The sequence below is a fragment of the Bos taurus genome, chromosome 19 (assembly GCF_002263795.3).
Source record: "Bos taurus isolate L1 Dominette 01449 registration number 42190680 breed Hereford chromosome 19, ARS-UCD2.0, whole genome shotgun sequence".
In the NCBI taxonomy this organism is placed as follows: Eukaryota; Metazoa; Chordata; class Mammalia; order Artiodactyla; family Bovidae; genus Bos; species Bos taurus.
In genome coordinates this window covers 55,005,035-55,060,535 of record NC_037346.1, presented here as the reverse complement: position 1 = coordinate 55,060,535, position 55,501 = coordinate 55,005,035, and the positions used below count along the sequence as shown (strand labels likewise).

Below are 55,501 nucleotides of genomic sequence, written 5' to 3'. Positions count from 1 at the left end.
GCAAGCAGGTAAATCGAGAGGGCAAGAGATGGAACCTGCTGGTCAACCTCTAAGTATTTAAACCAGAGTTATTTAGAAACCTAAACAGATCCCAAAGACCAGATGCACCACCTCTGCATTTATTCCTGGCTGCTAACAGGATCACCCACCTAATGTCTCCAGGTCCAAAATATGAGGCTGTTAATTATGAAGCCTTTGAGAGAGCGAGAAACTTCTGACTCAGGGGTCACGTACGTGGTGGGAAAGATGGGGACAAATTTGTAAGAACCTGGTCCTGTTTATAACTTTAGTTCTGTGATGACAACACGTTGAACACCTTTCCTGCTCTGATCATAAACCCAACAAGCCCGATGGGTCGTCCTTCCCCCACAAAACACATCACAGGAAAATATCCTTGGAATCTCACAGCCTCTCTGACCAGAGTAAAGGTGATGAATGCTCACCCACGCACTGGGCAGTGGGTGAGTGGCGCTGGCCCCCGGCCGGGCTTCTGCTGCCAACTGCATTTCTGGACGGATGGCGGCACACAGGGAGGCGGCGCTCTCGTGGTCCTTCGTTTACATAACTGGTTCACATAGGACTCAGAGTCCACTCACCACTCTTGGCGTCTCTTGCTTGCGTGCAGCCGGCCACATGCGGATGGTGGGAGCCCCTCACCAACTCCAGCAAGGCGACAAGGCGTTCAAAGGACCACAGCCCTCCAGGCTTGCAGGTGGTCGACCGGCGAGGTTTTAAAGAAGCACAGAACCTTCTCACCTGATGTCACAGCGGCCTTCAGTGCTTCGCTGAGCATGCTGAATTTTTTTTAACTTCTTGACAATCTAGTCTCGGTTAGCAGAGAAAAAACAGCATTTGACCGGAGGCATGAGCTTGGGCCAGAGAGGATTATCCAAATTCAAAGAAGACAAAGGAGAAGGTAGGAGCAGAAGACAGGAAGACTGAGGTGAGTGGCTGCCAACAGCTGCCACAGGAGCCACCTCAGGGAGAGCTTCAGCTTAGGGGTGAGCACGGCCTCCACAAGTGTCCCTAATCCTGTCAAGGAAAGTACAACCGCCTGTGATCAGCAGGTAGACAGCACGGCTGCTGCAAAGGGGAATGAAAGGTTACAAGCAGAACCCCCAGGGCCCCAGGCTGAAATAACGGCAGGGCCTTCTCTAAAGACTTTCCTTATAGAGTACAAATACAAAACCATACCCCAGGGGCAGATATAAGTCTACAACAATGGAAACAAGGCAAGAAGAGAAATCTGAGGCTGGAAAGGACAACTAGGGCTCAGAAATGCATGATCCAATCTGGTCGATTCATCTGATTAGGACACCCGAATAGCCCCCACGGGATTCCAACCAGACCCCAGAGAATGCGGAAGAGATGACAGAAAGGAATGTGGGTCCTCCACTTCTGTCACATTTAAGCAAGTGCCAGGCTGCTTGGAGACACAAAGAACATAACAGGGGCATCAGCTGCAGCGGGCAGGGACTTCAGACAGAGTCGCAAGAGCCTCAGGATTTCACTGTCTGCCCAGAAACCATCCCTCTTAATGCCGCCCCAGTGACGCTTGGGCTAGCAGCACGTGGACAACAGGGCTCTGGGGTTTAAAGGCCCGGGACGCAGACAGGCCTCCCGGGAGCCGGGCATGTGTGCAGCGCTGGGGTAGCCACTTGCAAAAAGGTTAGCTTGTTGATTTTACCTCAAGTTTTAACTTATTTAGATCCAATTCCGTTTTTTTTGTTGTTGTTTAATAATTTAGTCTGTTTAGGCTCGTGGGATCTAAGTTCCCCAAGTTTAGGGACTGAACCCAGAGCCTTGGCAGTGAAAGCTCAGAGTCCTAAGCACTGGCCCACCAGGGAATTCCCTCCCTCAGGTTTAACACAAAAACAAAACCCCGCTGGAGACATGATAATAAGATTTTATTTAAAAATCTGCAAGTGCTCCATGCAGTGGCAAACTGGGAGAAAAAGCAGGAGGCCACGCCTCAGACCCTTCAGAAGCTTGGGGACAACTTCTCAGCGTTTCGCCCTTTACTGTGATAACGAACCATCATTTCCCCACTGAGGGCAGCCACCACCCGCCAGCAGAATCAGTCTTTTCTCCCAAGGTCACAGCAAGAAGAGCAATGAGAGGAGATTCTGGTGTTCTCCAGGGAAAAAAATTTCCAAGATATAAGATGAATTTAACTTTTATTAAATAACGTCAAGGTTTCCCTTGGCACCATTCACACGGATCCTCACCCTTATGCATAAAACAAGCCCCGTGCACTTGCATCGGTAGCGGAGAAGAGAGCTACTGCCGCAAACACTGAGAGAGAGGCTCCCGGCCCCGGAGGTCCTCATTCTCGGGCTTTCGGGGCCCTCCCGGGTCTGCGGGACCCACCGGGCTGCCCCGGGGCCCTGCCGCAGGCTGCAGGCGCGTCCTCGCACACAGACGACAGCCACGCGCGGTCACCTGGAGGAGCTGCGCTCTTTGCTCACGCAGTCGTCCTGCGAGGTGGTGTCCCCGTTCCCCACCATGCCGCACGTCCGCCTCTTCTTCCTGCGGTGCATTGTGCCTTCGCCTTCAGAGCCGGACTCGCACTGGACGCAGAAGGAGAAAAACAGGGCATCAGTCGGAGGCAGCCAGGGACTGAAACTGGGCCCTCAGCAGTGAAAGCAGAGTCCTAACCACTGGACACCAGGGAACTCCCTCTAAGCTTATTATTTACCATCCACGGAAATTCCTAACGTGGGCTTTCAGTCTGGAGAATGCTTGAAGTTTAAATCCCGACACCACTGTCCCCAGCTGTGTGATCCTGCATCATTTACTTAACCGAATCTTCAGCTACGTCTCACCCCTAGAGACTACTCTGCGTGCGTGCGTGCAAGTGAAGTTGCTTCAGTCATCCCCGACACTTTGCGACCTTATGAACCATAGTCCGCCAGGTTCCTCTGTCCACAGCATTTTCCAGCAAGAATACTAGAGTGGGTTGAGGGGATCTTTCCAACCCAGGTATGGAACCCGCGTCTCCTACATCTCCTGCACTGGCAGGCGGGTTCCTTACCACTAGCACCACCTGGGAAGCCCAGTGACTGTTTTAACGATTAACAAATGCTTCAGAGCTATAAAAGGGGCAAACCTCACCCCACAGAAGGACTGAGGACAGTGGCAGTTCTTGGAAGAAGAAGGTGAAACACGACCCCCTCTCTTTCCCTTCTGGGGAGGAGGCACAAAGTCCCCTCTGGTTTTTCGAGGGTGCCCTGCCCTGGAGGACTGGGGAGCGAGGGTGACCTCACCTCTGAGTCCGAGTCGGACGAGCTGGAGCTGGAGGAGCTGGAGGAGTCACTGGAGCTGTCGGAGGCGATCCCCGTGGACTCCTGCAGGTCAACGGAGTCAGCCAGGACCGCCAACTCCGGGTGCTCCTGCTTCAAGATCCTAAGGGATGAGACACGTGCTCTCAGTGTGGCGACAGCCACCCACAGAGCCCCAGACTCAGGGCTGAGCCCTGCCTCTGCTAGACGTGCCGGCACGGTGCTGAGGACAGACACGGATGCGCAGGCCGGGCACAGAGCCCCCTGCTGCTCAGGCTTCCCTGAAAGGAAAACCAGCCGCACGCGACTGGCTGCTGCCTAGTGAGCTCAAAAGCCACGCGCGCTGCCCACACGAGGCTGCGCGCCCCTGAGTCAGTCTCGGGAGAAACCATCTCTCTCCCTCGTACTCTTCCCTGCACCTTCCTAGCTGATGTTTTTTAATCTCTCCTTTCCACAGCACAGTGCTCAGTGATGGGAGCTGGGCTCAGTTAACGTTCTATTTGTTAAGAGCAGAAACAATAAGGTTTGTGAGAGGTAAGAAGCGTCGGGTGATAGAGTGGGTCCCCCCTCACTGGAAGGTAAAGCTGGACAGGACTGTCGGGGGGCGGCCGCCAGCCCGCCCCTTAGGGACCTCGTCTGGTGGCCACTGCAACCGAGGACAAAAGACACACTGTTCGGGAAGGCCTTTCGGAAAGACCAGACGGCAGCACACAGAGGCCTGAGGGATGGAGTCAGTGGGCCTCGGACGCCCGAGAGTCCGGGGAGAACAAAGCCACCACCCTTGCTGGCCCTCTCAGCAGGGAGGCTGAGCACTGAGCAAGCCGGGATCCCTCTCTTACCCCGAGAGCTGGTCCCTCCAGGTCAGGGTTGGGACACAGTGGCACGGGGTGGCTGGGGGTGGCTTGCACTGCCGCTGCCCGTGCTGTATCTGTTCTGTGGATAAACAGAGGAGCTAAGTCTCCAGGGCAGTCACCTCACTCACGAGAACCGAAGGTAATAAGTTCAAATGGGGGTAAAGCTTTTGGAATAAGGAAAAGAAAACAACCAAAATCAAACCCAAACAAAAATGGCTTCCTTTGCTAGAGCTAGCTTTGAGGAAACACAAAACCAAAACCAAAAAAACGAAAACAGAAAATGAGGAACAATCCCAGTTATGACCGTGTTCGTTGGGACGCCTGGCCTCGATCAAACGTGCAGTCTGGGCCTGTCACCTCAAGGCTGGCAAGCATCCTGAGAACTGGCCCTGACCTTGGACCCACTCTCTTCTACCCGTGAGGTTTTGCAGCCCCAGTTTTTCCCAGGCCTGAGTTAAACTCAGCACATGTTATAGCAGCAGTAGACTCTTGCCATTTTATCTCTGGGGTAGAAGTTGGAGCAAAAGCAAAAAATAAGAAATCAAAAATGTCTCTCACCTATACCATTTCCTTGACAACTTTGGTCTCCCTCTTACCGTCTTGTGCCAGACAACAGGGAAGTTGGTACTGCTGGCAAAGTTCTGGGTGATGGCAATGGTGGTGTCAAGATTAAGGACAACGTGCCACCAGCCTCCTGAAATCCAACAAATAAACGGTTAAACAGGAATGGGCTCTACACACAATCGCCCTATAACACAAATTTCACATAACATGTAACACAAACTTCTGAAACTGGGCATTCCTGTCCACAAGGGACAGTCTTAAGAGAGCCAGGACCCGGTGTGGTTAGCACTCCTCCTGAGGCAGGAGCCACCACCCACCTGCTTGTGCTAAGTTTCACTGGAGCCTGGCCACGCCTGCTTTCCTGTCCCCTGGGCAGAGCTGAGCCCTTCCGACAGACACCATCCAGCCTGCAGTGCCTAAAATATTTATTCTCTGGCTCTTTTACAGAACAAATGTGTCCAGCCCTGTCCATCCAAAGCTGTGACCAAAACTGTAAAGGCAGCAAGTTCTTCGGTTTCTAGGAAGAGGGTGCATATCTTAAATACCCTCAATTCTAACACTTGGCCTATCAAAACAAAGCGTAATTTTCAGGTGTGGATTTCCCGCCTCTTGGCTTTTAAGTAACTGTTTCCTGACTTAATCCACCCAGTGCTACACTGTGTCAAAAACCCCATTTATGGAAATAAGCACAAGTCACTGAACACACACAAAGACACTGGGTAACTAGTAGGAATAAAAAAGAATAGGCTCTCCAGCAGATACGAAGTTTTTCAATAGTCGTAATACACACAGGCTACAAGAAAGGTGGACAGCAGCCCCCTGAGCCGGAGATTACGCAGCAACACATCACAGTCAGAGGCAGGCCCCAGTCAGTTCACCGGGAGTCAGCCTGCGGAGGGATTTCTTTGACTCACTGTATATAACTGTGCTCAGGAATGACAGATTACTGAAATCAAAGAAAGTATACCTGGTACAAAAACAGTCTCTCCTGGTTTCTGTAAGATTTCCAGGGGTTTGAATTCGGGTGGCCAGGTTGGAAGCTGCGTCCGGGGATAGATGATGTTAAACCAGGTAATAGCTTCATCTTGCTGGTTCCCTCCTTCTTCTCGGGTCACCTTGATGAGCTCCCTAGGCGTGCTGGTAGGGAACAGGCACCAGCGCTTGTGGCCCTGAACTAAGGCATTCCAGGCACTGGTTCCCAGAGGGTCGATGTGGATTCCTGTTCCGGACCGAGGTGGCCCCATCACAAACCACCTAGAGCATGGAGCATCCAAGATGTGCAGTGTGACTTGACTGCATACATGCCACAAACGCAGCTTTCAGTTTTATAGAAATGTTATTTTGAAAACTATGCAAATTCTAATATTTAGAAATGCTGAGTAAATTGTACATGGGCTGATCCCTAACAGAAAAATCACTGATGTGGCTTATTGCTGGACTTTAGCTCTTAAAATGTCCCTTACAGAGACTTTCCCGGTGGTCCAGTGGCTAACACTACGAGCTCCCAATGGAGGGGGCCCAGGTTTGATCCCTGGTCAGGGAACTAGGGACTTCCTTGGTGGCTCAGCAGTAGAGAATCTGCCTCTTAATCCAGGAGACACAGGTTTGATTGAGACGACCCCCTGGAGTAGGAAATGGCAATCTGCTCCCGCATTTTCCCCTGGGAAATCCCATGTACAGGGGAGCCAGGAGAGCTACAGTCCCTGGGGTGGCAAAAAAGTTGGCTACGACTGATCGACTAAACAACAGCAAAAGGGAGCTAAATCCTGCATGCCACAACTTAAAAGAGCCTGCATGCTGCACCAAGACCTGGCACAGCCAAAATAAATAAATATTTAAGTGAAATAAAATGTCCCTTACAGATCACTGGTTCAACTTTGATTGCATGCTTGGATCACGTGAGGAAGCTTTCAAAAATCTGATGCCCAGGCAGCACCAGGCAGGAGTCCCTGGGCAGGTATGGGAAGCCCTCTAAGTTCCATGAGCGACCATGGCAGAACCACTCACTGTTTCAGAAAAAAGATTAGTTGCTGGAGACAAGATTATAACCACATCACTGCCCAGTACTTACCGGTAAGGGGGCCTGCGCTTCTCCCCCGCATACTGGAAAAGGTCATCGGTGAAAAACTTTGGCACCTTGTAGTCTTCCAAAAGTTTCCTTCTTTTGGGGTGTTCCCCGTAGCTGCTGTCAAAGATGTAAAGGGGGCTGTCATCGCGGGTGCTCTCCATGTACTCGATGTAGTATTTCATCTTCATCTTCACCGAGTACCCGTCGTTGTCCTCGCCACACTTGAACTTCTGGTTCCGGTATTTCCTTTTGAGGCGCTCCAGAGTCCACTTCTCCTGCGCAGACCAGCCCTCTTGGGCATTCAGCAGAACCACGGGCTTGTACGGTCTTTCATATCGCTCCACAAATTCTTCCACCGACAGTTGTAAAGCGTCTGCCCTTTCCACATTGTCCTGAGGGAATCAGAAAAGACCCATCGAATTAAAAAAAAGAGAGAGAGAAAGAAAAGCCCGGTGGCAGGTAAGGGTGTTCCCCAAAGCCAATTAGCAATCATAAGCCCAAGGAGCCAGATTCTAGTTCTGGCTCCTCTTAGGGAGGGGAAAGGACTTGCGTGCATTCGGGCACAGCAAACCCATCGCCATCCTACCAAGGAAGCAGGGCTTCGCGTCTCCCACTTGTGGCCTTGAACACCTAGGTTCCCTATGGCCCCGCCGCCCAAAAGGGGTGCAGGGGTGACAGGCCTCGTGGAGGGCGTCAAGGGGGTGCGGCTCCAGCTGTCCTCGGCAGGCGCGGCTGCGGCGAGGAGAAAGGAGGCCCGCGCTGGAACGGGCGCCGACGACCCCGACCTCCGCGGGGTGCGGGCGAGCCCATCGGAACTCCGGGGGCAGTGCTGGGCGGCACCTCTCCGGTCCCGGGAGAGGTGCGCACAGCCCCCGGTGGATGCCCGTGGTCCGCCCGGCCCGCGATCGCGGCCCGCTCACCGCCACGGCCGCCGGGTTCAGTGGGAAGCTCTCGAAGTAGTTGTGCCGGGTCCAGTCCAACGAGTCCTTCAGCTCCGGCCGCGCACTCCTCTTGGCCTCACGGATCCGCTTCTTGCTCTTGTGGTTCATCCTGCAGGGTCACCACCAGCTGGTTCCGCGACGACCTCAGCGCAGCTCGCTTCCTGCCACCAATGCGCCGCTCCCCTCTCCGCACACACACACACACCCAGACTAGGGCGACGGCAGCACCAAGACGCCCTTCGCTCCGGCCCGGCGCCTTTAAAGTCGCCTTCCAGAAGATTCACTCCCTAACCACCTTCCGAGCCTCCGGTTGGACGAGTGGCTGCCGTCTTCCCCCACCTCCGGCCTCTCGCGATAAGCCATTGGCCTCTGCGTCTCCAGGCCCAGCCCTCACACAGACCGGATATCCGCCATGTTGGGAAGGTCAGCCCAGTCGAGCTACCTCTTCGTTGCGGCCCCGCCTCTCCCGCGTCCGCTTCCTGTTCGTCACTTCCGGCAGCGAAGGGTGTCTCTTTTGGCTCTCTTCCGGCCGGCTACCCGCCCGCTGTACCTGTTCTGTGTGTCTCGTTTGCCTGGTGTTGGGGTCTGTTCTCGCCGCGTGGTCATTTCGTCGCTCGAGGGGTGCTTCCCCCGCTTGCTGTCGGGTAGTAGCGACCTGAAGTGCGCCGGGGAGACGGCCCGAGCAGACCCGGGGGCCCTCGCGCGTGCAGCTTGGCAGCCTGGCGGCCCGGCGCCCTCCCCTGCTCCCGGCCCGCACGGAGGCCACCGACTCCTCTTCGGACGAGGGTGGCCTCCGAGGGCAAGTGGTCCGGGCCCAGCGCTTTCGGTTCTCGGAGGGGCCGGGTCTGGGAGATGAGGGGGCCGTACTGGAAGTGTGCGTCCCGCAGGTGCGTGCCAAGGCACCCACCGGGAATCGCCTTAGCGCGGTAGTGTTTCTCAGCCGGCCTGGGGCTGTAGGGAGGAGTATAGGAGAGGGGGTCAGGGGCTTTTTCATTCAGCCTTCGGGTGAACCCGCAGAGCCAAACGGTTTGCTATGAAGCCTTTTGGCAGATTAAATGTCGAGAAGGGGAACCTCTCCGTACCTAATACTTCTTGCTGGGAAAGTGACATTCTTCACACCTAATTTTTTTAATCTTGTTGAAGGGCGTGTTAACTGAGATTTATCTGGGACAGGGGATTCCAACTCTCATTAATCAAATAAAGTTTCTGGGGCCTGGTCTTGCTTCCTTTCAGCTCATGCCTGCCCCCAAATTCTCAATAGCAATTATACGTCCGGTTTTTCAAAGCGTTTTCACGTTGCAGCGTTTCATTTGATTTTAACAGCAGCTGGTGGGGTAGACATTGGCAGCAACGGTTTTGAATATGAGAAACAGGTTAAGGGTTGAAGGCTGGAGTGGAATCCATCTCTGGCAGTCTCTAAAAGCCTTCGTGTTAAAATTCCCCTTTGGATTTCTTCCCAGATTGAGGAAGTGGATGAAGATACACCTTGTGAAAAGATACACCTTTACTATAAAAAAATGTTGTAATTGGGGTATTGTTGAAGATATGTCTTTTTTCTTTTAATTACCTAAATCTGGATAACTTACACTTCAGATCAGAACTCCTTCATTGTACTCCTGGGTAAAATCCACCAGGGCAGGCATTTTTGTTTTATTTTATGTTTTATTGTATTTATTTAGAAACACTCACAGACAAGAGTGGGCCATTTCAGTGGGCGAGTGCAGCCTGAGCACTCAGATTTTTGTTGAATGATTATGTTCAGACCTTCAGTTCCTTCACCTTTGGTATCTTTACCTTTTCAGCCTATCACCCTGGGAGGGGCACCCATTACGAAACAGACTTGCAGTTTTGCAGTTAAACAGTCACTAGCTTTGTATACTTTGTACTAACTAGTTTTCATTGAATTTTCCTGACATTCTATGAAGATAGTGCTTTGGAGTTGAGGAAACGGAAGCACAGGTTGAGTAACTTGAGTGAGGTTACACAGCTAGTATTGATAAATTACATTTCTCAAGTTTGAACTCAGGCAGGCTTATATCAGAGTTGTGAGCTATGTTGCCTTGCCTACCTAAATACCATGCTCATGATTCAGTGCCTCCGCAAAGGCTTTACAAGTTGCCTGCCTTCCTAACTCCAGGACTCAGCTCTACTCAGACATCATCTGAGATGTCATCCTAGAATCACCCTGTTCCTCCTCAGCGTTAGCACGTTCCTGCCTGTGCTGTCGCTCAGTTTTGTCTCTGTGACCCCATGGGCTGTAGCCCGCCAGCTTCCTCTGTCCAGGCCATTTCCCAGCAAGAGTACTGGAGTGGGTAACCATTTCCTTCTCCAGGGGATCTTCCCAACCCAGGGATCAAAGCCTGGCCTTCTGCATTGCAGGTGGCTTCTTTACCATCTGAGCCACCAGGGGAGCCCATTACCAGGTTATGCCTAGCTTAAAACCCTCCAGTATCTTCTCACTGCACTTAAATAAAAAGCTAAACTTCCTGTGGCCTACCAGGCACCACAAGTCTGGTCTTTGCTTTCCCTCTGACCTATGCTTGTACTATGCAACCCTGCCTCCAGCCCTCAGGCCCACACTGCCAGGGAGAGGGCCCCGGGGAGGCCTTGGCCTTTGCCTGAATCATCCTCTCCCTATCTTGTGCAACCACCTTGTGGTCACTGCCCACCCCCATTACTCTCACATCACCCTGTTACACTGTGCTGGTAGCATTACTGAAAATACTTGCTTGTTGTCTCTCCACAGTAAGATACACACACACACACACACACATATATATACACATATTCCATGAGTTACATCCTCAGCCTAAAATAGCCACTAAGCCACAAGCCACTCAGGCCCTGGATAAATTCTAGTTGAGTAAGTGAATTATGAAGAATGCTTATCACAAAAAGGAAAAAAAAGTGCTTATCACATTGTATTATAGTTTTATATTCCCTCTCCCCCACCCAAGGGGCTTCTCTGATGGCTCAGTTGGTAAAAGAATCCACCTGCAATGCAGGAGACCCTGGTCCAATTCTTGGGTCGGGAAGATCCACTGGAGAAAGGATAGGCTACCCTCTCCAATATTCTCGGGCTTCCCTTGTGGCTCAGCTGGTAAAGAATCTGCCTGCAATGTGGGAGGCCTGTGTTGGGAAGATCCCCTGGAGAAGGGAAAGGCTACCTACTCCAGTATTCTGGCCTGGACAGTTCCATGGACTATAGTCCAGGGGTTGCAGAGTCGGACATGACTGAGCAACTTTCACTTCACTTACCCACCCATAGAATGTAAACTAGAGAACAAGGAATTGTCATTTTTGTAATGGATGCCAGTGCCAGGCACTCAGTAATTGCTGTATAAATATTCTGAGTTCCAGCATGTTATTTATGGCATACAAAAAATTTCTTTTCAGGTCCTGCATCTTCAATATGGAATGTATGTTTGGCCCTGTGCTGTGGTCCTGGCCCAGTACTTGTGGTTTCACAGAGGATCTCTGCCAGGCAAGGCTGTCTTAGAGGTAAAAGTGCCCTTGAGGTTTGCAAAAATCCTAGATTATAAGTCTGTATGCTGGTTATTGGGTTTCGTTAGATATCTATTTTTAAGTCAGGGATGATGTGGCCAGTCTCCATGGCAGGTGAGTTAAAAACACTTTAAAGTGTAAGTGAAACCCATTGACTAATCTTAAGGAACCTTGGCGTGGAAGCAGTCTTTGAGGCCATCTTTCTAGGGTGTCCCAACAGGGTCATCCAGGCTCTACTATACCACTGCAGCCTTTCTCGAAAAATGGCTTTCATCTTTGGAAATCTTGAGATTAGTTTTAAAATGTATCCAGTGCTTTCTCACTACTCCACCTGGCTTAAGACTGCTGAAGGCTTACAGAAGTAAACAAGTCGTTTGCAGAAACGGTACTATGCTTAAACCCAAAGGCTGAAGACAAACCAGCAGCTTAAGGACACCTCTTAACTTTTGCAAAAGCATGTAAATGAAATGAAGGCATTTGGTGCATAATTCAGGCTCAAAGTAGTGATGGTTTTTAGCTACTCAAAAAAGGTCGGGAATCTGAGTGTTGATCCTTGAACAGGAAGCATGTTTCAATCCATAGCAATAGTAATTTTATGTAAGGATTTCTTGGTATTATGCAAAGTATGTTTAAGTTCTTTGCTGTTCTAAAGACCCAACTAGAAAAATCCCAAGTCATGCTGTAGACCTGTCAGACTTTAGCCATGTAAGTTATTTAAAATTGGTAGTAATTTAATGGCTGGTTGTACATTCAAGTCACCCACTGAGCTTCTAGAGACCTGGTGTCGTCATTATTAGGAGCTCCTTATAGATCATGAGAACCAAGTGACTGAAGGTCACTATAGTGCTATAATGCCCTGGACATCCTGAACAATGGAACTGCTCAAGATATGCTCCCACTTGGAAGTGGTTGATCCTCAAACAGCTCAGTGATTGGAGCACCCACCCTCCACAAGACTCAAAATCCACATACAACAGGTGGTTGTTCCCACACCCCAGGACTCAAGAAACTGGATTGCAGAGTCCTAGTTATCCGGATCAGTCGCTCAGTCGTGTCCGACTCTTTGGGACCCCATGAATCGCAGCACGCCAGGCCTCCCTGTCCATCACCAGCTCCCGGAGTTTACTCAGACTCATGTCCATCAAGTCGGTGATGCCATCCAGGCATCTCATCCTCTGTCGTCCCCTTCTCCTCCTGCACCCAATCCCTCCCAGCATCAGTCTTTTCCAATGAGTCAACTCTTCACATGAGGTGGCCAAAGTACTGGAGTTTCAGCTTTAGGATCATTCCTTCCCAAGAAATGCCAGGGCTGATCTCCTTCAGAATGGACTGGTTGGTTATACACCCTCCCAATTCAAACCTGTAGTTGCAGTTGAGGGCCCTTTAAAATGCTGAAATAGACCAACTCCTTTGACCCAGTTAGAACTGTCAAGTTTAAAGGGAGTAAAGCAGTGTTGAATGGAGTTTTATAGACATGGAAAATTCAAATTTACACATTGACCCTGTACTTAAAGGCCAATGCATGAAATGAGAAATCATTTGCCAAGATCCACAACTTGTTGCAGTTCTAAGCAAAACCTTTAAACTTGTTACTAGATTGGTGCTGGAGTGAGCCTTCCAGGAATTGTGGCTGCAAAATGTGGTGCTGAAGTTACACTGTCAGACAGTTCAGAGTTGCCTCACTGCCTAGCAATCTGTCGGGAAAGCTGCCAAATGAATAATCTGCCTCAGGTCCATGTTGTAGGACTCACCTGGGGTCATGTATCTCGGGATCTTCTGGCTCTACCACCACAAGACATTATTCTTGCATCTGATGTATTCTTTGAACCAGAAGGTAAACCTTTTTTTCTTCTCGGTAGTCAATTTAACCACAGATACAATGGAATTAAAAGTCTATTAAGAAGTCTTTTCTTCCCAGACTTTGAGGACATTCTAACTACAGTTTACTTTTTGATGCAGAAGAACCCCAAAGTCAAATTGTGGTCTACTTACCAGGTAAGAAGGTAAGCCTGAATCCTGGTTTACTCCCAGTTTTATTAAAGTTAATGCAAGCGTTACTACTCATTCAGTGTCTAACTTAAGGATAAAATGAGAACATATCTAAAGTAAAACAAGAAAAGCTTGGTTTTTTAAAAGTAATTTATTTTTTTCAGTGCTGACTGGTCACTTGAAGCTTTGCTCTACAAGTGGGACATGAAATGTGTCCACATTCCTCTGGAATCTTTTGGTGCAGACAAAGAAGATATAGCAGAATCTGCCCTTCCAGGAAGACATACTGTTGAAATGCTGGTCATCTCCTTTGCAAAGGACAATCTGAATTACACCTAAAAACTGTTTTGGGACAATGTCAATACTGCTTAGCAACCTGGCAAGCTAACTGTGTGACTCAGACCACTTCAGCTTCTTGAGTACAGTGGGTTTGAAAATGGTCAGATCTGCTGGCTTTAGACTGTGACGGGTCACATAACCGTTAAGACAAAAATTAAAACTATAAGAAAAAGGACCTGGACTGTTCCTAAATTATTAAAATAGGGCATAAATTAGATTATAAGAAGGGGGTTATTCAACTTTTAACAAAGTGCTACCTTAGAGCATTGAGGAGAGTGGGTGCTGAACTGTCATTTCCACTTTTTAACTTAGGGGGTAAAAAAAATCAACTACCAAACATTCACTTTCATTCTATACAGTCAGTAACATTCACAAGATAATTGCACAGGTCTTTCAAATAAATGAGAAGGGAAAAAAGACCAACACATATTCTGAGAAAAGCTAACACCAAGAAAACGTTTTAATTAAACTACAGAAACAATGGCTATAGTACAGAATATTCATGAGCAAAAAGATACACCATGTTATAAGTACTTACAAAATTACAAACCATTTGTTTGCTTCCTTAACATTTTCCATATTTTAAGTTCGTACATGAAGATGATCAGATTTACCATTTTGGGGGGGAAGAGGAAGAAAAAAAAAAAGGTGTATTTATCATCGCTAGATGTGCTCACTGTATGCTCCATTATTTATATGCAAGGCCCGGGTGACTGGAAGTGCAGTTGTCAGGCATTTTAATAAACTGGACAGCCATTTGTTTCTGCACGACAAGGCATCTTTACACAGGAGCAATCAGGAGAAAACAGGAAACAGCCAAGCACTCTGCACTGCAACACGCCACCTTAACAGCTAACCAGCATTACTCAACTGCTACACAACTGCGCCTAGTGCACAAAAATACATAAGAGAAGAGATTAGAATTGTGTTTGGTAAACAATCCTTCCCAAAAAAAAAAAATAAAAATCAAGTCTTTTCACCTGAAAAGTCTTTATACAAATTTGGGTTCTGTTTACCATTTAGACCTGAAGGTAAATAACATATACAAATAAATTTACACCAACTTTTGTAGGTTTTTAATTTTAAGGTAGGAAGGCAATGTTGAGTCAATCTCTTGACAGCTTTAGACTGTGCGTAATGGCTGCACACGTTTCCTTAAAAGTCAGGAGGCCACAAATTAGGTTACCAATCTGTTTAATTCCAAACAAAAAAAGTCAGCACTATATAAACAAAAAGGAAAATTTACCTCAAATATCCAAGTCAATAATGAAATCTGAAGTCGTTCACCTTACTAAATTACAAGAAATTTGAATAACAGCAAAAAAATGGCACATAAAATGAGTTTGCCACCTGAGGCAAAGCTTAAAACAAGTAAAAAGTTAGACAAAATGTTACAAAATAACCTTTTCAATAGCCAGTTGCTTGTTCCAAGGACTCTTCTGATGGACTGAGTACTACCGAGTAAGTGGTCCTTTCCCCCAAGTCCTCCTTTATGTTGCTTGTCGACACATCTAGGTTTGAAAAGAAACAAGCTCAGTTTACCTTCTATTAACAAAATCACCAAAAGTGCACATGGTTTCAATTTCAGTACTTACTAAGGATCTGGTGAAACCAGTAGGTTACAGAAAGGTTCCAACCAGCCATTATCCATTTTTTAAAGGCCCAATTAGGAAAATTTCACAAAGGTTACCATCAGCACTAAAAACGTGTGTTTAGCTTATGTATTCTTGGCCAAATGACCAAGGTGAAAAATGGTAAGGGGGGAAAAAAGAAGAAAAAAAAAAAAAAAAAAAAAGGAGGGGGGGGAGGGTTGGGCTGTATCCAAACAAAACAATTAGTCAGTATATTTTAAGTTTTTAGTTTTCAAATGAAACCATTGGCATTTTAGAATGCTTTAACATCTGAGCTACTTAGGGCCCTTTCCTTTTAAAAAATAGGACCAAACAATTTGAGAGTTAAAGACACACTATCCTTTCCCCACCCAGTGCAATCAATACCTGTAAACTTTTGATTCCAAAAGTTCATTGCTTCTTTTTCGCAATTCGTTTGCCACATCCATTAGAATATGAAGTCCCAGTCAGTACAACAATAGTTGAACTGATTGTTTTCTCTAAGAGGATAGTGCATCTTTAACATTTAAAGACAAACCTGCTCCAATACACGCCCACAGAAACTGGTCCCTGGAGGATCAGCCAAATCAGTTAAAATCTGCAATACTGGCCAATATTCTTTTATCAAACAGGAGACCGCAGCTTTAAAGGGGAAAATGCAGACGTTGGATAAAAACAGCAAGAAATAGTCATTTTCATTAATAGGTCTCAAAACAGTTCATGAAACAGCCATTATCTAAGCTTTATACACATCCTTTCTGCAGACCCCTCTTCAGTATAACTCCCAAAGCTGAGTTAGCTCAGAGCAGTACTCCTAACATCAGGAGCCATTTTTATGTTAATACGGAACAAAACAACTATTCCAAACCCCATTTCTGAATTCGGGCCGTGAAGTCTCGGAGTCGCGCGAACCTTACCATTTGCTTAAGAGGACACCGCTCCTTCCTCTTCCGGAGACTTGGGAGGACTCTTGGATCGCGACCTGGACTTGGATTCCCTCTTGGACACGGGTGGAGGACTCCTGGACCTAGACCTGGATCTGGACCGCGAGCGAGATCTGGAGACCGACGAGGACTTGGACTTGGATCTTCGCGCCGATCTGGACTTGGAGGTGGATCGCGATCTTGAGCGAGTGCGGGACCGGGACTTGGAGCGGCTGTAGCGAGATCGACTCCGGGACCTGGACCGGCTCCGACTCCGGGATCTGCTGCGGCGACGCCGCCTAGGGCTGCGGACAGGGACAGCGGCGCGTCAGGGTTCGGCGGCCCCGCCCGCGTGCTCCCGCCCGCCCAGGCCGCCATTATCTCGCCGCCAGACGCCATTTCCCTGGTCGCGAGGCCGGGTCCCCGCCCTCCCGCGCCCCGCCGACTCGGCCCGACCGCCACCACGTGTCCCCGTAGGCCTTTGTGATGCAGCCAGGCCCTCCCGGAGCCCCGGCCGCGACTCCCGCCTGCTTACCTGCGGCTCCGACGTCCGTAGCCGCCGCCCCCGTACCTGCGGGGCGGGGGGCCCCGGCGGCTATGGTGCGAATCCGGGGGGCGGCCGTAGCGCGCCATCTGCACCCGCAGCTCGCGGCCGTCCAGTACGGCTCCGTCCATGGCATCCATGGCGTCCTCGGCGTCGCGCTTGTCGTGGAAGCGGACGAAGGCGAAGCCGCGGGACTCCTTGGTGTAGCGGTCCCGCGGGATGTACACATCGCCGACGCGCCCGTACTTCTCGAACACGCGCCTCAGGGTGTCGGGTGAGGTGCGGTAGGTTAGGTTATCCACCTTGAGAGAGGTCATGCCCTCCACATCGGGAGGCGGGCGACCGTAACTCATGGCTCTGGAAAGTCGGGCCGGGGCTGCGCGCAGACGAACTAATGCCCCGGCGGGCCCACGCGCTCGGCTGCAGCGGCAGCGGTTTCCTCAGGTTAGCTCGGCTCGACGCCGCGCCTCTTTCCTGGCGGTTGGTTTCCGCGTGCAGACGTTTCGAAAGGCCGAACTGGAAAAGTCCACAAGAGAAGGGCCCAACCGACTCCACCAGAGAAGCAACTGGGCCGGCGGTGGCTGCAGCGCCCGTTTATATCCCTCCTCACAAAATGGCGCCCGCGCCACCCGGAAATGAATCTTCTGATTGGCTCATCTCACCCCGCCTCTCAACGTCCCTGCCGCGCGCCCCGCCCCTGTCCGGCGCGCTTGCGCAGAGTAGGCGGGCGGGTCGAAAAGCGCGGAGTCACTGCTGCTGGGAGGGGGAGCGGGATTGGCCGACAGTTGGAAAGCCCGCGAAACGCTCCTTCCGGCTTCGAGGCCCGTTGTGACAGGAGGAAAGGGAGGGGCTCCCCTGCTGGGCTCCGCCTTCTTTTCGTGCCACTTTCTAATCTCGCAGCTTTTCTGCTGGAACCTCCGCCTTCTCTGTTCAAGGGGTATTCCTTCACCTTGCCCCTCTGTGTTTCTGTCTCCTCAGACCGGCTTCGCGGCCTACAGGCTTCCTTCCTCAATTCCTGACTCCTTCGCTGGGTTCCACTTTTTAGCCCCCGCCTTTCCGGAGCCTTCGAGGTCCTCCCTGCTCCCTCCGAGCGGATGCGGGAGCCCTAGCCGCGAACTTGCGCTTCCCCGGCCTCCCTGGACTACAATTCCCAGCGAGCCCAGCGGCCGGCGTCTCGGCTGCGGTCAGGTGACTGGGTCGCCTGACCTGAGGTGAGTCAGGGCAAGGCGGCGGGGCCGTACCGGCTGCTGCATCTCGCCCTTGACTCCTGATTCTCTCTTGGCTCCTCAACTTGGAGCAGCAACGTTCTTTGCTCTTCTCAGGGTGTTGGGTCCTTCCCTACTCGAATCGTGTGCTAGGAAGGTCCTAGCTAAGCCTGTGGGGAGAACTTCACCCTAAGCCCCGGATTCTACTCCAAGACCTGGAAGTTGACAGCTTGGCTGCCCTGCTCCTGGATCTGCCTCCTCTCACCATCTCATTTCTTCTCCCAGGATTGCAGTGGGTTCGCCTGGAGGAGAGCTGAGTGACTGCCCTGGGCTACTGCTGACCTCCAGCAGAGTTGAACCAAAATGTCCCCGGAATCTAAAAAGCTTTTCAACATCATTATTTTAGGAATTGCCTTTATGTTTATCTTCACCGCCTTTCAAACTTGTGGAAATGTAGCGGTGAGTTGGACTTTGTTCTCTCTCCCTCCTTTGCAGTGCTTGTCATAATGCATTCCAAAAATGAGCATGTTATGTCTAATAGTACACTTAAGTTGCACCTTTTATTTTGTCACCTAACACTTCCTCGTTTTCCATGATAAGATTTGATTTCATGTGTCAGACATCTCTTAGTGGGGTCATTTATTTCTCTGATCTGATTTGGAGTTTATATGTTGACCTATTTATTTGTTATCTGTATTAAGGACTATATTAGTACTTGGACAGTTTAGGGAATAAACGTAAAGCCTAGTTATAGATGATCTTCAGCCCTCCCCACCTGACCTGCCTGCCATTGGTTTGCCTTCCGTTCTGTAGTCCTTTCCCTTCTCTCCTGTTGGGATTTCTGTATTAAGTATCCAGCATCTTGAATTTTTACTTTATTCTCACTACTTGGAGACAGATTTTCTGAGGGGGAGGGAGATTACAAAACGTTTTCATTGATTAGTTTTATTTTCCACACAGCAAACTGTCATCAGGAGCCTAAATAGTACAGATTTTCACGGCAGTGGATATACCAGGTATTGTACTGTATGATTGGTTCTACTTTGTATATCCTACAAGTTGCTTAAAAGTCATGGACAACATAAGATACTGTGATTGGATTGTTTTTTCTTCTCTGTATCTAGACTGTTTAGGGGAACATAATGTGGTAAAGATGATGAGTTTAGTTTTCAAGTAGAATTAGACAATGAGGTTCAAAACTTAATTGCTGTGGTATTTTAGGAAATTGCTTCTATGTGATCAGCTTCCTTGCTCAGGTTAATGTGTGTAAAGCACTTAGCAGAGTGGCTGGCATTTAATAAGCACTCAGGTATTGTCATAATTACATCTTCCCAATCCTAAATAGGATGTTTTATAAGACTCTTGAAATATTTGTTGGTCTTCCTGTTTTTCTAATTTCATAATTATTAATATACTGTCATCAGGAGCTTTTAGATTTCAGTTAAGGTGTTTAGTAGCAATTTTACAGGTGGAGAAAATGAAGTGAAAGGCTCTTCATAGGTCACTAGTACATTGTGATTGAAGTTGGGACTGTAACTCAGTATAAACACAAACAGATTTCTTAATTTCTCTATGGTTAAATGTTAGATTGTGGTCAGCTCCTCCTCCCACCCTCCCCAACTCTTCTTATTTGGTTCTTTGTTATCTAACCTAAACCTGATCTTATGTATAATACTTGAGAGTATAAGAATGTTAAGGTCCATTTTTTAAGTGACTAAAGACGCTTACTCCTTGGAAGAAAAGTTATGACCAACCTAGATAGCATATTCAAAAGCAGAGACATTACTTTACCAACAAAGGTCCGTCTAGTCAAGGCTATGATTTTTCCAGTGGTCATGTGTAGATGTGAGAGTTGGACTGTGAAGAAAGCTGAGCACCAAAGAATTGATGCTTTTGAACTGTGGTGTCGGAGAAGACTCTTGAGAGTCCCTTGGACTGCAAGGAGATCCAACCAGTGCATTCTAAAGGAGATCAGCCCTGGGATTTCATTGGAAGGAATGATGCTAAAGCTGAAACTCCAGTACTTTGGCCACCTCACGCGAAGAGTTGACTCATTGGAAAAGACTCTGATGCTGGGAGGGATTGGGGGCAGGAGGAGAAGGGGACGACAGAGGATGAGATGGCTGGATGACATTACCAACTTGATGGACATGAGTTTGAGTGAACTCCGGGAGTTGGTGATGAACAGAGAGGCCTGGTGTGGTGGGACTCATGGGGTTGCAGAGAGTCGGACATGACTGAGTGACTGAACTGAAGCGTAGCACGCCAGGCCTCCCTGTCCATCACCACCTCTCAGAGTCCACCCAAACCCATGTGCATTGAGTCGGTGATGCCATCCAACCATCTCATCCTCTGTCATCCCCTTCTTCTGCCCTCAATCTTTCCCAGCATCAGGGTCTTTTCAAATGAGTCAGGTCTTCACATCAGGTGGCCAACATATTGGAGTTTCAGCTTCAACATCAGTCCTACCAATGAACACTCAGGACTGATCTCCTTTAGGATGGACTGGTTGGATCCGCTTACCGTCCAAGGGACTCTCAAGAGTGAGCCATTACGTTGAGTTAAATGAATTCTGGTTTAACCAAGTTATAGCTACATGATTATTTATAGCAGTGAGATTTCATGCCACTGCCAGGAGTTGTCAGCTAAATCTGTAGGGCAGACTGGTTGATGAGGGCCTCTGGAATCAGATTCCCAGGGATGAGATTCTGGTTCCGCCATTGACTAGCTGTCCAGCTGCAGTTTTGACAAGTTACTTGACCCCTCTGTATTTCACTTCTCTTTTCCATAAAAAATAATATGTTCTTCATGGGGTGTGTTAGCTGCTATAATAATTCACTGGTATATTAAAAACCATATTGTCCAAGGCAGACTAATTATTTTCATTTGACAGGACTTCAGTATTTTAAACAAGTGAAAACTTTAATGTGACATTTAATGTAAGGATGTAGTTATAAATTCTGACTAAAGACTGAGTGGTTATTGCAAAAACAAAAAACAAACAAACTGTAGACTCTAATTAGGTTTGAAAAAAATTGAGCTTTGAGACAGTGTTTCAAGAGTTTTGTTTTTTTCCCTTTTGTGTGTTACGTGTGCAGCATGGCAATTATTTATGGAGTGTTCTCTGCTTCAAATTTGATTACACCATCAGTGGTTGCCATTGTAGGACCTCAACTCTCTATGTTTGCTAGTGGTTTATTTTACAGGTAAGTAATCCCATTTTCTTTCATTTAATTAGAATGCCTTCAGCTTCTTTCAAGCACATAGTAAACTTGTGCTTTGAACTTGCTGACTTGGTTGGAATAGATTATAGGTAGTGTTTTAGAGGTTTGGCTCTCTACTTGATGCTTAGCGGTACTGTTGTTTTAAAGTGATGGGATTTGTGTATATTTGCTTTTCTTTTTTGACTAATATATATAATATACAAAAGTCTCTTTCTATAGGCTTGAAAAGAACTCAGGTAATAATCTTATTTTGTGTCAAGTAGATTAATGGGAATTAAATTTCTTCTGGGCTACAGAACTGTAGTCCCACTGTGTGCTGAGCTTTTTGGCGAAGGCCAGTTGCAAACCTTTATTCAATGCCTGAGTTCACAAATTTGAAATAGTAAGTTAAGAAATGACACTTGTCCTCTTTTTTCCAACACTGGAGAAGCCCTTTACAGCTTGAATTTTGAAAGAAGAGATCCCTCAGAATTGATTCCTAGAAGGCATAATTGACATTCTGTTTCAGGTATTGTTTGACTGTAATACGTTGACCTGTTATATTTTAGCATGTACATTGCCGTTTTTATCCAGCCTTTCCCGTGGTCCTTCTACACAGCCTCTGTTTTCATTGGAATTGCTGCTGCTGGTAAGCATTTTGATTTCTATTTTCTGAGTCTAAGAGTATTGTTTATATGTTTAATATATAAAGCAAATGCTTTCATTCCCTTGATAAACTTTTGATTTGAATTTTAGTACTTTGGACAGCACAAGGAAACTGCCTGACGATAAATTCAGATGAGCACACTATTGGGAGAAACAGTGGAATTTTCTGGGCACTCTTACAATTTAGGTAATAATTTTTATGGCTCCATCTTTCCTATAATTTTTTTTTCTTTGGCCAGACCATTTTTTTAGATCCCGATTGTGTTGAGAACTCAGATCTTCTTTTTACATGAGTTAAGTTCCTAGGTACATGTCATAGAGATTTAAAATTTTATGGGATTACTTAAAGATTCATGGATCTACCTCATTGAAATTTATGATTAGCAAATGGAAAATAATATTAACCATAATGTATATAGCATCTGCTATACTTTAGGTGGCTCAGTGGTAAAGAAACCGCCTGCCAATGCAGATTGGGTTCAATCCTGTGGAACAAGTGTATGACGCCCACTCCAGTATTCTTGCCTGGAGAATACCAGTGGACAGGGGAACCTGACAGGCCACAGTCCACAGGGTCACAAAGAGTCAGATAGGACTGAAGTGACTTGCAGGCATGCATACTTTGTACATACCTTATATACTTCTGGACTTCCCTGGTGGCTCAGACGGTTAAGCGTCTGTCTACAATGTGGGAGACCTGGGTTCAATCCCTGGGTTGGGAAGTTCCCTGGAGAAGGAAATGGCAATCCACTCTAGTAATATTGCCTGGAAAATCCCATGGACAAGGAGCCTGGTAGGCTACAGTCCATGGGGTCGCAAAGAGTTGGACACGACTGAGCGATCTTCTTCACCGTACATACTACTGGGCTCTTTAATCTCAATAATAGTTACAATCTCCTGTGATAAGAAGGCATTATCTCCATTCTACAGATTAGATAACAAAAGCTTAACTAAAAGTTAAGTAACTTATCCAATCATGTGGATTCCAAAGGCCATGTCCTTCCCACCCAGTTATGCTACTTGACAACTGTTAACAATTAAATTTTCAAACAGAGACTAACTCTATGGACACTGAAGGATACAGCATGTTATATATTTCCACAGTAAAAAGCAACAACAGGCATACATGCTATCATGGAATCTGTCCTGAGGATTTACCCTCATATCCTAAATGCCTAAAATTTTGGCTTTGGTAAGGCTTAACCAAAAAAAGAAATGCAAAGAGGCAAAATAGCTGAGAAAGGAAGGGAAGCTAAAGGCAAAGGAGAAAAGGAAAGATACGGCCATTTGAATGCAAGTTCCAAAGAATATCAAGGAGAGATAAGAAAGCCTTCCTCAGTGATCAGTGCAAAGAAATAGAGGAAAACAATGGAATGGGAACGACTAGAAAATTAGAGGTACCAAGGGAACATATCTTTGCAGAGATGGGCACAATAAAGGACAGAAATGGTATGGACCTAACAGAAGCAGAAGATATTAAGAAGAGGTGGCAAGAATATACAGAAGAACAATACAAAAAAGATCTTCATGACCCAGATAATGACAATGGTGTGATCATTCACCTAGAGCCAGACATCATGGAATATAAAGTCAGGTGGGCTTTAGGAAGCATTACCAGCACCCATCTCACACACTAGCAAAGTAATGCTCAAAATTCTCCAAGCCAGGCTTCAACAGTACATGAACCATGAACTCCCAGATGTTCAAGCTGGATTTAGAAAAGGCAGAGAAACCAGAGATCAAATTGCCAGCATCTGTTGGATCATCAAAAAAGCAAGAGAGTTCCAGAAAAACATCTACTACTGCTTTTTTGACTATGCCAAAGCTTTTGTGTGGATCACAACAAACTGGAAAATTCTTAATGAGATGGAAATACTAGACCACCTGACCTGCCTCTTGAGAAATCTGTATGCAGGTCAAGAAGCAACAGTTAGAACTGGACATGGAACAACAGACTGGTTCCAAATCAGGAAAGGAGTACGTCAAGGCTGCATACTGTCACCCTGCTTATTTAACTTATATGCAGAGAAATCCTGGACTGGATGAAGCACAAGCTGGAATCAAGATTGCTGGGAGAAATATCAGTAACCTCAGATATGTAGATGACACCACCTTTATTGCAGAAAGCGAAGAAGAACTGAAGAGCCTCTTGATGAAAGTGAAAGAGCAAAGTGAAAAAGTTGGCTTAAAACTCAACATTCAGAAAACTAAGATCATGGCATTCAGTTCCATCACTTCATGGCAAATAGATGGGGAAACAGTGGAATCAGAAACTTTATTTTTTGGTCTCCAAAATCACTGCAGATGGTGACTGAAGCCATGAAATGAAAAGATGCTTGCTCCTTGGAGGAAAAGCTGTGACCAATCTAGACAGCATATTAAAAAGCAGAGACATTACTTTGCCAATGAAGGTCCGTCTAGTCAAAGCTATGGTTTTTCTAGTAGTCATGCATGAATGTCAAGTTAGACCATAAAGAAAGCTGAGCGCTGAAGAATTGATGCTTTTGAACGGTGTAGAAGTTCAAAGAATTGATACTTTTGAACTGTGGAGAAGACTCTTGAGAGCCCCTTGGACTGCAAGGAGAGCCTACCAGTCCATCCTAAAGAAAATCAGTCCTGAATATTCATTGGAAGGACTGATGCTGAAGCTGAAACTCCAATACTTTGGTCACCTGATGCAAAGAACTGACTCACTGGGAAAGATCGAAGGCAGGAGGAGAAGGGAACAACAGAGGATGAGATGGTTGAAAGGTATCACTAACTCTATGGACAGAAGTTTGAGTAAACTCCAGGAGTTGGTGATGGACAGGGAAGCTTGGCATGCTGCAGTCCATGGAGTTGCAAAGAGCTGGACACAACTGAGCGACTAAACTGAACTGAAGGCTTAACAAATACGAATATCGTTTTAAGGGTTGTATGTTAAGAAACTGGAGTGTAAGTGAATGATTTCTTCCCTGTTGCTGTTTAGTCACTCAGTCCTGTCTGACTCTTGTGACCCCAAGGAATGTAGCCCTGCCAGTCTCATCTGTCCATGGGATTTCCCAGGTAAGAATACAACAAAGGAGTGGGTTGCCATTTCCTTTTCCAGGGGATCTTCCCGACCCAGGGATAGAATCTGCGTCTCCTCCATTGGCAGGTAGATTCTTTACCACTCTGATTTTTTTCCCTAGGAAAGTGCTAAATAAAGTATTTGATTAGATGCAGATAACTAAATCATTGATCTTTTCACCAGTTCTTTAAAATACAGAATTTTAGAGGTAGAGTAAACTTGTTTTCTGGGTGTCATTTTCAGACTCCAATACATCACATGTTTCAAAGTGAGTCAGGTCTTTGGAAGCTGGTTCTGAATCAGGTTGCTGTCACGTGGAAGGAGACTGAGTTCCCTCGGTCAGTTGAGTTTTTCAGAAAGAGGGTGAAGTCGATACTTGTAAATGACTTAGGGCAGGTAGATAACTTCGTTATGTAGGCCTCTCTCTCTTTTTTTTTTTTTAACAAGGAATGGAAAAATTATTTTAAAGCCCATAAATATGAAAATAACTTCCCAACATCCTCTCCCTCCTTTTCTTCCCCCAGCTTGTTCTTTGGAAATCTCTACATATATTTTGCTTGGCAAGGGAAAACTCAGATATCAGGTTTGTTTTATTCACTGTGCTTTATTCAGATACGTTCAAAGCGAAATAGCAGTTCCATGAAAATTCCCAGTATGCTTGGTTCAGATTGTTCTAGTGAACGTTGGTACTCTTAAGTCCTCTCAGATTTTTGCTTTTAATATCTTCCCTTGGATTATATTATTATACTAGGATTTACAGCTTATGACTGCGCTTCAAGTAGGATCTCAAAGTGTGGGAGAAGGTTGTGCATGTGTGGGTAGACTAATCAGTTGTCAAAAGAATTTTTAATTCACTTGTTTTGTCTATACTCTGATTAAAAGAATATGATTAAGTTCTTATGCTGTTTTTCTTTTGGCTTATTAGTATTTCTCTAACTGAAAGACAGAGGTGGATGTATCCTATTTATCTCTTTGTCCTAGGTTTTTACTGATGCAGTAAAATAAAATTAGTGATAAAGTATGTAAATAGTTATAAACAAAATACTGAACATGATACTGACTCTGGAATTGTTTGTGTGGCTAGTGCTATCTACTTTCATCTTCGTTTTTCTCCCTAGAGAGTGACCGAAGAACAGTGTTTATCGCCCTAACGGTGATCAGCCTTGTGGGAACAGTACTTTTCTTTCTCATTCGGAAACCAGATTCTGAAAATGTCCTGGGAGAAGATGAATCTTCTGATGACCAGGACTTGGACATCAACGAGTAAGAAATTGGAAACATTCCTTTTATTTTAAGCTATATTTTGAATAGATACAGTCTAGAAATTACAAACCTGTTATAGGCCTAACTGATATCCAGTATTGGACAGACATGAGGGGAAAGTTTTAAAGCAAATAAGCAGAGAAAGAAGATAAAGAGGAGCTGTCAGAGAGGAAGAAGGGAAAGGAAGATAGACAGAGGTGGGGGAGGTAGCTAAAAGGTTTGTGGAGGGATTTTAGTCTCATCCCAGGTCACTTCCTGTATGACCCTGGACAGTAGCAATGTTCCCCTGACTTTCTCTGGGCCTCAATTTCCTCCTTCGGTTCAGCAGACATCTTCTGTGTTTTAATGTTTGAGGATATAGGCTCATAAAGTTAAATAGAAAATAGTCCTCAGTCACTTTCTTGGATCCAGGCTTAAAATTTTCTGGTCATGTGGTACAAGTGAGTGGCAAGGCCACCAACAGTCGTCATAGATTAGCCGTGGTTACACCCACGCTCTGGATTTTGCACTAACCTGTGATGGTAGTTTCCACTGACATAATCCTGCAGGGAAATAAGTTCCTAGTCCTGTTTTTCTAAAAGTTGTGAATAACCTTGAGCATATTTCTTATGTATTTGGCTGTGCTGGGTCTTAGTTGCAGTATGTGAAATCTTAGCTGCGGCATGCAGGATTTTTAGTTGCAGCATGCAGGGATTTTTAGTTGTGGCATGCAAGATTTTTTAGGTTCTTTAGTTGTGGCATGTGGGATCTAGTTTCCTGACCAGGGATTGAACCCAGGCCCTTTGCACTGGGGGCATGGAGTCTTGGCCACTGGACCACCAGGGAAGTCCCATTTATTATTACTTTTTCTTTTTTTTACAAAAGTTTATTTTTAAATGTATAGCAGGCTCTAAAACAATACTTCATTCTAGCTATAGGTGGCAACAGATGTTATAGCTGGAAATCCAGATGTTTAGACAGGAATGGAATTAAGGGCCTTTATTTCCTCAGGCACAAGGAACAGCTTTGCTTTTTAATAGATTTCTTAATTCCACTTGTGGCCAGGGGGCCATTCCCCGAGACCTCTTCTTTCCGTTTTTGGTTGAATGTCTTATCTTCCTCATCCATCCTCTCGGCCTGGTTCTTGGGCTGCTTCAGCGGCTAATGGTTGCCATCTTCAAGGCCAGACATGGCGCCTTCTGCCCCTTTCCCAGGTCCTGCCACTGAAAGCAGGGGCCTGTTTAAGTTGTAAGTGAAACTGTCTAAAACCTTGCAGGTGATTTCTCTGCAGGTCGTCATCTAGATTTGAAGAAAGGGGAATAAGAAGTCTTTACCACTCTTGTGCTATGTGAATTGATAAATTGTGAAGCTTGCCTTACAGAATTTTATCTGTTGTTAAAAATTTTGCATTGAACTTTCTGTGCTGCCTTTTTAAACCCCCAAAAGGGCATAAAATTCTCCAGTCACAGGATCATTAAGCATTCAGAATTTGCACTGTTCCAGGCAAAAGAGAGGTGTTTATATGAATATACATATGTATATATATCACATATTTTTAAAAGCATAAACCAATGGATATTGGAGAAGTGGTCTCCAAAGATGAATGACACAAACTTAACAAAAATTCAACATTCATTCAGCAAATGTTAGGGGCTGTGAAGACAAATACAGTCCATCCCTGTGTTCATGGAACTTCATTGCTAGACAAGGGATCATGTACCTGTCATAAGGTGCAGTGCTGAGTGGTTCTGCTCCACCTTGTTGATCTTTCTCTCCCTGAATTGTCTTCCCAATCTTGAAACTTCTATGTCTTTATTCTATAAAGAGCACCATGCATGCACTAGCCATCTTCCAAAAGGTAGGAAAGAAGTAATGAGCAAGACAGAGAAGTCCCTCTTCTTATGAAATTTAGTTGTAGATGGGCTGGTAGTCACCATGCATTTTAAGAACACAGCAGAGTGAGTTCTACCAGCCAGTGAGAGAGGGGGAGGTGGTGGAGAGCTGGGTGGTGAGAAGGCGTGAAGATCAGCTGATGTCTGTTGCAACAAAGGCCAGGTGTGGAAGGGAGTGTGATGGCTACCGGAGGGCCCGCGGGATGTGCACAGTGCAAGTAGGAGCATCTGCATCGGACAGAGAGATGACTGCATCAGGATATGGCAGGAGTTTGGATTTTGTTCTTGGTGTGATCAGAAGGCACTGAGGACATGTGTGGGGTCTGACTTTAAAGGTACCATAAAGTGGAGTCCACTCTGAATGATTTACAGCAGAGTACTAGCTGAGTTGATTATATTTCAATAGTCTATAGCCTACACATCAGTTCCTACTTATTTGGGGCCTGGAGTGTGAAATAGTATATCCACCCTGGTGGCTCTGTGGTAATGAATCCACCTGCCAAGCAGGAGGCGCAGGTTCAATCCCTGGGTTGGGAAGATCCCCTGGAGAAGGCAATGGCAACCTGCTCCAGTATTCTTGCCTGGGAAATCACAAAGGAGCCTGGCAGGCTACAGTCCGTGGGGTCACAAAGAGCTGGACACGACTAAGCGGCTAAAACACCACCACCCGATCTTATCCAAGTACCAGGTGAGGGTAGCATCATTAAATAGAGTCTACAGAGTATTCACTTCCAGGGATGGCATGAGGTGTGGGTTTTTTTGTTTTTTGTTTTTTTAATTTATTTTTAATTGAAGGATAGTTGTTTTACAGCGTTGTTTTGGTTTCTGTCATACATCAGCATGAATCAGCCATAGGTATACACATGTCCCCTCCCTCTTGAGCCTCCCTCAGGCTTGAGTTTTTATGGTGGGGGAAAATGTTTTCCTATTGGTTAAAACATATTACCTTTTTTGTGTCAGTAATTTAAGTCACCTGCTCTCCTTTAGATTTTTTCTTTCGGTTTGTTTGTAAACGGTATCTTTTCAAGATCTAGGAGTAGACTTGGCTGATAGGATAAGAAGTGTAATTTCTTACAGACTCTCTTACCATGACCTGCAAACACTTACCCTTAAGTTACTGTATCTCGTTTCCTTCTCACAGGTAAGTGATAGTGGCCCTGTTTTATAAATGAAAAAGTAAAAGAGAAATGAAGCCACTTGTCTAAAACCACACAACTAATAAGTGGCAAAGCAGGACTCCGCCTCGAAGCCCGCGTTTTTAACCAGTCGGTGATACTGCGCCCAAACCCGTGTAGCCGGTGACGGTGTTGCTTTTAACACTGAAGGACCACAGTAATTTTTTACGTAGTTGGAATGGTGGAGAATTGAGCCCTCACGATTTGCTTTTACAGTTTAGAAACAGCAAGGTAGAGGAGACTTTTGTCCTGCCTGAAGTATCATTTCTTTCTTTGCTTTTAAACTTTTTTTCCTTTTTTTGTCTGGGTTGGGTGTTTGTACAGCTTGTGGGCTTTCTCTGGTTGTGGCTAGGGCTTTTCATTGCAGTGCATGGGATTTTCTTGACAGGCTGTAGAGCGTGCAGAGAAGTACCATTTCTGAAAAATACATGCATGACTCTGTGTCATAAATTTAATGTGAGAGAATCATGTTCTGTGGTTAATAAAGGGCCACCCAAGTAGCACTTTACCCACAGTCTCTGAAGCAAGGACACCTTGGAGCAGGGAGCATTGAGGCCACTGAAGTGTTTACCAGACCACATAGAGCACAGAGCTTTTACAGACTTAAATGAAAATATGATCATTTTTTGGTTTGTTCTCTTTTTCAGTTTTCTGGGGAAAACTTTTTTCTTTTTATCTTTTCAGGTCTCCCCAGAGCAACATGACAAAGGCAGTAGATGCATTTAGTAAGTATTTTCTGTATCTGAAGTGCAGGAACTGTTCAGGAATAACTTTCCCCCTTTCTCTGGTAGCTTTGCATTGACAATACCCCAGTATTTTCACATTTCTAGGTATACTGCTCTGAAATCTGCTTGTCTTCTCAATAAGTATCTCTAACATGAGGCCTGTGAGGGATGGAGAATAATTCAGTGCCCTACCTGAGTGCATGTGTGAGGGAGGTCTGAGGAGGAGGAGGCAGAGGTTTAGGAGTTTATAGGAGGAATTGAGGACACAGACCATTTCTTCAAGCATTGCTTGTCACTCCTTAGAATAGAGCAGAGGCTCGGGTAACCCAGTATCATGTAAAACCAATTATCCTCATCTGTTGAGGGCTCTTCCTGGCTAAACCTCTCGATGTGTTTTATTTTGTTCTCACGACAAATCTGTGAGTATCATATAATACATATGTATCACTATCTCCATTTTATAGAAAAGAAAACTGAGGCTTTGGCAAAATTATTTACTCAAGGTCAAACAAGGAATTTCCTTCTTGTTATGAGAGGCCTAGAAAGACATGTTGGCTTCTTTGGTGAACATGAAGTCAGGCAAAGGGAGGGTGATGACCTTCAGGCTTATGGGCTGGTTCATCCAGCTTCAGTAAGACTTGATGCAGCCTCTGTGCTCTGAAACCCCCCCGCCGCCCTCGATGTCTCTTAATATTAACCAGATTCAGGATGTACTTTCTAGATAGTTGTATCAGCTTTGCCTCAACTTCTCTGTAAAATGAGACACTAACACAGTGAGGGCCTCATGCTTTTTATCACGGAGCTGGTTGGTTACCTAGTGTAGGGTTTGGTAGTAATAGGATATTGGGCTGTTAGGTTTGAATGGGGAGAAGGAAGGGAGCAGCTAATAAAGATAAGACATATAAGGTGTCACAGGGCAAGAAAATTTAAATTTGGGCAATGGTTCCTGGCAATTGGGGAGCAATGTGAAGTTAGGAGGTGGCAATGAAGCCAAAGGCAAAGAGAAAGGGAAAAGAGTGTCCAGGCTTTAATTTGCTTGTGAGCCAGTGTTTCATTTATTACTTAATCATGATATTCCTTCAGTTGATGCTATAATAGGTATTGAGTAGAAAGGATTCCTGCTTATTTAAAGGCACTTACGTTCCTCAGCTCAATGTATATGTTTAATGCAATTCTAGAAAATTTCAATGAGAACTTTTAAATTTATTTTTTGGTCCTGATAAAACGTTCCTCTGGAAGAATAAACATCTGTCAGTAGCCAACAAAATTCTCAAAAAGAACTTTCCCTAGTAAATATCAAAACCTATTATGAATTCATTTGAAAACACTGGAATACGGGCAGCACTGGAACTGAAGTCTGGACTCAGGTCTGCGTTCATAAAGGAGCATGGAATACTGTAACAGAGCCTTAAAGCAAGGCCAGACAGCCGACTGCATGGGAGAAGTGTGAACTCGTACTTCCCGTCTTATACTAAAATTCCATGTAGATTAAATGTAAAAATGAAACCATAATAGTAACTGTAAGAAATTAATTTGGTAGAGGAAAGCCTTTCACAGGTCTGTCAAACAGTAAGGGGAAAGTATGCTCTTTTTTACCTAAAATATAAAATTTTGATCTCTCACAGTAATCAAATGAAATTAAAATGGCGGGGAAAATATTTAAAGTATATGATAAAGGGTTATGAACCAATAAGAAAGGCATGCGTTAAAACTGTGGTGTTGGAGAGAAGACTCTTGAGAGTCCCTTGGACTGCACAGAGATCAAACCAGTCAGTCCAAAGGAAATCAGTCCTGAATATTCATTGGAAGGACTGATGCTGAAGGTGAAACTCCAATACTTTGGTTTTTTTATTTTATTTTAATTTTTTTTTAGTTTTTTTTTTTTTTTTTAAATTTTATTTTATTTTTAAACTTTACATAATTGTATTAGTTTTGCCATATATCAAAATGAATCCGCCTGAAACTCTAATACTTTGGCCACATGATGTTAAGAACTGATTCAATGGAAAAGACCCTGATGCTGGGAAAGCTTGAAGGCAGGAGAAGAAGGGGATGACAGAGGGTGAGATGGTTGGAAGGCATCACTGACTTGATAGACCTGAGTTTAAGCAAGCTCTGGGAGTTGGTGACGTAGACAGGGAAGCCTGGCGTGCTGCAGTCCATGGGGTTGCAAAGAATCAGACACAACTGAGCAACTGAACTGAAGAAAGGCATAAGAAAAAAGTTATAAACAAAGAAAAGTTATTAAGTCTATAAGAAATGCAAATTAATAAGTTTTCTATTAAATTTCCAAAGATAAATAATTCTCAGTATATAGGCTGTAGGTACTTAAATACATAAGACCACGTTGTTAAGAATATAGTCCTTGTATTACTTTCTGAAGATAGATTTATTAGTAAGAATCAAAAGCCTTAAAAATGTTTATCCCTTTACTCCAACAATTCCACTAATAGGATTATCCTCAGGAAGTAAGAATTTTCCCCAAGATTTAGTTACTATTTATATTAGTGAGAAATAAAAATAATTTAAATATTCAAGTACAAAGCAGCTATCCAATAGATTAGTGTAGCCATTAAAATGATTACTACAAATGTTAGAAAATGTTTGCTTTGTTAATATGAAAATAAATTGTAAAACAGTGTAAATAGTGAAATTTCTTTTTAAAAAGCATAAAGCCTGGGAGGAGACTCATTAAGGTGTTAGATTATGGTTATTTTCCTTAATAGAATAACTTTATTGAGATGTAATTCACATAGTATACAGTTCACCCACTTATATAATTCAGTGGTTTTTAGTATATTCAGAGAGTTGTACAGATATCACCATAATCAATTTTAGAACCTATTCAGGTAGTTACCTGGTCTAGTGGTTAGGATCCAGTACACATGTGGCCAAAATTTAAAAAAAAAAAAAAAAATTAGAACCTAATGATCACCCCCAAAAGAATCTCTGCGACCATCAGCAGTCAGTTCCCATTTTCTTCCCATTAGTAATCACTTTCCATTTCCTCTCCCAACCCCAACCCCAGCCCTAGTTATCCAGTAATCTACTTTCTGTCTACAGATTTGCCTATAACTGGACATTTTGTGTAAGTGGAATCATAGGACTAGTTGGCTTCTGTGACTGGATTCTTAGCATCAGTTTTTGTGTGGACACTGTTTTCAGATTTCTTGGCTGTATACCCAAGGGTAGTGGGCTTGCTGGGCTCTGGTGTCTCTGTGTTAAATCTTTTAGGAGCTACCAGGTTGTTTTCCAAAGTGGCGGTACCATTTTACATTCCCACCGGCAATGGACGAAGGTTCCAATTTCTCCACTTTCTAGAGTTATCTTTTTGATTATAGCTATCCTACTAGCCCCTGATGCTTCAGACAATAAAGAATCTGCCTGCAATGTGGGAGCCCCGGGTTTGATCCCTGGGTCGAGAAGATCGCCTGGAGAAGGAAATGGCAACCCACTCCAGTATTCTTGCCTGGAGAATTCCATGGACAGAGGAGCCTGGTGGGTTACAGTCCAGAGGGTCGCAAAAGTTGGACACGTCTGAGCGACTAACACTATCCTAGTATGTGTAAAGTGGTTTTTCGTGGCTTTGATCTGCATTTCCCCAATATCTAAGATGTTGATCGTATTTTCATATGTTTATAGGCATTTTATCTCTCTTTGGAGAAATTTCTGCTCAGATCTTTTGCTCATTTTTTAATTGGGTTATTTGTATTATTATTATTTTGGCCACACCGTGTGACTTGTTCCGCGACCAGGGATTAAACCCCAGCCCTCAGAATTGGAAGTGCTGAGTCTTAACCAGTGAACTGCCAGGGAATTCCTCGTCTTTTTGTTATTGAATTGTAAGAGTTCTTTATATATTATAGGTGAAAGTCCCTTATATATATAATTTACAAATATTTTCTTCCATTCTTTAGGTTGATTTTTCTCATTTTCTTGGTAGTATCTTTTGAATCTTAGAATTTTAAAATTTTTTATGGAGTCTGATTTATCTACTTTATCTTCTGTTGTGTGTGCTTTTGGTGTCCTAGGAAGACTCCAAGTCACAAAGATTTATTCCTGTATTTTTTTGCTAAGAATTTTATAGTTTTAGCTTTTACATTTTGTTCTGTGATCCACTTGAGTCAAGTTTTATGGATGTTGTGATGCAGGACTCCAGCATCATTCTTTTGCACGAGATCAGTCATTCTAGCACCATTTGCTAGAAATACTATTCTTTCTCCCATTGAATTATGTTGGCACCCTTCTTAAAGACCAAATGACTGTGAATGTGGGAGTTTATTTCTCAATATGCCTGTTCTTATGCCAGTACCATGCTGTGTTGATTATTGTAAATTTTGAGTCTTCATTTTTGTTCTTTTTCAAGATTATTTTGGCTGTTATCAGTCCTTTGAATTTACATATGAATTTTAGGATCAGTTTGTCAATTTCCTCAAATGAATTATATTGGGGTTTTTTTTTGATAAATGATTTTTTTTTTTAGAAGTTTTAGGTTCACAGCAAAATTGTCAATATACAGAGATTTCCCATACATGTCCTGCCCTCACCCATGCGTAACCTTCCCCGTTATCGTTGTCCCTCATCATTGTGGTACTTTTGTTAACAACTGATGAACATATAGTGACACAGCATCATCTAGAGTCTGTTGTTTACATTAGGGTTCCCTCTTGGTGTTGTACGTTTTATAGGTTTGGACAAATGTATGAGGACATGAATTCACCATATAGGATCATACTAGGTTATTTTTCTTTTTAGGTTATGTTTTAAAATTTCCTTTTGTTAGCTAAATCTTCTGATTACTCAAAAGCAAATATGCTTTGCTAATATGATTTTTCTAATTAAAATATTGTTTTAAACTTTATTAATCAAGTATTTTTTTCTGGAAGTATATGAAAATGATTGGTGAAAATATCTGACTGATTTTCAGTTCAGTTCAGTTCATTTCAGTCGCTCAGTTGTGTCCGACTCTTTGCGACCCCAAGAATTGCAGCACGCCAGGCCTCCCTGTCCATCACCAGCTCCCGGAGTTCACTTAGACTCACGTCCATCGAGTCAGTGATGTCATCCAGCCATCTCATCCTCTGTCGTTCCCTTCTCCTCCTGCCCCCAATCCCTCCCAGCATCAGAGTCTTTTCCAATGAGTCAACTCTTCACATGAGGTGGCCAAAGTACTGGAGTTTCAGCTTTAGCATCATTCCTTCCAAAGAACACTCAGGGCTGATCTCCTCTAGGATGGACTGGTTGGATCTCCTTGCAGTCCAAGGGACTCTCAAGAGTCTTCTCCAACACCACGGTTCAAAAGCGTCAATTCTTCAACACTCAGCCTTCTTCACAGTCCTAGTCTCACTTTATTTTAGTGAAATTCAAGAAAAAAGCTATCCTCTTTTGTATATAGAGAAATTCAGGACAGAGTGTCTGTGACTGATGTGTTTCCTAGTCATCCACTGAGTAGGAACTGAAATCTGGATCCACCATTAGTTTAGGATCCTAGATAAGTGGCCTTAAGTTATGAAATGTGAGCAGGTTCAAAGACAGTTAAAATGTGCAGCTTTTAGAAATGCATTTTCCACTGTAGATTTCAACGAAGTTAAACAATAAAAATTAAAAATTAAAGGGATCAGAAACAAATGAGCAGAACTAAGGTTTCAGTCCTCAGATCCAGAGACTGAGAATCCAGGAAGTGGTGGTATCCCAGCTTGGGGTGGTCAAAAACCTCTGGGCTGATTCTGACCTTGAGTCCAGCCTTAACGCTGCCCTGGGAAAGTTGCTTAGGGAAATTAGCATTTTGCCAACTGTTGACTCCCTAACCTTTAATCAAGTCTGTTGGAATAGTCTGTTGTTTTGTTCTGTTTCTTTTCTCTGTTTCACGTTTTATTTGTTTTCATGAGAGCTGGAAAAGGTGTTAGAGAAAACACAATTCTAGAATATATTTAAACAGTTGAAATCAACATTTTACTTATAGGGCAGGTTTAGTTCATATGTTAAGCATTTTAATCTGAATCATTAACCTGTGTCCCAGTGTCTCTGTTTACTGGCATTATTGACAACAAGTAATAATGAATTGGTTGAATGAATATTTTAGAATTTTTGTTCGGTTGATTAAAATCTAGTTTAGTTCAGTTCAGTCGCTCAGTTGTGTCCGACTTTTTGCGACCCCATGAATTGCAGCACGCCAGGCCTCCCTGACTATCACCAACTCCGGGAGTTCACTCAGATTCACGTCCATCAAGTTGGTAATGCCATCCAGCCATCTCATCTTCTGTCATCCCCTTTTCCTCCTGCCCCCAATCCCTCGCAGCATCAGAGTCTTTTCTAATAAGTCAACTCTTCGCATGAGGTGGCCAAAGTACTGGAGTTTCAGCTTTAGCATCATTCCTTCCAAAGAAATCCCAGGGCTGATCTCCTTTAGAATGGACTGGTTGGATCTCCTTGCAGTCCAAGGGACTCTCAAGAGTCTTCTCCAACACCACAGTTCAAAAGCATCAATTCTTTGGCGCTCAGCTTTCTTCGAAGTCCAACTCTCACATCCATACATGACTACTGGAAAAACCATAGCCTTAACTAGACGGACCTTTGTTGGCAAAGTAATGTCTCTGCTTTTGACTATGCTATCTATGTTGGTCATAACTTTCCTTCCAAGGAGTAAGCGTCTTTTAATTTCATAGTTGCAGTCACCATCTGCAGTGATTTTGGAGCCCCAAAAAATAAAGTCTGACACTGTTTCCACTGTTTCCCCATCTATTTCCCATGAAGTGATGGGACCAGATGCCATGATCTTAGTTTTCTGAATGTTGAGCTTTAAGTACTCCTAATTTTTTTTTCTTTTTTTGCAGAAAAGTCTCTGAAGTTATGTGTCACCAAGGAGATGCTCCTTCTTAGCATTACAACTGCTTATACAGGTAATGGAGTTAATTACAGTGTTGGTTTTCTGTAACTGTGTAATGACAGTAAGTGTTGAAAACAATAACTGTTACTTTCTCACAATTCTGTACATTGACGTGTCTCAGCGAAATGGTTTTTCTGATGGTCTCAGTTGGGGTCTCTTGTGGTTCTTTAAGTTATAGTGCTAAGGTTCTTTAAGTTATAGGGCTAAAACTTACAAGGTAGTTTCATTTGCACGTCTAAAGGGGTCTAATGCAAGCTGGATCTCACCTCTCTCCATGTCTCAGCATTTGCGTGACCCCTTCCCATGTTGGTGAAAGCAAATCACAGGGCCAACCTAAATACCACCTAGGGGAGGGTTCTGTACAAGGGATTGAAAAGCAGGAGGCTTGATTCATCTCAGCCAGTGATTTTAGGACAAAATGGAGCACTACAGAAAATAATCATGAGTAAATCTTTGCCAACATGAGTATGAATTAAGAAAATTTTCAATAAAACAGAATGAATTCTGTGGCTTCCAGTGATAATGTGATGTGGTAATAGGTGAAGTAGGCTTAGGTCTTAAGGAAATCTGTTTCCTTGTCAAAAGTTGCGCTGATATGTCAGTTATTACTTTTGCCTTTACAGTTAACCCTTGAACAGTGAAGGGATGGTTTAGGTGTGCTGACCTCCCCTGTGATCAGAAATCTTTGCGTGACTTCAGTCAGCCGTTTGTATCTGTGCTTCCTGGTCTGCACAGTCGACCAACTGTGGACCCTGTAGTACTACAGGGTCCTGCACAGTTCAAACTGGATTTGTTCAAGGTTCAACTCTCTGCGCCTCATAGGTATAGGTAGAAACATCTTATTTTTAGGTCAAAGGGTGGTGTCAGAACATCTTCAAAATTCAGGTAAGATTTTGTGACATTAAGGAACCAGGTCTTCTACTGATTTGCTCTAATTTTTTACCCAAATTTTAAAAATTTCTTTTCCTGGAAAACATGTTTAATTAAAACTTTTTCCTTTAAGCAAAAGTAGATAGTAGGTATTAGTCTTGCCACCATATGTTCCTGTTCCCTTGGAAAGCTATTAATAAGGATAATGAGTACTTTAGTGTCTCTGTTACAAGTTTATGTTAATTACGTCCTCTGTCCACCCCCTTTTTGTGCAGAGTGACTGTTTTAACATAAGGCTGTCTTTGCTTATTTGGGTTGTATGTTCTAATCTGAAATATGTGACAATTGCCATCTCGTGGCTAATTCCTTTTCATCAGTTATGTCACGTGGAGTAGCATTTCAGTCTGAGTGAATTTTGTTTTATACATGCATAGCTCAAATACTACAAAGACATGAAGACATGAAGAAAAAACCAGGAAAGGTAGACTGTGTTTTTTCAGTACAAAATCCAGTGCTTTGTTATCTGCAGTTGGTTTACTCTAAGGATGTAGAGACTTGAATGCAGAGAGCTGATTATGGGACTTGAGTATCTGGATTTTGGCACCCATGGCAGATACCGAAGGACAACTGTAATTTAAATCTGACTCTTTTCTAAAGGTCTGGAACTGACTTTCTTCTCTGGTGTATATGGAACCTGTATTGGCGCTATAAATAAATTTGGAACAGAAGAGAAAAGCCTCATTGGACTTTCTGGCATTTTCATCGGCATTGGAGAAATTTTAGGTTGGTTTAAAAAAAATTTGCATTAAATCAGTTTGTTACAGTTATAATGGAAATTTTAAGTATATTTCACTTCTCTGTCCTTGGATTTCTGTTTCTTTGCTTATTTTTATCCACATGGGTATGTCTGGTTTTTCTTTTATTATCACTGTTCTAAAACTAAATTATAAAACTTTTGCCAAGTAATTCAAGACAAAGCCATAAGTAAGAAAACAAAGATTTTTGCTTTTTGTTTCCTGGATTTTCCTCTTAAAATACTTAGGGAAGGTGTATTAGAATCCCTGAATTTCTTGTTCTCTGGATCTCTGACACCAGTTGTATGTCCAGCAGTACAGTTCAACTCTGACACTAACTCCTAGAGTTAGCAGCAGACCACACAGGTTCAAGGGTACAATCCTGCAAGGCCAGCCTCACTTCAGACGCCAGTCCAAGTCCTGAGTCCCCAGGCCATCTTCACTTCTGTCCAGCTTGGCTATACATTCAAGGATTCCTACAACACCCCTGGGAAATGCTGTGAAAGGAAAGTGAAAGTGAAGTTGCTCAGTCGTGTCCGACTCTTTGCAACCCCATGGACTATAGCATACAAGGCTCCTCTGTCCATGGGATTTTCCAGGCAAGGGTACTGGAGTGGGTTGCCATTTCCTTCTCCAGAGGGAAATGCTATACTTACTGTTAAAGTTTATTTAATAAAGGATGCAGATGAACAGCCAGATGAAGAGCTACTTAGGGCAAAGCCCAGAAGGACCCCTGGCGTAGGAACCTCCATCCCCTTGGAGTCTAGGATGTGGTACCCTCCCGACACATGATGGAGTCATCGCAGGAAGCTCTCCCAAACCTGTTGCGTGGGGATTTTTATGCACATCTCATCATGGTGGATTAAATCATGGCAGACTCGATCTCTAGCCCCTCTCCCCTCCCCTGAGATGGGGGGTGGAGCTGAACATTCTAGTTTTCTAATTAAGACTGGGTCCTGGCAACCAGCCTCCATCTTGACTAGAGCCACCCCCACAGTCCTTCAGGGGTCAGCATTAACTCAGGTGTGGTTGGAAGGGGTTAGTTAAGATAACTAGAGACACTCCTTTCACTGAGGAAATTCCTAGGGTTTCAGGAGCTCTGTGCCAGGAAGCGGGGAGAGGAGACAGGCTAAGACCACACCTCTGTTCTGCTTATGCCACAGTCACTCCTGCATTGGTGATCCACGCAGTGGTGGGTGCTGTGTAACGTGTGAGGAGCTTCCCAAAACTTTCCGTGCCTCCACTGTATGAACAAAGCATGGAGCTTATATTTTTGGGGAAGAACACATGCAATAAAAAATATCTGAAACTTAGAATGTCAAAATGATAAGCACTATAGAGAAAGGACGGAGAAGCAATGGCACCCCACTCCAGTACTCTTGCCTGGAAAATCCCATGGACGGAGGAGCCTGGTGGGCTACAGTCCATGGGGTCGATAAAGAGTCAGACGAGACTGAGCAACTTCACTTTCACTTTTCATTTTCATGCATTGGAGAAGGAAATGGCAACCCACTCCAGTGTTCTTGCCTGGAGAATCCCAGGGACAGGGGAGTCTGGTGGGCTGCCGTCTATGGGGTCGCACAGAGTCGGACACGACTGAAGTGACTTAGCAGCAGCATGGACAAAGGAGGGTGGGGGGTTGGTGTATTTTTTTGTTCCCTATAATTAATTTTAGAACATTTTCATTGCCTTTTTCCAGTCAACTGCTAATCTACTTCCTCTGTAGATTTATTCCGGGGACATCTCATGTGAATGGAATCATACAATCTGTATTTTTCTGTTGTCCCTGGCTTCTTTTACTTGACACAGTGTTTGCAGGGTTTTTTCATGGTGTAGCATGTATCAGTACTTCATTTCTTTTTTCTTTTTTACTTCATTCCTCTTTATTACCAAATAATATTTAGTCACGTGGATCTACCACATTTTTATTCATCCATTCATCGTGTCATGGACGTTTGGGTGGTTTTTGCTTTTTGCCCATTATGAATAATGCTGCTGTGAACACTAAACCTAGGACTGAAATCCCTGGGTCAGGTGATAACTCTGTGTTTGACTGATTTGTCTAATAACAGGTCCTATTTTCCTGTTCCTTTGCATGCCTGGTAATGTGGATACTAGCCATTGTGAACTTTACCTTGTTGGGTGTGGGATGACTTTTACATTGCTGTTCCTGTTCTTGAGCTTTGTTCTTGGATGCGGTTCATTTACTTGGAAACAGTGTGACTTTTTGAGTCTTGCTTTTAAAGTGTGTTGGATGGAACCAGAGTAGTGCTCAGAGGAGGGCTAATTATCTCTCTCCCCCAAGGGAAGACCCTTTCGTGAATACCCAGTGAATAATAATATTTCCGGTCTGGCTGGTGGGACCAGGTACTCTGCCCAGCCCAGGGTAGGGCACTAATGCCACTAATCCTTTTGGAAAGCTCTTTCTGATCTCTGCTACTCACATCCTGTGCTGATCAGCTTTCCTTTTTGATGCCCTGTTTTGGAAACTCAGGCACCTTGGTCTCCCCAGCCCCTGAGCTCTGTCTCCGTGACTCAGGGAGGCTGTGGGCTTCCTCCTGCCTTCCCTCCCCTTCTGCCCCTCTTCCCGGTCTCCTTCCCCTGTCCTCCCCGCTCTGCTTCCGCCCTCCCCCTTTCCGAAGCCCCCGGCCTCTCAGTCAGCTGGGGCAGGTGTGGGCCTCGCCTCATTTGTTCCCTGTCTGTCTGAGATCACTGCCCTTTGTCACCTGAGAATCTGTGTCTTCAAAACCGTTGTGCCATATTTTTGGTTTCTTTTTTTTTTTTAGACTGGGGGTAAATTCAGTTCCTGTTATTCTATCTTACCTAGAAGTCTGTCCTGATTTTTATAATTTCCTAAATTTATAATTTCAGGAAATTTATAAATTTCCTGATTTATATAATTTATAAATTGTTTCAACAGTTATTTCTTACTTTGTATATTCGTGCTTGCTTTCTTTATTTTATTAAATTCACTATTTGTCCATTTATTTTTTCAAAACTAAGTTTTTGATATGTTAACTTGGCCTTGGATTTTTTTGTTTGTTCATTGATCTTACAGGTGGAAGCCTCTTTGGCCTGCTGAGCAAGAATAATCGTTTTGGTAGGAATCCAGTTGTGCTGTTGGGCATCCTGGTGCATTTTATAGCTTTTTATTTAATATTCCTCAACATGCCTGGGGATGCCCCCATTGCTCCTGTTGAAGGCACTGACAGCAGCGCTTACATCAAACCCAGGTACAGTGGCGGCCCTTTTTCTAGTAAGTTAAGGAAGGGCAGGAGGTAAAGGATGGCTTGGAATTTAGAATGGAGCAGTTAGTCCTTTTCTGTAAGTCTGTTATAAGGTCATTTGTCATGTGTTAATGGAGCCAGAATGAGTTTGAATAGAAATCCATAGAGAATATCAAGTTATTTTTGTGATTGTTGGTTTTAACCTTTCTCCCCACTAAATCTTTTTCTTGATCTGTGAAGGATTGCGTAAGTGTCTGATTTGAATTTTTTATCTCTGCCTTTTGAGCATTGAAATCTCTAGACGTTTTTGGACTTCAGGGAAGAGCAGTGAGGAATGAGGGGTGATCTGTCTGCTGGGTCGGCCGCCCAGCCCTTTCACAGTGGTAATGGGAGTTTTGCGGGTGTCATTTTACTGCACTCAACCCTCAGATTCATTTTCAGCGTAGGCATTTATGTCTGGACCCACAAGCCAAGGGCAGCCCCATCCCAGACACACTGTTTGCTTCCCTGATGGTTAATAGACTAGAGTTCGCTAGACTGTGAAGGTGACAGCATTTGAGTATAAGTTCTTTGTAAATTCCATGTTTATTCATTCTTGTTTCATACACTTGTTTAAACTGGAGAGTAAAATGTTCTTGTGGGTGAGTTGCTGTTACATTTTAAACAACTCTAACAAATATTATTATTAATGCTCACTCTCAATTAATTTTATTTTAATCAGCAAAGAAATTGCCATCTTCTGCAGCTTCCTGTTGGGTCTTGGAGACAGCTGCTTCAATACTCAGCTGCTTAGTATTTTAGGTTTTCTCTATTCTGAAGACAGCGCCCCGGCTTTTGCCGTCTTTAAATTTGTGCAGGTAAATTCTTCTTTAAACTATGTTTAAAGGCGGGTCTTTTTGAAGTGCTGTAACTTCATTTTCTTAATGTTTCTTAAATAAAAGTCTAGGAGATCCTTTAAAAGGATTTCTGATCAGAATGAGGAGATAATAAGTACTGTGATCTTTTTTGTCCCATCACTTGTATAAGAGATTTTACATTCCGGCCTCTGCGGCTCAGACTTCTTTCAGTAGATACTAGAGTTCATGGTGTTCACAGGTAACAAGTGTGCTTCTCACTGTGCATGCACGTAATTTTATCACTCCAGTTTTTTGTTTTTGTTTTTGTTTTTTAACAAAATACTATTTTAAGTAGCAGACTGTAGCTTACTTGATTATTCCCAGCTCTCAGTGGGACTTGATGGTGCGTGTTTGTGAGCTAGTGACTAAGGAGGTGCCCTCTAGATGCAGAAAGAGCAGGGAGCAGTGACAAGAAGCCTTGGGTCCAAGCTGTGGGGTTCGTTGTGGAGTCGGCTGGGTCACGTGTGCATGTTTCATGATCTGTTTTGTCTTCTTTATTCTTAGTCCATTTGCGCAGCCGTGGCATTTTTCTACAGTAACTACCTTCTCCTTCATTGGCAACTCCTGGTCATGGTGATATTTGGGTTTTTTGGAACTGTCTCCTTCTTCACTGTGGAGTGGGAAGCTGCTGCCATTGTAGCCCGGGGCTCTGACTACCGAAGTATTTGAAGAAGGGTGCCAGTGAGAGGAGGCCGCCTCTTCAGACCCTCGGCTGAGCGGCAGGGCCGGGCAGAGGAGGCCGCTCTCATCTTCACCATACCTTGGAGGCTGTTAGGATGGAAACTCCGAGATCTAAGACTGCTAAATCTGCCAGAGTTGGTATTCAGGTTTACAAATATTGTTTAGAAACTAGTGAAATAAGGGAACTTGTCCTGTCAGTCATGATGTTCGAAGATGTTGTTTTTCAGTTCATCTGTCTCACGTTCCTTATGGTCATGTTGTAAATGTAAATGTTTTCTTCTGCCCCCCGTTCTCGTTGAGAGATCATGCTTTGATCGAAACTACTAGGCCATATGTGTATGAAGACTCGTATGTCGTGTGAAGACTCCTAGGTGTGTGGCTGTGTGTTACTATGTAGTAACAGGGAGCATGTGCCACCCCATGTGTGTCTGGGAATGACGTTTAAGTAAATCATGTAACACTGAAATGGAATCTTTGAAAAGATTTGCACATTTTTGATAATTTTTCTTGTAGTTCCTAGCAAGAGGGGTACTAATCAAGTATTATGAAATGAGGTAAAAATTGTCTTAAGTTTTAAAAATAGGAATCTTACATTTGTAAATGAACAGAAACACACTTAAGAAAAAAATACACATTTATTGATGGAGGCTTTTGCTAGTAATTTTTCTAGAGGATGCAGTGCATAAAAAACAAACAAACCCAGAACACGTGGTGAAGTCTAAGCTGTGGCGGCAGGCTGTTGTCACTAAGAAACACTGTTCCATACGCATGTCTGGGAATGGAGTGTAACTGTTTGGGGGAGATGTTTAGAATGGGAATGTTAACTTTAATCCATAAGAGCTTTAAACAGTTATTTTAATTGAGATAATTCAGAAATCATAAAATTCATCATTGTAAAGTATACAGTTTAGTGGCGTTTCAGTACATGCACAAGATTATATAGCTATCACTACTATCTTTTCCAGAAAGTTTTCATCACCCCGAAAGAACCCCCCGTGCCTACGGGTAGTCATTCGCCATTCTCTTGCCTGGCACCGGTGGTCAGTAATCCGTTTCTTGTCTCTGGATTTGTTTCTTCTGGATATTCCCTATCAATGGGAAAGCTCACTTTTAAAATTGAAAATTAACTGAACAAATCAAGAGTTTTATGGCAAAGTAGATTTAATCAAGAAGACAAACAATATTTTGCTTTCCATTATTTTTTAACACCTGCTTAGTAATTTTATGGAGTGTGAGTTTTAGACTTGATGGCAATTGCAGGGAATTGTGGTTAGCTGGAACCCTTAGAGAAATTGCATTTGTATGGAACACTGAACTCTTTTGCTCCAAGTTGTAAAATTGTGGTTTTCTTTCTTGAAGTTGAGATAAACTCAGTTGATAGTTGATTTTATATAAATTGTAAATGCTGTTTCAGAATTAATGCAAATGAATTTATTATCTCTTTAAGCACATTATTGTCTACTCAGATGTATTTGTTTTCTATCACTGTATGACAGATTACTCCAAAACTTAGCCATTTCCCTTGTGGTTCAGATACTAAAGAATCTGTCTGTAGTGCAGGAGACCTGCGTTTGATCCCTGTGTCGGGAAGATCCCCTGGAGAAGGGAATGGCTACCCACTCCAGTATTCTTACTTGGGAGAATTCCTGGACAGAGGAGCCTGGCAGGCTATAGTCCATGGGGTCACAAAGTCAGACGTGACTGAGCAACTAACAGTTTTTTTCACTAAGCACATTATAGTTTACCCAGATGTTTTTGTCTTCTATCTCCGAATGACATATTACCCCAAAACTCAACCACTTAAGACCTACGTATTCTCTCATAGTTTCTGCGGGTCTCGGTATGGCTGGACCAGGCCCTCCAGCCAGCCCAGGCTCTGTCACAAGGCTGCCACCAAGGCGTGACCCGGAGGAGGACCTGCTTCTCAGCTTAGTCTCATCCTTGGCAGGAGTTGGTTCCTCACAGGCTGTTGGACTAAGAGTCTTAGTTTCTCACGGCTGTCCTCATCAAAGAAAGCAAGTGAGAAAAGCCAGAGGGAAGTGCCAGCAAGTCATAAGTCACCGTCTTTTATCACTTAATCTCGGAAGTGACATCTCATCACTTTTGCTGTATTCTCCCTACTAGATGCAAGTTACTAGTTCCCGGCCACACTCACGGAAGGGGGTGGGGGTTACACCAGGGAGTGACTAGAACCAGGATCCCCAGGACCGTCTCGCAAGGCTGCCTGTCTCACGTTCAGCTGGGAACTGGGCCCTGCATTCCCGTGTTCCTCACTCTGCCAGGCTCGGGCTCCCTTTGCTTATGATAGGTCTGTAGAATTAGGCTGCAGAGGTTCAGTAGCCTCTGTTAATACTACTGAGTGCATTCTCCCAGGGCAGCCGCAGCCTCTTATCACAACTGGTAGGATTCCTGGTAACTGCTTTCACAAGGGAAAAGAGAGTGAGGGGAATGTGTCAGGAACACGACTTCTGGGCTGCCTCCCTCCTGTTGTTATGTGTGATGTTCTTCACCTTAAGTTCTGTACTCACATTTTGTGTTTGGGTGGGTTTCGTTTTGTTTTTTTACTCAGTCTTTATGTCTATAAATAGTGTTGGCCTTGGTGGGCTCTTTATTTGACTGATAACAGCTCGTTTGAATTTGTATCATTATTTGAATTTGAAATGTGGTATGAAATAAAGAATTTAATTTTTATGCTTGTTTTATGTACTCTGTCAAATAATTTATGCTTCTGGGTAAGTAAGTCTTCACTTTGTCTCACATGGGTGTGTGTGTGTAAGTATGAGTGTGCTGTTCTTTTGCTGCAGATTTCTGTATATTGAAATTTGGCTTAGCCCTGGAGCAACCTTAATTGAGTCACAACTGTTTTACTCTGGGTGAAGGCGTCCCCCACCCACCTCTTCTGCCCTAAACCCGAAGGTTTGAATACCTTAAAACCTAGGCTTTGGCTGTTTACACTGAGGCTTGCTTTCCTCTGGGAGTTAAGTTCTCAAAATACAAAAAAAAGTTGCCAATTAAAAAAATAAAGTGAGGACATAAGAGAAACTGAATCCTTGGTAGGAATGTAAAATGGTGCTGCCTTTATGGAAAACGTAACGTAGTTCCTAAAAAAGTCAAACTAGAATCACCGTCTGATCCACCAATTTCATGTTTGGGTATGTACCCCAAAGAATTGAAAACAGACTTGAGGAGGTATTTGTACAGTTATGCTTGTAGCAGCATTGTTCACAACGGCCAAAAGGTGAAAACAACCCAGGTCCATCAGTAGATGAATGGATAAACAGAGTGTGACCTATACATACAACAGTATGCTGCCTGCTGCTGCAATAGGGGGCTTCCCTGGTGACTCAGCAGTAAAAGAACGGCGACAAAAGGAGAAGGGGGCGGCAGAGGATGAGATGGTTAGATAGCATCACCAACTCAATGAACTTGAGCAAACCTGGGGAGATACGATCTGCTGGAGGAGGGCTTGGCAACCCACACCAGGATTCTTGCCTGGGAAATCCCATGAACAGAAGAGCCTGGCGGGCTACAGTCCATAGGCTTGCAAAGAGCTGTCTGTACATGACTGAAGCTACAGCACGCACGCATTGGGAGATAGTTGGGGGAGCCAGGCGGCGGCGGTCCATGGGGTTGCAAAGACTCGAACATGAGTTAGTGACTGAACAAGAACTGTAACAGGAGCAGAGCCGGTGCCCCAGAGGGCGGGGTCAGGGGTCCTGTTCAGTCAGCTTCGCCAGGGTCTCTGGGCCTTCCAGGCCCTCTGGTCTCAGGGTGGGCAAGTGTTCTGGGGGCCCAGGGAAAGGCTGAGGGCTGGGTCTCAAGAGCTCCAAGGCCCTCCTCATGGCCGCTTGCAGGCCAGGCCCAGGCCTTGAAGCAGCAGCAAAATCTTCCCCTCTCACCGTCTCCTAACAGCAGCAGCTAGCTGTCTCCACGGGTCACAGTCCAAGGAGGCCCCAGCAACTGGAATATGTGGACACGGTCATTAAGGTAAGAGCTTCATGGAATTCCCTGCGGGGCCAGTGGTTAGGACTCAGCACATTCACTGTCGCGGCCCAGGTTCAATCCGTGGTTAGGGAACTAAATTGCTGTAAGCCTCAAGGTGTGGCAAAAAAAAAAAAAACACTAAAATTGTGCGGCCCTGCATGATATGTCTCAGGCGACCCCAGGACTACTTGTAAATTGGGAGGTTTGCTAGCAGGAATCAGGGGTACTCTCAGGGTTTATTACAGTGACCTCGTAAGCCAGGTCATCAGGGACAAAGACCCTGTGGGGAGTCTAGAAGAATCCAGGTACAAGCTTTCTTAGGCTTTCTCTCTCCCTTCCCTGAAGGTCACCCAGAGCTTCCTCTTGCCCCTTTGCCCCTGCATCAAAGATGTAGCAGCATGTGCGATGTTTCTGACCAGGAAAGCCTGCTAGAGACGCACCCAAGGGTTTTACAGGGGCTGGTTGCAGGCAGCCTCTGCCTGGCATTTGCCAGGATTTTAGACTTGAGGAGAGAAAGCAGGTGTTTGTTTAGCATAAACCACATTGTTCGGGACTTCCCGGGTGGCGCCATAATAAAGACTCCATCTGTGATGCGGGAGACTTAGGTGGAATCTCTGGGTTGGGGAGATCTCCTGGAGGAAGAAATGGCAGCCCATTCCAGTATTCTTGCCTGGAGAATTCTGTTGACAGACGAACCTGGTGGTAGTCCATGGGGTTGCAAAGAGTCGGACACAACTGAGCGACTAACACTTTTCACGTGTATAATTGAATCACTTTGCTATACAACAGAAACTCACGCAACATTGTAAATCAGCTATATTTCAAAAACATTTTTTTGATTAAAAAAGTTAATTAGGGACTTCCTTGGCAGTCCAGTGGTTAGGAATCCGTGCTCCCACTGCAGATAGCACAGGTTCCATCCCTGGTTGGGGAACTAAGACCCCTCAGGCTGCAAGGTGCAGCCAAAAAAAAAAGTTAATGTCTAATTACATAATTAGCCAAGATGTCTCATTAACATAAATACTTGGGCTTGTTTCATTGGTACTTTTGGTTTGGTTTTCAGCAAGTAAAACATGGTTAAACAACTCCTTACAACTCAACTCATACCACTTAAGAAAAAAATTGTATTTTCTAGAAGATAAGGACACATAGTCCATGAAAATGGTCTGACTCTTGAAATTTTGTGTGATTCTTTTGGCTTGTTTCTTTATAAACTTTTTATTTTATTCAATTGTAAAAAGGTAGATTTCTCCCCCAGCCCCACTCCCATTGCTTTTGGAATCTTAGTTCCCTGACCAGGGATTGAACCTGGGCCCCAGTAGTGAAAGCCCTGAGTCCTAATCACTGAACCACCAGGGAATTCCTGACTTTATGTTATTTTCATTTTCAGTTTTTGTTCTTTTAAAGCAGACTTCATTTTTTAGAGCAATTTTGAATTCACAGCAACATGAAGGGAAAGGTTCAGAGATTTTTCTTATCAACGTGCCCCACCAAAGTGGTACATTTATTGCAATTAATGATCCTATATTGACACCTTGTCATCACCCAGAGTCCTTAGCTTCGGGACCTCCCTGGTGGTCCAGTGGCTAAGACTTCAGGCTCCCCATGCAGGGGGCCCAGTTCCATCTCTGGTCAGGGAACTAGATCCCACATGCGCCACTAAGACCTGGCACAGTGAAAAAATAAATATTTTTTTAAAGTCCTTAGTTTACATTAGGATTCACTTCAGTGTTGTACGTTCTGTGAGTTTAGACAAATGTATAATGACTAGTATCCCCCGTTATAGTATCCATCATATAGTGTAGTTTGACCGCCCTAAAATTCCTGAGTTCTTCCTGTTCTTCCCTCCCTCCCCCAGAAACCACTGACTTTTTTTTTTTTTACTGTGTCTATAGTTTTGCCTTTTCCAGAATGTCATATAGTTGGAATCATACAGTATGTAACCTTTTCCAGATTGGCATCTTACATTTAGTAATACGTATTAAGTTTCCAACATGTCTTTTCATGGCTTGATAGCTCATTTCTTCTTAGCACTGAATACTATTCCATTGTCTGGATTGTTAAAAAACAAGACATCAAGCCCAAATAGAGTGGCTTATGGTAAGTTCCACGTCCCCAAACGGAGACTTAATTTCAGTTTCAGCTCTCCCAGAAATGGAATCTTAAACGAGTCAATCAGGAATTGCCTGACCAATACTAGTTAGGTAATCTGCCTGATATTGACCCCTGCCACCCGCTAAAGAAAAATAAGCTGTCAATAACCGATTTGCTTTTTGGCCTAGTATAACTTCCTTGTTCCTACTTCCTCTTTCTCTCTCTCTTTTTTTTTTGGCTGCGTTGTGCAGCTTGTGGGATCTTAGTTCCCTGACCAGGATTGAACCCGTGCCCTGTGCAGTGAAAATGTGGCATTCTAACCACGGGACCGCCAGGGAATGCCCAAGTCCTTCATTTTGTAAAGCTCCTCAGACCTCCTTTCTATCTGCTAGATTTGCATGCTGCCTGTTTCAAACCAGTGTTTGCTCAAACACTTAAAAATGTTTACATGCTTTGGTTTACCTTTTAACAGGATGTACACAGTTTATTCACTTACCAACTGAAGGACATCTTGGTTGCTTCAGGTTTTGACAAGAATAAAGCTACTCTAACCATCTGTGTGCAGGGTTTTGTGTGGACATACGTTTCAACTGTCTTGGACAAGCACCAAAAGAGCACAATTGCAGCATTGTATTATGGTAAAGAGGATGCTTAGTTTTGCAAGAAACTACCAAACCATCTTCCAAAGCAGTCGTACCGTTTGCCTTCGTCCCAGCAATGAATGAGAGGCTCCTCTTGCTCTGAATCCTCGCCAGCATTTGCTGCTGTCAGTGTTCCAGATTCTGGTCGTTTTCATAGGTGTGCAGTGGGATCTCACTGTTTTCAGTTGGGTCAACAAAAATGGCTTCCCTTGGTGCTCAGATAGTAAAGAATCTATCTGCAATGCAGGAGACCCCAATCAGGAAGATCCCCTGGAGAAGGAGACAGCAACCCACTGTAGTATTCTTGCCTGGAGAATGCCATGAACAGAGGAACCTGCTGGGCTACAGTCCATGGGGTTGCAAAGAGTCAGATACAACTGCAAAGAGTCAGACACAAACTTTCACTTCTTCACTTTCAACAAAAATCAGTCCATAAGAAAGAAAATGGAAATGTTTATTTAAGCCAAATTTGAGGATTTTATAAAACCCGAGAGAGCATCTCAGAAAGCTCTGAGAATAGTTCTGCCCATTAGAAGTCAAGACACAGGTATATGAGTTGTTTTTTTTTTCCAGACACAAAGGGCTGTAGTTCAAATGATGTATTAATGACAGCCTACACAATCCAGATCTGAGTGTCATCAGATCATGATGGCTTCCTGTGGCATTTTATAAGATAAAGAAGGAATGTTGTCTTCTAAGGAATTGCCTTGTTGATGCTAGGAGAGTGCTGCTCTTTTGAATTGAGCAAGTACTCCTGCTGCTGGGGGAGGCTTGGTTGACGCCCAGTGCAGATGCACAATGCACAGGAGCGGGGAGAGAGGAGGTTCAAGGGCAGAGGAAATTTTTCATGTTTAAATTTTCCTGGTTCTGCCATAAAATATGAATTTTACTTTGCAGTTGCTTTTCCTTGATGACATAAAATGTGGAACATCTTCTTAGGTGCCTGTTTTCCACTTGTATATCTTCACTGGTGAGATGTCTGTTAAATTCCTGTTCTTTTTATATTTTGGATAGTAGTCCTTTATCAGATGTTGAGCTGCATGGTATATGGGATCTTAGTTACCTGACCAGGGATCAAACCTGTGGCCCCCTGCGTAGGAAGTGCAGAGTTTTATCCACTGGACTACCAGGGAAGTCCCTATCAGGTATATCTTTATATTTTCTCCCCGCTCATGGCTTATCTTCTCACTCTCTTGAGAGTTATTTCTTTTTGTTGGTCCATAATACACTAAATTTTAATTACTGGGAAGCACATTTTTGTTGATCTGGTAACTCAACAAACTATGTTTCACAGTGGCTTTCAAACTGAGAGTGTTTTCAACTTTGTGCACAAATGGTCTGAAGATGCCATCACCTCTTCCCTGGTGCATTTGGTTGTGACTGGTTGGTTTCCTGAACTGCTATTAAATCTAGAAGGTTTGATGTATTTATCGTGAGTAGTTTTGCCCTAACTCTGTGTGAGCTGAGATGGATAATTTTAAGGAAAAACTGACTGCTGTTTTATAGACATCAGATCCACAAGAGGCTCATTTAGGTATTTCTTTCTAACTTCAATTCATTGGTCCTCCTTTCTTATTTTCTTCCCTAAATGTTGTCAAATATATCCCAATTCTTCAGTCTTCTTTGTTTATATTCTAAGTCTGTTTGACTTTTTAAAAAAATGATTTTATTCTATTTCACATTTTAAAAAGGATCTTTGGGGATAATTGTCACATGAACTGAAAAGCAGTCTTTGGATGAGTCATCCCACAGACCCCGGGAGGGAAGAAGCAGATTTGTTTTTTCTCTACTTATTTTGTGTGGTTACCACTATTTGAACAAAAGAGGAGGTAGCAAATGTTTTCAGTTCACGTGCTGGGGAAGGAGATTATTGGTTAGATGGTGCTTTCAGAGGGAGCCCTGCCGGGGGTCTGGGTTTGATCTCTGCAAGGCAGCAAGACAAAAACTGTAAATGCAGGTACAAAGTTCATTACTAGAGATATAGCACAACAACATGCGAGAGAGCACACAGAAAAAGAGTTTGTTTAGTTAAGATAGAAGCAATGTAGAGATGGACACCCAGAGAGAAGGTGTGGGTGTCCCGCTTAGGGAGGAGGAGCACAGAAAAGTATCAGGCAAGTCATTTTTATAGGGCAGTTCTTCCAGGCCTTTGTTTACCTTTAGCCAATTATCTGGTTTATTTTTCCACACCTGACCTACCCTGGGGCCCATCCCTGGGTGCGCACACACCTATCAGCCAAGATGGTACCCTAAGTGAAGGCTGCTGGGAGGAGCAAGACTCATTATGGCCTGGCGTTATGTCCTGACTTTTGACCCACAAGGAGCCTTTCTGCACATGTGTAGTGTCTCCCTTCTTCCAAAAAGGGGGGAAGTGGAGATCCCTTAATCTTTTACTCAAACAGGGTTTTGCCCCCTCTTTGTCCTTACCCGTGACTATTGTCACAAAAGGTGTGCAGGGTCTGGCTACTCACCGCTCAAAAGCCAATAAACAGGCCAGGCTGGTGGAAAGGAAAGTTAGCTTTATTTCAGACCCCGGCAACTGCAAGGGGCGGGGGCGTAGGGGGCAGCGGGGGGGGCTGTAGGTGGACGTGTGTCCAAAGGCCTACTCCTCCTCACTGGCAACGAGTGGGGCAAGAGCGTGTCTGGACAGAAAGAGGGGTTACGTGTAGAAACAGCACAGTCAGCTCTGACAGTCACCTTCAAATTGGTCATCGGTGCTCTGACCAGAGTCATCTTGATTGTTTTAGGTACAGTTAATCTTCAGTTCCAGGGTCAGTTTGTTTTCCGTTACTTTGAGGCCAATTCTTGGAATTGTGGCAGTTGTATGTCACGGCTATAGCCTGGTCATCATATAGTTAACTTCTTCCGCCTGGTGAGGGTTTCACTATGAGACAGCTCGCAGGATATGGTTCAGAATACTATCTATAACCCTTGAGAAGGCACTAAATCCCCTTGACGATGCATAATGACCACATTATTATTATTTGGTTTCCTTTGTTTCTGCACTTCTCAGTTCTCTGATTAAACTTATTCTTTGGCTAAAGTTGTCCACAGACAAAAGGCAGACAAGAGACCTGTGGGGGTGGGGTGGGGGGGTCAGGCACCGCACGGTCCCGCTCTGTTTCACTATTTTGACTGTTGCCACGACTATTACCTTAAGGTGTTTACAAGCGACAAAGACTGGCTATCTACCCTGCTTCTGTTGTTATCTCCATTTCGGAGGGCAAAGGGAGGCTGATTGTGAATGCCTTAATGGGGGCCTATCTATCTCTTGTCCCAGGAAATGCAAACAGTTGTTAAGTATCCAGCCTGAAGCCCACGTCTTTGTGCCCCAAGAAAGAGAAACAGGAGGCCAGTTGTAAGTGTCTAACCTGGAGCCCACCGCTCTCCTGCCTCATACTGGGTCTCCTCCTGCAGGAACACCTGTAGCTACGCCTTGGGTGCCTGCTTCTGTGGGGAAATGCCTTGTTTTGTGTCCGAAACTTAAGACTGCAGGTCATCCCTGTGGCAGCAGCAAACTTCTGTTGCCCGAAAACCAGGTTTATCTCTTGGTTGTTGAGCCAAAAGACACAAGCAAGCCAAACAGTAGGAGAAGGAAGGATTTATTGTTTGCAACAAGTAAGGAGAACACCAGGGATATTTCCTGAAGCTGTTTTTCTCTGAACAGCAAAATCTGCGAACCTTTCAGCTAAGGGTGCGTGCTATTCATGAAGGGGCTGGAGAATTCAGCCTAGAATTGGGGCAAAAGTCAACAGAGTCCAAGCTTTAGCTGATTGAAGTCACGAGGATCAGAAAAAGGTCAACATCATCATTGCTTAGATTCCTATCAGTCTGGGATCTGATCATATAGTTACCTTCCTCCGCCTGACCGGGGGCCTTAGGTCTTGCAGGATTCAAAGACGCATGTCGGATGGTGATGTATATCCCTTGAGGAGGAACTGGGACTCTGTTTTATGCTGAGCTATTGTTTCCTGACTGCTTTTCCTTTGTCCGTGCATTTCCTCACTTCCCTAATTAGTAATTTCTTGAATTTGCTCTTTGGAATTCGAGGAGGCCCAGGAGACTAAAGCCTTTTTCTACAAACAAGAAAGGCCTTTGTACCCAGAAGGCCTCATCGGGTCCTGCTCCACTTCCCTTTCACTTAGTGACTGAAAAAAAAAAAAAAAGCACAACCTAAATTTTATTTTTCGTACAACCTAAAAATTGAGAATCATGTTTTATTTGGTGGACAAACCTAGTCAGTGTATTAAAAGGCAGCGATATCCGAAGATTTTAGAACTCTGCCAGGAATCCAGGGCAAAGGCCAGATAGATATATTTTTTATTATACCACAGTAATGCATCGTATTAATAGGATAAAGAACAAAGCTACGCGACCATTCACATTGCAGAAAAAGCCCTTGACAAAACCCAACACCATTCATACTTAAAAACAAACAAAAAATAAACACCTCTCATTAAGGTAAGAATAGAGAACTTCGGTATAAATGGAGCATTTATGCACAAGCCCATAGCTAATACATTTGGTGTGAAAAAATGAATGTTCTTTTCCTCAGATCAGGAGAAAAAGAGAGGCAAAAATGTAGGGCTTCCCTGGTGACACAGTGGATAAGAATCCGCCTGCCAATGAAGGGGACACGGGTCGGATCCCTGACCCAAGAAGATCCCACATACCTTGGAGCAACTAAGCCCTTGCAGCACAATGACGGAGCTGCGTGCGGCGACAAGAGAGGCCACCACGATGAGAAGCCCACACGCTGCAACTAAGAGGAGCCCCCACTCGCCACAACCGGAGAAAGCCCGAGACAAGCAATAAAGACCTAGCAAAGTCATAAATAAACGAATAAACAAAAAGGCGAAGAATACACTTCTGCAGTAAGACCAAAAAAAAAGTCATCTAGATTGATAAAAAACGAAACTGTCAATCAGTGATGAGTTACTCTTGACTGTAAATACACACACACAAACCTACTAGAACTAATGCGTTACGCAGAGCCCAAGACACAAGCTCAACACCCAGAAATCGATTGTTTCTATATACTAATACTGCTGCTGCTAAGTCGCTTCAGTCGTGTCTGACTCTGTGTGACCCCAAAGACGGCAGCCCACAAGGCTCCACCGTCCCTGGGATTCTCCAGGCAAGAACACTGGAGTGGGTTGCCATTTCCTTCTCCAATGCATGAAAGTGAAAAGTGAAAGTGAAGTCGCTCAGTCGTGTCCGACTCTTCGAACCCCATGGACTGCAGCGCACCAGGCTCCTCCGTCCGTGGGATTTTCCAGGCAAGAGTACTGGAGTGGGGTGCCATTGCCTTCTCCATACTAATACTGAGCAATCTGCAAATAAAATTAATGCATTTCTCATCACAATAGGAATAAAATACTTAGTAATAAATATAACCCCCAAATGCAATTTTTGTTTTCTGGAAACCACAAAGCGTTGCAGAGAAAAATTAAGGCTGTAAGTAACTGGAGCAAAGTTCCACAGTCATGGATTGGAAGACTCGATATTTTTAAGATGGCAGTTCTCACCTCATTGATGATAAATTCAATGCAATCTCTATCAAAATCCCAGGTAGATTTGTGTGTGTGTGTGTGTGTGTGTGTGTGTGTGAATCGACAAGTTGACTTTAAAATTTATAGAGAAATGCAAAGGAC

At 44.3% G+C, this 55,501-nt stretch overlaps 4 protein-coding genes across 21 annotated transcripts; 2 read left to right on the top strand and 2 right to left on the bottom strand.

Annotated features, from left to right (window-relative positions):
- Positions 1-2,161: 2,161 nt before the first annotated feature.
- JMJD6 (jumonji domain containing 6, arginine demethylase and lysine hydroxylase) lies at positions 2,162-7,973 on the bottom strand. 5 transcript variants are annotated; one of them, NM_001034320.2, is made up of 6 exons: positions 7,688-7,973; positions 6,771-7,159; positions 5,667-5,953; positions 4,694-4,829; positions 3,267-3,405; positions 2,162-2,570 (listed from the first exon to the last, which is right to left on the bottom strand). In NM_001034320.2, exons 1-6 carry the CDS (start codon positions 7,814-7,816, stop codon positions 2,439-2,441), a joined length of 1,212 nt encoding a protein of 403 aa, NP_001029492.2. In that variant the 5' UTR covers positions 7,817-7,973; the 3' UTR covers positions 2,162-2,438. The 5 variants fall into 5 exon arrangements, with proteins under 5 accessions (NP_001029492.2, XP_059733852.1, XP_005221233.1 ...); XM_059877869.1 differs by lacking the exon at positions 2,162-2,570 and adding an exon at positions 4,121-4,214 and having other exon boundaries at positions 3,281-3,405; positions 7,688-7,968; XM_005221176.5 differs by lacking the exon at positions 2,162-2,570 and adding an exon at positions 4,121-4,209 and having other exon boundaries at positions 3,315-3,405; positions 7,688-7,968.
- Positions 7,974-8,012: 39 nt separating this feature from the next.
- METTL23 (methyltransferase like 23) lies at positions 8,013-14,510 on the top strand. Of its 7 annotated transcripts, none has more exons than XM_005221125.5 (5): positions 8,192-8,291; positions 11,105-11,209; positions 12,809-13,046; positions 13,131-13,215; positions 13,366-14,510. In XM_005221125.5, exons 2-5 carry the CDS (start codon positions 11,126-11,128, stop codon positions 13,538-13,540), a joined length of 582 nt encoding a protein of 193 aa, XP_005221182.1. In that variant the 5' UTR covers positions 8,192-8,291; positions 11,105-11,125; the 3' UTR covers positions 13,541-14,510. The 7 variants fall into 7 exon arrangements, with proteins under 7 accessions (XP_059733667.1, XP_059733664.1, XP_005221182.1 ...); XM_005221124.5 differs by lacking the exon at positions 8,192-8,291 and adding an exon at positions 8,372-8,595; NM_001205508.1 differs by lacking the exon at positions 8,192-8,291 and adding an exon at positions 8,541-8,634 and having other exon boundaries at positions 13,366-13,885.
- On the bottom strand, positions 13,970-17,185 carry SRSF2 (serine and arginine rich splicing factor 2). Of its 6 annotated transcripts, XR_238810.4 has the most exons (5): positions 16,609-17,185; positions 16,068-16,378; positions 15,689-15,792; positions 14,944-15,051; positions 13,970-14,427 (listed from the first exon to the last, which is right to left on the bottom strand). XR_238810.4 is itself a non-coding variant. In NM_001434995.1 (3 exons), exons 1-2 carry the CDS (start codon positions 16,968-16,970, stop codon positions 16,075-16,077), a joined length of 666 nt encoding a protein of 221 aa, NP_001421924.1. In that variant the 5' UTR covers positions 16,971-17,185; the 3' UTR covers positions 13,970-15,051; positions 16,068-16,074. The 6 variants fall into 6 exon arrangements, 2 of the variants coding, with proteins under 2 accessions (NP_001421924.1, XP_005221227.1); XR_238808.4 differs by having other exon boundaries at positions 13,970-15,051; NR_198882.1 differs by lacking the exon at positions 15,689-15,792.
- A 302-nt stretch (positions 17,186-17,487) lies between these two features.
- Positions 17,488-45,828, top strand: MFSD11 (major facilitator superfamily domain containing 11). Of its 3 annotated transcripts, NM_001427883.1 has the most exons (14): positions 17,488-17,828; positions 18,108-18,281; positions 18,783-18,838; positions 20,921-21,028; positions 21,595-21,674; positions 21,782-21,878; positions 25,265-25,323; positions 25,859-26,003; positions 29,734-29,774; positions 36,608-36,673; positions 38,188-38,313; positions 41,383-41,557; positions 42,273-42,408; positions 42,952-45,828. In NM_001427883.1, exons 2-14 carry the CDS (start codon positions 18,186-18,188, stop codon positions 43,114-43,116), a joined length of 1,350 nt encoding a protein of 449 aa, NP_001414812.1. In that variant the 5' UTR covers positions 17,488-17,828; positions 18,108-18,185; the 3' UTR covers positions 43,117-45,828.
- The last annotated feature ends 9,673 nt before the right edge of the window (positions 45,829-55,501 follow it).

Coding starts and splice junctions, on each gene's coding strand:
- MFSD11 (NM_001427883.1), top strand. CDS start 18,186: ATGTCCCCGGAATCTAAAAAGCTTTTCAACATCATTATTTTAGGAATT. Junction 18,282..18,782: donor AAACTTGTGGAAATGTAGCG/GTGAGTTGGACT, acceptor TTTTCCACACAG/CAAACTGTCATCAGGAGCCT. Junction 21,675..21,781: donor CATTGGAATTGCTGCTGCTG/GTAAGCATTTTG, acceptor TTTGAATTTTAG/TACTTTGGACAGCACAAGGA.
- JMJD6 (NM_001034320.2), bottom strand. CDS start 7,816: ATGAACCACAAGAGCAAGAAGCGGATCCGTGAGGCCAAGAGGAGTGCG. Junction 5,954..6,770: donor AAGCGCAGGCCCCCTTACCG/GTAAGTACTGGG, acceptor TCCATGCTCTAG/GTGGTTTGTGATGGGGCCAC. Junction 2,571..3,266: donor CGTCCGACTCGGACTCAGAG/GTGAGGTCACCC, acceptor TTCTGCGTCCAG/TGCGAGTCCGGCTCTGAAGG.
- SRSF2 (XM_005221170.4), bottom strand. CDS start 16,970: ATGAGTTACGGTCGCCCGCCTCCCGATGTGGAGGGCATGACCTCTCTC. Junction 16,379..16,608: donor TACGGACGTCGGAGCCGCAG/GTAAGCAGGCGG, acceptor CCCTGTCCGCAG/CCCTAGGCGGCGTCGCCGCA.
- METTL23 (XM_059877684.1), top strand. CDS start 11,126: ATGTATGTTTGGCCCTGTGCTGTGGTCCTGGCCCAGTACTTGTGGTTT. Junction 11,210..12,808: donor CAGGCAAGGCTGTCTTAGAG/GTAAAAGTGCCC, acceptor ACTTGTTACTAG/ATTGGTGCTGGAGTGAGCCT. Junction 13,216..13,365: donor TCTACTTACCAGGTAAGAAG/GTAAGCCTGAAT, acceptor TATTTTTTTCAG/TGCTGACTGGTCACTTGAAG.